This window comes from Metopolophium dirhodum, chromosome 2 (assembly GCF_019925205.1).
Source record: "Metopolophium dirhodum isolate CAU chromosome 2, ASM1992520v1, whole genome shotgun sequence".
Lineage (NCBI taxonomy): Eukaryota > Metazoa > Arthropoda > Insecta > Hemiptera > Aphididae > Metopolophium > Metopolophium dirhodum.
In genome coordinates this window covers 20,416,975-20,489,063 of record NC_083561.1, presented here as the reverse complement: position 1 = coordinate 20,489,063, position 72,089 = coordinate 20,416,975, and the positions used below count along the sequence as shown (strand labels likewise).

The 72,089-nt window shown below is 28.4% G+C and overlaps 1 protein-coding gene across 1 annotated transcript; it reads left to right on the top strand.

Moving 5' to 3' along the window:
* Positions 1–31,617: 31,617 nt before the first annotated feature.
* On the top strand, positions 31,618–63,352 carry LOC132939389 (D-beta-hydroxybutyrate dehydrogenase, mitochondrial-like). The gene is made up of 4 exons (XM_061006524.1): positions 31,618–32,069; positions 45,191–45,575; positions 60,573–60,725; positions 62,587–63,352. Exons 1-4 carry the CDS (start codon positions 32,001–32,003, stop codon positions 62,985–62,987), a joined length of 1,008 nt encoding a protein of 335 aa, XP_060862507.1. The 5' UTR covers positions 31,618–32,000; the 3' UTR covers positions 62,988–63,352.
* The last annotated feature ends 8,737 nt before the right edge of the window (positions 63,353–72,089 follow it).

Genomic DNA, 72,089 nt, shown 5'->3' with positions numbered 1-72,089 from the left:
ATGTTTTATGTTTATTGTCATATTTGTATTGTCCCTTCACCTGGAATGACCAGTTGACAAAACAAAAATTGTAGTGTACTCATATTCATGTTTGAACTGATGTCTATTCATAAACTGTTCTTGACTGGGCTGAACTGTATCAGTAGGTATAGTGTTTTTTAATGCTTTTATTTAGTTTTGGATATTTGATTCGTTGTTTTTAATTAACATTGTATTTCTTTAAATATAATATCGGTCGGTCTTGGACATTTCGGCGTGGCCAATTCGGCGTGGCCATCTCGGCGTTTTGAAACGGGGGCGCGTAACAACCGGGTTATGGAATGTTAAACTCTGGAATTTAAAACCGGGATAGTAGATATCTGGACTGTAAACATCTGGAATTTAAAAATTTGAAATCCGTAAAATTCTGGACCGGACAAAATTGGACCGTAAAAATTTGGACCTCACATATATATATATACAGGGTGTATATTTTGATACTTGAATCATTCATTTTGGTCAGCTAGTTTCTTAACTACTATGGTTCTCTAAACATAAGTAATATGCATAAATAATTTTAATTGAAATAATTGGTATAGGTTTAATTTACAATGATAATATATTTTTTCTTATAACTATCTTTTATACACTTAAATAAGTAATATAATGGCATGCTTAAAAAAAACAAAAACAAAACTTGTTGGCGAGTTTGGTATGGTTTTTTGGTGTTTTATGCTTTTTGTAAGCTATTTATTTAACTACTGGAAAATTCGTTACACCGACCATTTAAATGGAATCTCTATAAAATTCTCTATCGATAAATTTTAGATTTCACCATGTTCTTCTATGTGGGATTAATCTCATCCACAAACAGACGACGACTAAATAGTTCTGAATAGAGTATACATACCTACCTAATATTATAATATACATCTGTCATTTACTAATTTACTATACGTCTATACCTATTTTCCAGTGTTAGTAGATTTCAAGACATGTGATATTATAGTATTATAATCATTTTCGAGATATATACATCATTAACTTCGATGATTGAAAATTGAAATTTTAAGTTCATCAATTATATAAACAATTTGTCATGTTTAAGACTCTTAAATAGATTTATTATCGATGTGATTATATATATAGGTAACTAATTCTAGGAAAACTACTGGTATAGAATGTTGTATGCTTCTGGCGTAATTACCAAATGCAAACAAACTTATGTAAATATGTAATAGTTCTTAAAGTTCAATAATTAATTAATTATAAGTTGTAGATGACGTTCACATAAGATAATATTATACTTTTCAGTTACCAAAAGTTTCAATTTAGGCCCTTCTAAAACGTACTCCTTGAGTTGGGGGTCCTCCCTCCGGGTGTATTTTGGAAAAGGATTAGTTTTTATACAACGTTTCTGAAACTCAAGATATGTTGAGTTTGGAGATAGTTTATCAAATTTAGTGTCTTTTGTTGAGACCATAGGAGCCGTTTTTCTCCGTCTTTTAGGGCTACGAAAGTTCAAAATTTGCGCTTTTCGGGTTTTTCAGCTCGGACACTTAGTTTTTGGGCACGGTTAACCATTTTTGTAGTTGGATGTTATAGAGGACTTTGCGCCGTAACGATGGGTACAAGGATCGAGGTCATCCGACTTTTGGTTCGGGAGTTAAGATTTTTCGTGGGTTTCTTGTACAATTAAAATTAGGTAAGTATAGTAACGTGTATTTTGGATTTTGGATTTTCGTTTGATCACTATCGAGATTCTAGTCTTTTTGTATACGAGAATTCAAAAAGGCTCTATGGTCAAAGTACGTATGACCATTATTTCGTCCATAATCATAGTAGCAAAATGTTAAAAACGCATTACGTGATTATTCGTATAACCATGCACGTTTCCTTATGGTGTACATACGTAACATACGTAATGTTTTAAGTAATAATTATTTTGAACTTTTTTTCGCATTTATTTTAGTAGGCATGTAGCTCATTATTTATTAATGTAAATCGACAGGTATATTAGAATAAAATATTAAAACCTATAAATAATAGGTCAATGCAGTCTAATATACATATATATTTGAGCTAACAACACAAAATTGGAACAACTGGATGTAAATTTTGAAGTACTAGCTCCTTTAATATGGGTTGTATCGTCTTGAAATATCTGAGGTTCAATTCAGTGACACCTGTAGATCAAATTTCTGTTCTAAAAAAACCACGTCTCGTATTTAAGTTTGAGAAATTGGTAAAACAAAATTTCCTGACAATTTTTTTTGTTGAAAAATTCAAATTTTGAACAAAACATTTACCCCCTTCATAATTGAGTTCATAAACTTTTTAAAACTAGGAACTGGTCTAGGGACGCTTTTGCTTTGATCCTTGAAGGTTTCATAAAAATATGACTTTTATTGAAGGATTTAGGTTTTCAATATAATACGAATTTGAAAAACATATCAAAAAAACTAAATCCTTCTATATAAAAGTCTTATTTTTATGAAACCTTCAAGGAACATCAAAAAGATTGCTGATCTTGTGCAATCAATTATACGCCTATCATATGCAATAATTGTAATATGGGGTGAAGCAAGCAAATTTTGATTGCTTTCATAAATTAGAAGTCATGGTTAATACTTTTATAAAATTATATTTAATAAAGATAAAATATGTTATCCTAGTGTCCAACTTTATGAAGATTTTTGAGTTTTTTTATTGATTTATGGGCCTTATTTCAAAAATATTTATTCCCAAATGCTTAAAATGGGCCTATGAAACTACACTTTTCAACGAAGGAGCCCATGCTTAAACGAGATAGGTTAGGCTCGATAGATGGGATATTTTTGTTAAAACTGCGTTTTACAGAAAATTAAAAATGAATTTAGGTACTCTACAATAGGTACTTAAAATATAAAATGCATATTGATATTGATTATGCACTCTATGAATTTAAAATCCCTAATTTAAAATACCCACCTATTTAATAATCTTACCGTAGGTATAATATTTACTTTTTTAATATTTATATTTTGTTAAATGACTGTTGTTACTGAATAGGTAGGTAATTATTTAAATTGGATCATACTATTAGTTTTAATTTTTAATCTATATTTGAACTACACATGTTTATCTTTTGACCAATATAATTTTCCGGTTAAAGAAGTATTAAAAATAGAAGAATTTTCCCAAAAAACAGTATTAATTTAATATTTATGGCCTACTCATACCCCCTTTAAAATGGATATATTATATATATATATGTGTGGTCCAAATTGTTACGGTCCAGTTTTGTCCGGTCCGGGTTTTTACGGTTCAATTTTATCCGGTCCAAATTATTAAGGTCTAGTTTTGTCGGGTCTAGAATTTTATGGATTTCAAATTTTTAAATTCTAGATTTTTACAGCCCAGATATCTACTTTGCCGGTTTTAAACTCTGGAATTTAAATCACTTCAGAACAATATTATCATTGTATCAGGTGTTGACACCTGGGGTTCGTAGAACGATTGGTTTCGATGGTTTGGGTGTGAAATAACTAAAAAACGCGGTTGAAATCGAAAAAAAGTATATTATTTTTATTTATTGTTTGAAAAGAATTATTTTGGAAAATTGACATACTAGCATATATATAACACGATAGGAAAGTACTAGTAACTAACGGGACTCGAACGTGTGGTATAAGACAATACAATGCCAGAATTACTCCGACTATTGTACTATGGAGGTCTTTTACATATCAATCGGGTACAATGCCGGAATAACTCTGACTATTGCACCATGGATTGGATATATACCGCACGTTGAGTCCGGGAGGGAGACAGAAAATAAGAGGGACAATTAATAACAATTTTAATGAGGTTGATAAATATTTGGGTTGTACAGATAATGATAATTAAAATATAGATAAAAATAATTTAAGTGATATATATATATATTCGTGGAAACATCAGGTGTTAATACTATTTGTTCTTGTCCTAAATAATTAGTTACCTACTGTTGAATGTGTCCACATTTCGTTTCAAATTTTTCAGAAGGGTGGTTGTTGTTTATTTTATTTTATTTACTGTACCATATTTATTATGATTAATTTCTTACTGATCATGACATACCAATATGGGAATAGTCCATAGTTATAAATTAATTAAGCTTTATCATTTACAGTATTTACATGTACGTATTATTTATTTATTTTTGATTCTGAGTGAAACGATGAGTGTATGATTTTACAATGATGTGTGTTTTTTTTATTTATATTTTTTGTGTTTGTGTACACAATAAGTAGTCTAAATAATGCTTCGATTTTCAACTTCAGTATCTTGTTTGATGGGAAAGTGAATATTGTTAGTGCATTGAGGAGGTCAAAATTTAAAATTCCTAATAGTTTTCAAAAGCGCAAAGAAAAACAACATAAAAATTAAGGAAAAACGGGAATTTTAACGCAAAATAGGTTTTCTACAAAATCGATTTTGGTGTAACTCTAAAACAAATGAACGTATATACGTATATATATGAAATTTTACGGGTCGTTTATATTCGCATTTTCTATACATGATAAAATTTTCAAAATATTTTGAACTGTTTGGGAACATTTTCTGTTTCCAATTTTATTAGTCTTTTTTTTCTATGAATGTCAATAAAACTTAATTGTTGGGTTAGAAAGTTTGACAATTTAATATAAGGCTTCTACTATATTGTTACAAGGACATTTGAAAAATATTAAAAATTCTTAGTCCCAGTTTTTATTTATATGAATTTAAAGTTCAAATCTTGACAACATACTGAAAAATCATGAAAATTAGAAAATTATTTTGAGTTGAGAATTCGTAAAAATATTTCTTTTTAAATTTAAGATTTGAAAATATAATACAAGATTTCTCATAAGCTTTTCTACCTTTATCAAAAAAAAAAAAATTTTACAAGCAAATCAATTTAAACTTTTATGAGCGTTTGAAATTCATTTTTTTTACAATATTGGATATTCACTCGATTTCTCATTTAGTGGTTTTGATATTTTATTGTTATTCAAAAACGAATAACTGTAGATACATGAATATTTTATTAAATGTTTATATTTGCAATTTTTTATACACCATACAATTTTGAAAATATTTTGACTTGATCTGGGCTGATTATGGACATTGTCAGTTTTAAATTTTTTTATTTTTTTTTCCATAAATATCAATAAAATTTTATTTGTTGGGTAAAAAAGCGTGAAAATTTAATGCAAGGCTCCTAATATATTGTTACAATAGCAGTTGAAAAATATTAAAAATACATAGTCACAATTTTTTTATAAGCACTTAAAGTTCGAATTTTGACAAAATGTATCAAATTTAAAATTTAATAATTATTTTGTAGTTAAAAATGTATAAAATGTTCAACTTTTAAAGTTAGGGATTTAAAATTTAAAACAAGGTTCCACGTAAATAGGTTAATATATAAATTACTTTATTCACAATTATATCATCAAATATACTTAGTAATATCATAGGCTGACTGATCGCTTTCGCTCAGAATTGTATAATGATATTATATCATTGGATTTAAATTTAACATCATCCATTACAGTGACCCGCTTGTAACCTACTGAACAGCAGAGCGACATCCACTTACCCCCTTTTTTTTGTATATTATAATAGGTACATAATAATGTTATTTTGCATGGAATAATTATTATACAATTTGGTTAAGATTAAAAATAACTATAACAATTATTCAAAATACCCTTGAAGAATTATCTAAAAAACATAGAAAAAATCAATTTTATAAATATTAATTTTATATATTTTTGAGGTATATTTAGTTATTTTGAATTTCAAATTTTGAATTTTGAGGTGCATCATATTTTTATAATTTAATATTCTGATTCAGAAAATCATTGTCTTAAATGTCTAATTTATTATTAGTAAGACTGTAGGTTAAGTTAATTGTAAGTTTAAGTTGAAGATCGAAGCTTTTTTCTGCTATAAAACGCGTGCAATATAGACAAAAAGACACACTCACAATCATTTTAAATCTATAGACAATCATCGCTTCACTTGAAATTGAAAAACATTACTAAGAAATTATAGGAAAACTAGTAGAAAAAAAAATTACCAAATAACAGTTTTTGAAGATACTATAAAGGACAATATATATATACAGTTTCCGTCCAAAATCAATTTAGTGTTTAAAATATGAATGATCATTTAATTCAAATTGTACACATACTTGCCTTAGGTCAATGATGAATATTACACTCGAAGTCTACTACCTAGCAAAGTGGCATTGCTTACAACTGAAAAATGTAGTTCTTGTAATTTGCAAAGCCAAAGACATATACTAATTGTTCGATAATTTAATGGACTGTAATAAACTTAAAACGTTTTTTGTATTTCAATAAACAAAGTAATGATAAGTTTGGCAGTAGTAGGTGCTGTGTTCGAGCGACGAATAACATTAATATCATGTAGACTGCTTTTCGTAAAACTTTCTATTTAAAGGTTGCAACGACCATGGTTAATAATAATATAAATTATTACAAAACAATATAATATGTTACCTACTATATTCAAATTTAATGCCCTAACAATATTAATTTGTTTGTTTGATCCCATTAACTATAAATGACACTAAATGTATACATTATTTGGGAGTTAAATCTTATAAATCTTGTAAAAAAACAGTAAATTGCCAAATTATAAAAATAGTTTCCTACTGAATATTTTTGAAGTGAAACTTCTATACGCTCGATGGGAGTAAATTTTCAAGGCAGAGACACACGAGCCATTAAATGAAAATCCGTCATGATTTATAACGGTTACCATAACAACAATTTTAAAACAATGGCAACTAATAAGTATTATTACAATAACTTTGAAACCCACGGAAAGATAGATAAGATAAGATAAAGAAATATGATAAATATAAAGATGAGATCTAACCTATCTCTGAACCAAATGATCCAGTGTACTTTGTTGCCCGGCAAACAATAAATATAATTTTATAATAGTTATATTATTGTATTAAATGTCAATTTAAAAAAATTGATTTATCATTTTGTATTATTATTTTTTATTTTATCTAAAATTTAAACCTGACTTGACGTTACTAATGTAAATATTTGTAAATATAATTTTATAATATTTATATTATTGTAATGAATGACAAAGTGGGAGTTTCACTTCTATGGGTCATGCCTGCGCAGAATTGCTTTTTTAAATCATAAATATTCATAATGAACCATGAATAATTATTTTTTATAACTTATATTAGGTAGTAACAATAAAATTATAATAATTTATTTTTCTAGTGAAAATAAGTACGTAAATATTATGTTATTGACTGTATTAGTAGTTTGTTATTTTTGTTTTTGTTGTTGAATTTTACAATTATATTAACAAAATTAATGTGCTTGGAACTAATAGGTGCTAATTAGTCCTTTTTTTAATTCTCTTTTTGTTTGTATATTGTAACGGTTTATACGAATAGATATTAAAGTGGGCCTTCTCAAGGCTACCAAGAAACCAACCAAACCCTAAACATCTAATTACTCAACATGGGCATATTAATATTTAACATTTATTTATTATTATTATTATTATTTAACATATTATTATTTCAATATTAACCAGAGCTAAAATAGCCTGGGCCTCCTTGTACACAGTGATACTCTACAAAAATCCAATTACATTATCCGTTAAGATTTAAATATTTAAAATATACATACAACCAATTCTCTAACCTAATTTTCTAACCTAGCCGAATCACCGCCTAAGAAATTGGAGGAAAATCGAGACTAAATATATCTCTAGGTCCTAGGTACGCACCATACAGGTAGCACCTAACCCCACACCAATTCATCTGAAACATCACTATCTAGAGGTTACATAATTAGTAGACTGAATTATTCATAAAATATCAAGTAAAAGTATTGGTATAAAACTCAGATACCGGGCAAAAAATTAATTGCACACACACTTTAAATCTATTCCTTGTTTATTCCATTCATTTTCTGTGGAAATTTTTTATTTTTATGTTTTAACTTTTGTATGACTTAAATAAATTATAGTGCTATAATAATATTTTATTTATGTCATTAGGTACATTGTTATTGTATAAGTTGTTAATAGTTAACAGTATCTTTACGTGATATTGTTAACAGAGTATTATTATTTTAAAATGAGTTAATAAACTACTCTTTCATATAGTACGATTATTTAAAGAACTAAAATGCTTTTTACTTCTTAAATTAATCTTTTATTAATTACCAAATAGTGTTTAATGAATAGTTTGTTATTTAATAGTGATAGTTTATAAAAGAATTTAATATAGTTAAAAGTTTTAAATTGATCTCCTGAAGAATTTAATACTTTTAAAAAGCTTATTTTGGTTCCTAGCTTATGAAATGATTTATACTCGGATGAATTAAATGTCCATATGTATATTACTAGGGTTTTAAAATTTCATGACTTTTATTTTCTTAAAATATTTCATGAATTTTTCAAGAAATATTTCATTTTAATGAAAAATAAAAATAAAATGTTTATTATACCTAAAATTTTATAGTCGTCAACTTCTAAGTGAATATTTTTAAAAGTTGGTTTATTGTATGAAACAAAGAAAATATGTAACATATTTATAAGTTGTTTAACAAATCAATAATAGTTATAACAAACTATAATATGATCTAAGTATTAAATAATGAGCCCAGAGCTTCACATTACTCAGCCACATATAAACACATATTATACGACTTTTGTACACTTTATAATTACTGAAAATACACTATTATTTCATTCATTGTTGAATTGACTTCAACTTTATTTCAAACCATTATCTTTTCTGATATACAACAATATTTTAAAACTCATGTAAAAAAATGTATTTATTCTCAAAATAATGACAGGAATATTTTTTCAGCACTATAAAATATAAAATATACAAATATGAAATAATAAATCAACAAAAATAATATGTTTTTTTTAAATTTTAAGCGTGTAATCAATTTATTGTTTCTAATTATCTATAACCGAACACGTTTAAAAGAAGAAAAAATATTTTTCATAATTTCATTGAAATATTTCAAGAACAGTGAAATTTTTAATTGGAAAATTTCAAGTGAAATATTTCAAATTCAGAACCCTACATATTACTATACTAGAAATTTTATATATTTAAGCATGTAAGTAGATATTATATTATTATTTAATCAGTTCATTATCATGCTATGATGATGATTGATTATTGATAGTTAAATTTAAAATGAGTCGATTGTAACAATTATGTTAATATTTGACAGTACTTGTTTCTTTCTAGACATTCGATTTAATATTTAGATACTTAAACAATAGGGTTATTAATTAATATTCAACATTTTATTTTCCAGGAGATGGTATGAAAAATTCCTTTATTTCATAATTGATCTTTATAATTTATTTTTGTTCGATAGTTTCTTGGTAAATTTCACAAACAATATATTTATTTTACATAATTATTTTTTTATCAATAATTCTAATTATTAGAAATCATAGAAAATGCAATTTTCTAATCTACGGCACTCTTTAGATTTTATACGTTATAAAACCTATACATTCTGGCCGAGTTTGACTTTTTCCGAATGTTAAGTAATTAGGCATAACTGACCTTTTATAATATTTTCAGGGTGGTTTGATAAGTGCAAACAATTGTCCTAATTAAACCGGCTTACTTGACCTCTTTAAAATACCTTTTTTTTTTAATTCTATATGTTCCCGAAAAATGTTTTAAATCTTCGTAATTTTTGGAACACATTTGAGCATAGTGTATACGGGGCTTAAAAATATTATAACCTTTTATTTTTAGTAGTTGTTTAGTTATTATGATAGTCGTATAATAAAAAGTAGTAAAGAATATAATATTATAAATAATAAATAAATAATTTATTAATAAACTATGATATTAAAATAACAATTGAGATTGAATTTAAATTTGATTTTTATGTCTTCCAAAAACTATTCAATTTCAAAATTGGTCCCTACAGTTAATGATGTAATTTACCGAGAACTTTTCATACAAATAATAATAGGTAATACTCTGTTCAGCGAGAGGATGCACCGCGCACCAACCAAAACTGTTTACACAACCTGCCATAGGGGTACCGGTTTCGACAGCAAGGTGACGCGGGGGATAAGCAGAACCGGAGGTATCTCTTGCTAAACAGAGTATAGAGATAATTATGCACTTTAATCATAACATATTATTGTAAATACTTAATAATTATACTTATGAATTACTACCGGGTATTTTATTTCAAGCTGACGTTAGTAAGTTGTTTTAATATTATTTCATAATATACTATATGTATTAGATAAATCTTATATGTATATAGCTTAGGACTACAATGTTCATTTATAATTGCTTTAAATCCTATTATATAATTGATGTGGTTAATGTGCATGTTTTTTTAAGATCCTACATTCAATTCTCAGGATTTTTAAAAAAAAACTGATAGCCATTAATTATACAATTTCAAAATGTTGTTTGTAATTATTAGTTGAATCCATAACCTTATAGCATTACAATATTATGAATATTTTATAATTAATAAGTAAAATTTTATTTTATTCCAGCTACAAAAGGTACGTAATCACTTTTAATTTGTAAGATATGATTTTCTTAAGATCTTTGATCTTATTGAGTTCTCGATTAAGGAATGTATGGATGTTTTAATGATATTCTTTCTATTTATGAACTGTAAACTAAACTTTAACTTTCCAGTCTATTGCACACATAATTATAATATGATACTTGAATATCTCTATAAATCATTTATCTACTAAACTCATGGGTTTACCACGTTGCATAAGACATAATTAATATTATGTTTGCAGTTATAAATTATTCCATATTAAATATATTGGTAGTGGAGTTTAACGTTTGTGCGTTGTTAGTAACCCACGTAATGCGTGTTGAGGTCATTTATCATTGCGCGTTTATAATAAAAGCCGTTAATTTTGTTTGGCTGATTGCGCATCGTGTTTGAACAAAACTAATAACAGGTGTTTACACATTAACTTATTGCACACTACATATAGGCTGTGAATGCGTGTCGAATGCTGTACTTACGTGTTCGATAATGACAACACTGTTATAATAAGGGCCCAGAACTTGTTGACCTAAATATCAAAAAAAAATACATAAAATGACGTACATTTTTTTATTCTATTTAAATAAAGTGTAAAATGCATACCGAAGAGACCGTTTCATTGTTCCAAGTGCAGTAAGGAAGGGCATACTGCTAAATATTTTTAAGTCAAACAACTAAAGGTTTCACTGATTGAAAAAAATTCGACTGTGCCAAGTCATCACTCTTATGATAGTATGCTAGTTGATAGTCACACAATTCTATCCACAACATTACATTAAAAACGATACATTGAATGATATGCCAGCTATAAATTGCTAAATAGATTCTGCGTCGTCATTATGTTTGATGAGGGTAACCATGGAAAGGCAATTATACAATGGTTAGAAGATACCTCTATTATACAAGGATTCAGTGCGGAAGCCAGAACAAATATTTTGGGTAAGACAGACGTTAAATTGAATGTTGAAAATTTCATGCTAGAAAGAGTACCCGTCTATATTTTACCGAACACAAGTCACCCAATTGACTTCATCGTTAGAAGACCCTTTTGTGAATCGCCTCATGTCATTTTCGTCAAATATCAGGGTAAATTAGAATTATTTAACCTATTTACGGTGCTAGATTTACCGCATGGATACCAGCCAAAAGTTCCTATCACTGAATGAGCGAAACGCTACACAGCTTTTATTACCAGTCAATTCACCCGAATTGGACTTGCTAATGCTCCTTTTGAGTTTTCAAGGATTATGGACCGCATAATGAGTAAAATGGAATAATAAAGTAGTGATACATTATTTAAACATTTATTTTATTCCAGTCACAGACTGGCAATAGATAAAGGAACGGTCAAACGCGCTCAAAGCCGGATTAACACTGAAACCAAGAAAATGTATTTTTCGGCACCTACAGTAGAATTTTTGGGTTATGAGCTATCGGTGGATAAACTTGAACCAGAAACGCCGAAAATGATCGCTGTACAGAACTATCCAGCACCCACAAGCGTCAAGCACTCATGAATGTCGTCGATTTATTGGGTTATTAAGGTTCTTCAGCAATTTCATTCCAAACTTCGCCGCAATCATCAGCCCAATAACAGAACTAACTAAAAATAATAAAAACTCCTGGTGGGAATAAGCACAACTAGTTGCGTTTGATACATTGAAGCAACAATTACTATCGAAGCCTATATTCAGCACTTCATCAGCTCCTTATTCAGCGAAGACCAACACACCTCAAAATAAAATAAGTTACCACCTACTCCTGCCAAATGTACCTTATGTAATGGAAAACATTCTGCCAACTACAAAGGCTGCACCATCCATATGTCACTAGACTCTTCTATACCCATGAAAATGCCACCCAAACATATATATCTTCATGAAGTGGCATACTTAATTAATAAATCTCAGAAGCATAAATATCCTGGCCACGATTAATTACATCTAAAGTCATAATTCATATCACAGAAAATGCCATACTATTCCTCACTTATTTATATTGAACTAAACAATAAGACTCTCCCATTTTTCTATACTATGATAATAATGATTCATAAACATAATATCCATTCTTAATGGTTTTTGGGGCTATTCAATCCAAAATTTGTTTTTTTTTGTTGAAGTATTTAAATTTCAGGTTGAGAATAATTCAAAATGTATTATTATAAATTATACATTTTTATTTTTATTTTACGTAATTAAAATTAAATTAGAAAATATTTAGGATATAAACTAAAAATAATAAGTATTTGATTTTAAATACACACACTTTGACTAAGCATTTAAAATATTTTGGCAAAGTACTTTTTTCAAAAGTATTAATTGAAATACCTACGTAGTTTAGTACCTTTTTTTCCTTGTGATATCGTTAACGTTGCCTGGACTTCTTGCGTATTACTTCGGAGACACCACCATCGATTATTCTTCTAGTACTTTAGAAGACTGCTTATAAGTTATAATAGTCATCATTGTTTATCTAATTGATTATAATTAACTGTGGAAATACTGTATAATATTAATAACTATGGATGTTCTATTTTTTTTTAATTGCTGAAGTAACTTAAATTATAAGACAATTATATCAATGCATAAATTCTTGTAAACGCTTGACTCTTATTAATAAATCATTGTGAAATACTTGGTAATGATATATTTTTTAGAAGAACAATAATTAACTCACCCCTATACTTCTAAGATTGTGAATCATAAAGTATAATATTGCTTAATAGTTTGATAATAATAGTTTATTTTTCTTGTAACCAATCAATATACATTTGAATTTATTAAATAGTATGTTTATTATTTTATTTCTAGAGTTAAGAGGTATGTGCATATTACATTATTATTATTTTTTTCTTCATTTTGTTATTCAATTTATGTGATTTATGTATCACAACTCTTGTAATGACGATGGTCTTCAAATTTCTACTTACTAGCTATAGGTACTTACAATTATTATTATTATTATGATATTTTTTTTTTATAATTTAACGGGGGGGGGGGGGGGGCTTTTCTCACAATACATATTTTGTATTGGTAGAAAATTATAAAAGTAATTGAGTGCATGGATAATTAAATATATTATTCAAGAACTAAATAGATGAAAAAGCTTTTAAACCAAAAATGAGGGACCAAATTGGCGTTCGACATCAACCTTATTAGTGGTTCGTGAGTTAAATAGTTTGTGGGGAACATAAAAATGATCGGTAGTTATAGGCTACCTTAAACCATATTAGCGAAACAATATCAGTGGATTCAACTTTGCCTCTTAACAGTCTTTAAATAAATCTAACACCAGCAGTTCGTCTTTGCTGATCCAACGAGGAATGGTTAAGTATATTTGATACTGGTAAGTAATTACGAGGTACTTAAGGAAACTTACTTTACTTTAGTAATACGTAAAACTTATTGTGGACTCATTCAACTTGCCTTAAGTCACCAGAAGTATGAAGAGAATGGGAAGGATGAAGTCAAAATACATTCATTTAATAGACACACTGAGATTTAGCTCATTAGCAAACCTTATAATAAAACCTAACAATTTAAACGCCTAGTAGCATATATATGCAATGTGTAACTTAGTCTCAAGGTTGGAGATGAAGTTAAAATTAAGATCTAAAATACAATAAATTACACGCAGAAAATTGAATGCACTTAAGGTGTACGAAAAACCCAGCGGAATTTGAATTCTGTTAAATTTAAAAACTTGTGTTTGTATATACATTACAATTAAACCACGGCAGTTGTGGTCCCCCAAATTCAGATTCCTTGAAACCATCGGCAAGTGCTTTATGATTCATCGAATGAAATGCTTTATAGAAATCAGAGTAAATTACGTCGACCTGAGAACGACACCAAAATAACTCAAAGATGTAATTACTGAATAAATGATTACATTGGAAGTTGCGTGATTAGGATGAAAGCTATTCTGTTGATTATATGATAACCAGTAGCTGGTTGAATAGCTTTCGAGACAAAAGATTCAAACATTTTTGTAATATGGGAATAAATTTATATCAGCCTATATTTGCAAATAATCAACGGAGGGACAAGAGTTTCTGAGCTTAGTTTAAACATTGTCAAGGTACAAACCTTTATAAAAACACTAAATCAGACAATCGAACAATTCAAAAAATTAAAATAGAATGTAAAAAAGGTGGGTTAGTGGGTCACTGTAATGGATGGTGTTAAATTTGAATTCAATGATATAATATCATTGTATAAAAAAAACGATTCTGAGCGAAAACAGTCAGTCAGCCTATGATATTACCAAGTATATTTGATGATATTATTGTGAATAAAGTAATTTATATATAACCTATTTACGTGGAACCTTGTTTTAAATTTTCAATCCTTATCTATAAAAGTTGAACATTTTATACATTTTTAACTACAAAATAATTAATAAATTATAAATTTGATAAATGTTGTCAAAATTTGAACTTTAAATGCTTATAAAAAAAAATTGTGCCTATGTATTTTTAATATTTTTCAACTGCTATTAGAACGATACATCAAGAGCCTTATATTAAATTTTCACGCTTTTTCACCCAACAAATACAATTTTATTGATATTTATAGAAAAAAAAACTAAAAAATTAAAAACTGACAATAATCGTGTATAGAAAATTCTAATATAAACATTCAGTGAAATTTTCAAGTATCTACAGTCGTTCGTTTTTTAATTACAACAAAATAAGAAAATCGTTACATGAGAAATCGAGCGAATATCAAATGTTGTAAAAATATGAATTTCAAACGGTCATAAAAATTTAATTTGACTTTCTTGTAGACATTTTTTTTTGATAAAGTTAGACAAACTTATTAGGAATCTTGTATTACATTTTAAAATCTTAGATTTAAAAAGAACATTTTTCATGAATTTGTAACTCTAAAAAATTTGCAAATTGTCTTCATTTTTATGTATTTTGTCAATATTTGAACTTTAAATGCTTATAAATAAAAACTGTGACTAAGGATTTTTAATTTTTTCCGTCTACCTTTGAAACAATAACCTAGGAGCCTTCTATTACATTTTCAAGCTTTTTTACTCAACAGATAAAATTTTATTGATATTTATAGAAAAAAAACTAAAAAAAATATAAATTGACAATGTCTGTAAACAGCTCAAAATAAGTCAAAATATTTGGAAAATGTTATGGTATATAGAAAATGCTTATATAAACATTCAGTCAAAATTGCATGTACCTACGGTCATTTGTTTTAGAGATGCACCAAAAACCAAAATTCGATTTTCTCGAAAACAAATTTTGCGTAAAAATTCCAGTTTTTCCTTAATTTTTCTTTTGTTTTTCACGTCGCGTTTGAAAACTTCTGGGAAATTTTTACTTTTGACCCCCCGAAGTACCAACTAGATTCACTTTCTTATCAGAAAAGATACTGTTAAAGAAAATCTAAGCATTTTTACGGTCCTAAAAGGTGATGACAGACACAAAAATTTTAAAATTTTAAAATTTAAAAAAAAACCCACATCAATGTAAAATCAATACATTCATCGCTCTCCTCAGAATCTAAAATGACATAGTAAAAAAAAATGACACATGAAAAAAAATAATAGTAGAATTGAACTGAATTTATAATACGAAAGAAATAAAATAATAATAATCTAAAAGAGGAATGATGGGTCCTCGTTTTACAGCTTCATCGTCTATCACAATGGAATTTTTTTTTTAAAATAAATTTTGGACAAATTGGAATAGAAAAGGAATGGAAATGGCAAAGCAAATCTGGAGCTTTTGGCAGCCTTAAATTCCGAAATTAAACGTATCACAGGTTCTATGATATCAAGAATAGCTATGATTGGGTGAGAGGCATCAGAACGAAGTTTACCAATACGGATTAGTTTTAAACTGAGGAAAACAGCGTCGCCGAGGGGCTTAAGTATATCCCCAATGAATAGTTTATCATGCAAAATTCGTTCTGATGGAACTGAAAAAGAGGATTCAGGAGCTCCATAAAGAGTATCAGATTAGATACGTATTTGATTATCATTATAACAATGGACGTGTATAACGGCAAGACTACGCTGTAGGCAGACACCCTAACTGGACTACCTTGAAGACGATGAAAAATTAATAGGTCGGATGTATGTAGACTTGAGTACATAATATAATCTACCAAACAATTAAGAAGATTGCACACAAAACGATCAAAACCCACGGCACTGTAAGTTGTCATGTGTTATACCGTTATATGATCATAACTATAAGTTCATTTAGTTGACAACTAATCACACTTTATTGGGTATGCCTATTACTACTATCGTCCAGATAGACTTACATATATTATCTTCTTCTATAAAATCTCGACTCTTGGATCTTTAAAAATCAACTAATATTTTAAAATGTATTACTAATATTTTACTATATATTTTTGAATTGGTCTATTTCACTGAACATTTTAAAAGCGATCGTATAGGTATTTTGATTCTTTTGTAGGTACCTATATAATATTTTACGGTAGGTGCATAATATCACAGTATGTAATTACAAATTATTATTGATTTTTTTTTTTAGAGCAAACAGCGTCCCGTACGTATATATTTTATTTAATTTTGGGTGAAATGTATTTAGTGACATTGAGAAGCATTTTCCACTATACAAATTCTTTAAAATATATACTTTTAGAAATCCTTGGAGTATGATGCATTTTATGGTTTTAAATTTATTGAACACTCATATACACTATAAAATAAAACCAAAAGTAAACATTAATCCAATTATCAAATATTTTGATACGTATAAAGAATACAACATACGAGCAATAATAAAAAACAATTTTGAATTATAAAAAATAAACATTATTATATATTAATTATATTTTATGACGTTCAATATTATTTCCTATCTGACACAATAAATTGACTGTCATTAATTATTAATAACCTAATAGGTATTCAACAATACAGGCGTTATTAATTTTATATTTTTATGTCGATGAGTAGTGCCCTCCAATTGTATCATGCGGAATCTGGAATAATATACTTCATGGATTGAAGTATAATATTGAAGTATGCCAAATCAAATAAACATAGTGGAATAATAAACTTTTCCTTATCTAAATCATCAAAAGGCACTGTAAGTGTGTGTGTAAAATACACAGTCAATAAGACGTACTTATTGTAAAACCAATAGATTCCTGGTTTTCCATTTTTATTATAATTTATCTGTAGGTCCATCAGTCAAAACACATAATTAGATTTAATGCCTTAAATAATGTCGTTTAAAATCATGCTAATGATATGTTAAATATTGAGGTAGCTAAATGCAGAAAAATTAGCACTAACCAACTCCCTTAAAAAGTTACCCATCAACGTTAAAAAAAAATATGTTTAGTTTTTTTTGTTAAAATATAGAAACACAATTATTCTTTACAATTTTTTTAATTACAATTTTATTAATACATGATAACTGAAAAAAGTATACGTCCGTCATACAGCAACATAAGAAAGATAAGCCACAGGCTATATCATTCAAATAAATGTCGAGATTCAATCAAAATTGTTTATCTGAGAACAATATTTGTTAACATTTTAACCAACAGAGGTTAATTATATGAAATAGTTCTACCAAATGCTGACTGCCCTCTTAGTGGAACAAGCAGTATGTCCAATAATTGAATACCTAGTTGGTAAAATAAGTTTTTCGATTTATTTGTTTTTCACCATGAAATCATTATTCTTACACACACTTTCTTTTCACTTCTTATTAGTCTTACCTAATCATTCTCAATTGTTTGAAAGTTTTATTTTTGTACTTAGTTCATTATTTTTCATTTTTTTTTTCATTTTTGAAGGAGATATTGCCTTTTTATCTAATATTATTGTGTATAAAAAAAAAAAGAAACTTTACAAAATACAGTATCTCCATAAAGATATACATAATACACATAATGGTTGTAAATAGTTAGTACCACGGTATCTGATCAATCTCAATAAATATTTTTGACCAAAACTTTTTGCACATGACGGATCTGATTAGTACCGCGAGTTGCGACCATTCATTGATAAAAAATAAAGTGTACATACTATAAATCCGTTTTAAGTAAGACTGCTAGGTAAATATTATAAAAACATTGAGAAATTATTTTGCTAATAAAATGGGCCGTATCTCCATTGTACATACAGCTTTATTTTCTAAGAAATGCTATACATACATGTACATATTGTGTTTTTCCATAGTATTTGACAATATTTTGGTTGATACGACATTTTAAAGGCATTTCTATAAAAAAGAGTTACGGTGTTTTTCCTAAAGAAAAAAAACGTGGAATTATGCAATCCTACTGAATATGAAATAACCTACATTTTTAAAGTTTGGCACTTACTGCTTATTCCACTAGGGTCTAGGAGGGCAGAATAGGAAACTGATACAAAGTAATTTATTTTTACAGAACTTGCAGTAGCATACCAACAATTTTATAAAGATAGTATGTATAATAAGTGTTTTGTGTGTATTAACTCTTTCCAGCACAGGAGACTGATCACTGATACATGTTTTACCTGTGCTGCACGAATTTCTTAGCGGACATTCTTTATAGATATGTGGCAGGTACAAATGGTATTTCATCGTGGTTTTGTACTTCGTCTATTATAGGTTGAGTAATTTCGTGATCTGATTGACTTGAAGAAGTTGATACCCAACTCGGATACCCTATACCTATATCACCTTCTTTGAAATTAGAATCAGAAAATATTGACAGCAATAAACTGATGGTTTGGTCGGAATTCAAACATTTCTGTCAACAATTTTTCTTTTCTTTGAAAATCGATTTTTTTAAACGGTGAGGGTAGTAAATAAATATTACTATTGTCTAAATTCAAAATCCCCAGGGATTCATATTCCATGTCCAAAGAAATTTCAGAAATTACAACCTTACATGCAGGTCCTTCATGTCCTTCGTGTCCTTACATGTCGAATCGAATTTATTCGTATAGTACTTAATAAATATTACTATTATTTAAATTTCTATTAATTTTTAATAAAAAAAAATTGTTTTTCTGCTCAACTAAATGGCGCAATAAGCTCAGGTTATCTCATTGGGTAGAAATTAATTGGCAAGATAGATAATAGAGTTCTATGCGTGTTTGTGGAGGGAAATCTAATGAACACGCACAAAAAATCTAATACCAATTTATTTATTTATTTTTTTTTTATTGAACTTAAGCTCAGCGACTATGGCCATTAGCTATTGTAGGGGTTATGAACTGTGGTAGGGGTAAGGTTGGTTCGGTAGGTTGATTTTACGATTGTTTTAACGGCTGTTACGGTAGGTAGCAAACACGTGTATGTGTGTTAAGGTTTTTAACTACTATGAACCCGGGTGGTCACCCATCCGGGAGCTAGTAGCTGTGACCGTTACTTACTCCTAGTCGCATTCCGCGACTGGTAGCAGCCAACAAGCCACGCAAAGCCACCAATTTATTTTGCAGAAAACTATGTCAGTAAACCAGTTGATTACTTCTGCAAGGCAAATATTAATGGCGAAGACGAAAACAAAAATTGTCTTCTAAAAATGTTTACTATTAATAAAATAAAAACAATTTTAAGATAAATATAATTTAAATTGTATAATACAATAGTATATTACATTATATTATATATTATTATATAATTATAAATACATAATATTATACTTACTATAGTAATAGTTCATACTAAAATAAATGCCATGCTTTTGGCAAAAAATTTTTCAACCTATACCATGTATTACTAATAGTAGATTGTATGTATAGGTACCAATTATAAATTATACATAATAATAAAATATATTATATTCAAATATGAGTATCTCAGTTCTGTGTCGTTTTTTTGTACGCAATATTCAACTAAAATTCAACACATCCATGATCCATTACATACTACAGTGACTTTAAATGACTTGATCAGAGACGAGGTATACTCAACACTCGAAATCTTACTGTACAGTGTCACTGAACTATATACATGTAAGGCGGAGTATGTTTTACGTGTAAAAGTGTCTAGCACAACCATTTAAATAGTTAAAGTAATATTTAAAAATTTTTTTTTTGCGTAACCTTTAGTATTTTTTTGTGTTTATAACACTGGCGTGATTATAATAATTTTGATATACTTTCTAGTTTTTTTAAAGTAGATAAAACTATTATAGTAAATTTCGTAAAAATTGCAATACAGCGCGAGTCGCGAACTCAATAATTTTACTTAATTATAACTTATAATAGGTATGCATATTAAAATAAGATATATTAAATTTTAAATCACACCATCGTCTTAAACACATGAATATACTTTGGATAATGAAAAAAAAAATTCTGAAATACTATCGTAATCATAAAAACCATTGTGTAAATCAAACTACTTTTACACGTAAAACACGGGTGGGTGACGTCACGTGGCTATTCATTATCTCGTTGAATAATCATTTTTTTAACTTAAGATTTTTACCAAAAATATTTTCATTATTTGGACTACAATGATTCACCAATAAACTTAAAATAAAAAAAAAATGTAGTGTTGTGATGTCCTTTAATCTATGATAATAATAATTAATATTACCAAAGAACTTGTTTTTAATATTTTATTTTATTCTTATAAGTTACGGTCCAGGCATACAAAGTAGCTCTTCACTGTACATTCAAGCGACCCATAGTGTGACATACGCATGCGAGACGTCCCCAGCACCCAGGGGTATGAAGAAAAACTGCAACGCTTCAAAAGGAACATATTAAAGAAAATGTTTGGAAATATGTATAATGGTAACTTTAACGAAAACCTGCGACAACTGTACAATAAATAAACTGCAGAGATATAAACCGTTTAACTAAACTGCGCATTCCTATATTCCCCATTGTATAGCAAGCTTCTCTCGTATCCTACTATTCGGAGCATTTCTACTTTCTAATCCCCGTTGTCTACCTTGGTCACACCAATTATGCTACTCAACTTCTCATCAATGTAATGTGTGTTGAATTGCCTGTCGTTTGGAAGTAAGTGCTGTCATACATTCTAAAGCGCCAGACGTTCATGAAAATCTGGTGGCCTACCCCGACGCCTTCAATTTTTTCGGTAGACGCATTCATTAGTTATTACCAAGGCTCGTAAGTTCATGCATCTGTATGTTTTTTTTGCTACACAGGAAAACATGCTAACTGAGATACAAATCCGTTTCATAACAATAGTAATAATAATATGAAGTTTGATAGTGCATGTTTTGGGTGTTAAGGCATATTTGACATAAAGTCGATATTTTACAGTCGTTGTGCATATTATTTCACATAAATATTTGAAAAGTTTCTTGTTTCTTATTTACTTTCCCGTTTACAAAGTTATAGTGTTTTGATTTATTTTTATTCAGTGTGTGTGTGTGTGTCTAGCTAGTGTCCTAGTACATACCTATTTAGATTTTTTTCGTTTTACGTAGTACCGTGTAAACAATGTAATCGCTACCACTACCATCCTCCACCGGAAAAAGTCCGTCGTCAAAATGAACCTGTACACGCGTGCAGCTTCTCACCAACCCGCATTTACAATTTTATAAATTGGTAGAGTATAGTTTTCTTGCACTCGCCGATGAGTTTACTCGTATGAGTCGTATGCGTTCGTCCGTTCAATTTCCTGTATTAGTGTTTTCGTGTAATGTATAGGTACCGTACACATTATTCATTTTTAATTTAAGCAATGCCGAAAGATTGAAAGATGAGAAATTACCGAAATATACATTTTTGGATTTATTCTTATTATTTTAAAATTTGCTCATGATTTTTTTACATAATGCATATTTTGAGTGCATAATTTAAAAATGTTGGGGCATACAAAAACATATTTTTGAACATTTTAATGCATATTTTGACAATTTTTAGTGGATGAATGCATGCTTATTTATGCATTTGTTAGTGCATAAAGTTACGAGCCCTGTTTATGATGTACAACTGTACAAGACATATTATTATAAGACATAGATACCACAACTCACAAGTCTACATAATATCTCGCACGTATTTTGTCTCCTTTTGCTGGTTCCTCCAGAAACCCCTCCGAATTTAAGTAAACTTTCGTCACTTGCTAACCTAACCTGACCGTCACAGCCTCTTTCAGCTGCCAAGTCGATGAGAGAGTGAAAACGGCTAAATCACGTTTTATTCGGATATAGGTAATGATTTTAAACAATATATTTTTGCATACATCATCTACGTCACATATAACCAGTCTCTATTCAAATATTAAAAAAAACTGTTACATTATTACCTTATAAGCACTATGTACCTAAACGTGAAGCATATGCGAATAATTCCATCCATTATTATAAGTCACTAAACTTGATGAAAATTATAAATTTTCGATGTTAAAAATTGTAATTGGTGCATTCTGGTTCGTGTATACAGTGGCGTAGTGGACTTTAAATCATATGGAAGCGAACTAATTATTTATGACCTCCCCACCTTACTCCAACTGATGTATACGATACTCATATGATTAAATGGTGGGGGGGATGGGGTAGTACCCAAAATAAAGTTCAAATACTGACCGTATATGTGAGCTTTATGAGGTTATGACCCACCACCACCCCCCCAGAAACCAGAAGCAATAGCTTCTGAAACACATGATTCGCTACGCCACTGCGTGTATACAAGGTGTAACCGAAAGATCTTCTAAATAAAGATGAAAGATGTATACTAGTTAAATGTATGACAAAAATTATGAAAATTATATGAATAATAAATATTCTTATGTCAGGAAATTCCCAAAAAGAACATTTTGAATAAAGTAATTACGTTTCAAATTAACTTACTCCAAAAGAATGTCGATACATATATTTTAAAAAAATAACTACTTGACATAAATATACGTTTTTACTAACAAAATTTATTCAAAAATTAGATTTACAAATTAATAATTTTAAATTTTTCCAAAAAATAAATTAATAAAGTTTAGTTTTTTATTTTCGGTATTGAAAAAAAATTGTATACTATTTGTTGTATACCAAGATTTTAAGACTTATTAAAAAATAAAATGTTTAAATATTGATTTATTCTAAACTTCAAAAGTTATTTCATTTCTCAGATCTTTCTGTTACACTCTGTACATACTGTGCACTCTGCTATTTTGAATTAGCTTCGCGACACGAATGCATTATTTAACTATTATTATAGCTGTTGTAGGCTGTGTCGCTAGGTAATATTATGTATCTATTACACGCACGTCTTGTGTTATGATAAACAATAACGGTCGTTAGTTTAAAAGATGTCAGTATAGAGGATAAACAATAACCATATTGAAAAAATAAGAAATCGCAGCTTTGGCCCAATACAGTGTACCATATAATATGTGTAGGTAGTAGGTACCATGTATATACATGTAACGTATATATAGCATTTTTTGGACAAAAATAATAATATACTAGCTACCTATAATATTATAATAGCTGATTATACATTAAGTATATCGTACGGGCATTTTTCTTGAACTACTAGAACGGAACGTGTGCGACGCTTTTATTATGTTTTATACATACATCCAATTTTATATACACTATAATATGCATACTTAGTGTAATACCTATACAACTTGTATAATATTATTGTGTATATTATCATCGATCGATGTGTCATTGGTGTCATCATACGCTGTAGGCAATACATCGCTATTGGTATATCAGGATACCACGCCTAGCTGTAATGATATTTTCATGCACTGTTACATTAATTGTAAATCGTCAATAATATAAACGTTTTCACACGAATTTGGTTGAAGGATAATACGCAAAGTATATAATATTATAGGTACAATACGGCTGTTTCGATTAAATATTTTTTATAAAACTATCTAGTCGATGGGAATTTTTTTTTTCCGTCTCGAAAACCACCATCATAATAATATATTATATTATATTTTATATTATACTACACAGTACAACAGACCACGAACTCATACATTCACTTCGTGCTATACGGACAGTAATTTATACACACGATACTATTTTATAAAACAAATAGTAGGTATATATAATTTAGTAAGAATTATACACATTAGCAAAATATTAAATAATTTATTAATATAGGCCAGCTCAATGAAGCGAATAAGCTGATACCGCACAAAATAAATTATTATTTGAACATATTGTAATAAAACGCATCCGTTACGATGAGCGTCGTATAGTGGAATATTATATCTTCTTTCACGGTTTCGCGGCAGGAGTGTGAATGACATCATACCAAGCCTGGGCAAGTTAGTAATAATTTTTAATTGAGTTAAGTTAAGTTGATAAGAAATATTTTTAAAAGTTTATAGTTAATAGTATATTATCTGATTTTTTTTTAAAATTTATAAATAGCCAGTAATATAATGGTTTAAAATAATAAAAAGTAAATGTTTATGCAACATGTATCATCAATAATAGTTGTATTATATTTAATATTTAATTATTTATAAATAATCGTAAATTGGATTTGATTAAAAGTAACTCGTTATTTATTAAGTTTATATCAATAAAAATCAGTAAAGTTAAAAATTAAGTTAAAAAAAGGTGGGCAAATGGATGTCACTCTTCTGTACAGTAGGTTACAAGTGAGTCGCTGTAATGGATGGTGTTGAATTTGAATTCAGTGATATAATATCATTGTATAAAAAAACGATTCTGAGCGAAAACGGTCAGTCAGCCTATGATATTACTAAGTATATTTGATGATATTATTATTGTGAATAAAGTAATTTATACTTAACCTATTTACGTGGAACCTTGTTTTAAATTTTCAATTCTAAGCTATAAAATTTGAACATTTAATAAATTTTTAACTACGAAATTGAAAATAGTTATTAAATTTTAAATTTGATAAATGTTGTCAAAATTTGAATTTTAAATGCTTAGAAAAAAAACTGTGCATGTATTTTTAATATTTTTTAACCGCTATTGTAACAATACATCAGGAGCCTCGCATTAAATTTTTGTGCTTTTTTACTTAACAAACAAAATTTTATTGATATTTATAGAAAAAAAAACTAAAAAAATAATTTGCTAATTTTTATGATTTTCCGTATTTTGTCAAGATTTGAATTTTAAATGCTTATAAATAAAAACTGTGACAAATATTTTTAATATTTTCAAATGCCATTGTAACAATATAGTAGGAGTCTTGTATTAAATTTTCAAGCATTTTTACCCAACAGATAAAGTTTTATTTACATTTATGGAGAAAAAGACTAATGAAATTGGAAACTGAAAATGTTCCAAAACAGTTCAAAACAAATCTAAATATTTTAAAAATTTTATCGTGTATAGAAAATGCAAATATTAATAACCACTGAAAATTTCATGACCGTTCATACGTTAATTTGTTTTAAAGTTACAACAAAAACCAAAATCGATTTTGTCAAAAACTAATTTTGCGTAAAAATTCCCGTTTTTTCCTTAATTTTTATGTTGTTTTTCCTGGAACTTTTGAAAACTATTGAGAGTTTAACAAATTTGACCTCCCAAATGCACCAACTAAATTCACTTTTCAATCGAACGAAATACTGTTGAAGAAAATCGAAGCAGTTTTACTGCCCAAAACCGTGATGACAGACACAAAAATAAAAAATTTAAAAAATAAAAAACACATAGCTCCGCTCAGAATCTAAAAAATGGAAACTGGAAATGTCCGTAAACAGCTCAAAATAAGTCAAAATATTTGGAAAATGTTATGGTGTATAGAAAATGCTAATATACACATTCAGTCAAAATGTGATGTACGTACAGTCATTTGTTTAAGTTGCACCAAAAACCAAAATCGCTTTTTTCAAAAACAGATTTTCCGTAAAAATTCCCGTTTTTCCTTAATTTTTCTTTTGTTTTTCACGTCGCTTTTGAAAACTACTGGGACATTTTTACTTTTGACGCCCCAAAGTACCAACAAGATTCTCTTTCCTATCAGAAAAGATACTGTTGAAGAAAATTCAAGCAATTTTACTGTCCTAAAAAGTGATGACAGACACTAAAATTTAAAAAAAAACACATCATTGTAAAATCAATACATTCATCGTTCCACTCAGAATCTAAAATTAAATTTTTAAAAGTTAAGTTAAAATGTTGAAATTAACTTTTTAACTTGTTTTTGCCCAGGCTTGCACCATACGAGTAGTGGCCGAGTAGGGACTTCAGACCATTATGTTATTATTTTAATTTTGTGACGTCTTATGTTTGTTTTATTTTACCTAATAAAAGATTTTCATGTTAATTAATTATTATTGTTTTTAATTTTGGGTAGTTTCAATAAGTAGGTACCCTGCTTTAAGTGTATCGAATTTGTTATTTTGAATTCTATCTGAAAACAATTAACAATCTATATTATCATATTATAGTCATGTCGAAGATTAAATGAATTATTGAAGTAATATAATATTATCGACTCGGGAACCTAACTTCAAACCAGTTACTTCATGGTTTTGGGATATTTAAGTGTAGGTAGAAGTATATAGCTGAATAGTGCGTAAACACGACAACTTCTACAATCAGTACTGACGCTATTATGACAATATTATAATTGCTATGACTGAATTATCGTACACTATATAAGAAAATAAAGTATGTCAAAAATGTGAAGTAATAATCATAACTGTATATATTATATTGTAATTTCGTGCACAAAAATGACTTGCACTGGTCCTGCAAGCGGTAAATAAACACACATAATTAACTTACATAGTTAAAAACGTGCGTCTTGCAGCTGAACTTCAGGTAATCAGGTATTCCTGCTATTATAATTTATAGTGCGACAGCTGTAATGAGTACCTAACCATGTTTATACTTTATTTATTTAATTTGTGACTCTGTACTATACTACTATGTATATAATATTATTTCATATATTAAACGTAAATGTTGTGGCTATGATATTATATTATTATCAATGCTATTGAAATATGAACTTGGAATGTTAATGTACCTGAAGGTATATGGCTATAGGTATATTTAACTAAATTTTAAACGGAAAAATGCATTGTTTTTTTTGAAAAGAAAAAAAAACGTGAATATACGACTAATAATCATGCAGTGGATTGTGATGATAAATCATAATTTAGAAATAATAAGAAAAAATGTATGGACCGGATGCAATGACTGGGTGTTGGACACTCGTCTTGCTTCGCTGAGTTCGGGGCTAACCACTGTTGTATTATTATAAAATTTTTTTAAGTAGTGATTAATCATCATTGGAAAAAACGATCACAGACAGAAAACAATTTAGACATCAAACGGTCATATAAAAAGATTGTTGAACCACATTTTTTTAAATATAGATGGAAAAACAAACGATTATTTATTATTACTATAGCCTATTATAGGTATGTATAGATATTCACAATAGCTGATTCTTAGAATTTAAAACTGCAAACAACATAAAAATTGAAAGATTTTAAAACAATCACATTAATTAAGTGGGTATGAAACGAGTCTGATAAATAAATTAATTTACCCATTTATTTTTGAATATAATACTATAGTATTATAGGTAGTACCTAGTACCTACTTAATATTAATATACCTATAAGGTAATCATATATTTTTTGTACTATGGACTTCGTTGGGCAATTAAAGTGAGTTACACACAGTAGAGATTTCGATGAACTAGCTTCGAAGTAGCTCATAACTCAAAAGATTTATGCCTATAATTATAAATAACTCATTAAAATATGTTTGATTGTATTATGCATTGTATTGTACCTATACAATATATTGTAGTTTATGGATATTTACAGTATATTCACGTTTAATAACTTATAATTTATAATAGGTAATATCAATAAATTAAAATACAATAATAGTGTACCTACCTATTATAAATTATAAATATTTAAATATGCGTAGAGTATTGTTGTTGGCTGAGTACCTAAAATGTACACGCCACCGAGTATTCAACACATCTAGATGTCATTAAAGAATAAATCGAATAACTTTCTAAAAGCATGTTTACTAGATTAGGTTAAATTCCTTTTAATTATAATGTGTATGCAGTGGTCGAAATGGCTCAAGATAAGTGGAGGGATGCTTTACAATTCATATTTCCTGATATCATCTTAACATTCTTCTATTATTCAACTAACAAAAAAGTAGAGGGATGTCATCCCTCCGTATCCCCCCTCCACTTCGAGCACTGTGTGTATGATAAATAAAAAGAAAATGTTATGTTCCAGCTAGAATTAAAAAATACCTAATTATTGCCATCAAATCACTTATATTTATAGGCATATATTATTTTAATTAAATGAAAGTAATAAAAAATCAACATTTTAAACATAATATTTATAAGAGTATCATATTATTCAGTGGTTGGCATTTCCACTGAAGTCATCATCTACAAAAAAATTAAACGTAATTTATGCTTATTTTACTAAATTGTGTAGATTTTACCAAGGTTTAATACAAAATATAAACAATATTAAAAACTTTAATATTATATTAGAATTAAAATAACATACCTAGTTTAATAGAAATAAAATAAATACTTCACTACTGACCTTTATGTATTGGTATATTATAGTTTATAAAAACTAGGTAAACACAATAATATTAGTACCTATCAACCTACATGGCTAAATACGTATACCTATCTACTATTTTTATATTTATGAAATACATACATTCAAAAAACCATACAAAGCTATTTATGCACTCATTTTTGCAGTTAGTTGTTAGTTTTTGGAAATGAAATAATCTTGTAGAATATTAAATTAAAAATAATACATTTTAAGAAGTATAAAATTATTTAAAACCAAAAAAATTACCCGCAGATTGTAGAAAGAATCATTATACACAATTATTTATATATAAAATTTATAATATGTAAACTTTTGTCTTCAAAATAGGTTAGGTTAACACGATTGTTCTTCTAAATAAATAGTTTAATATTGAGTTACATTTTAGCTAAGTAGTATGCCTACGTAATATGAAATAATTTGATGAAAATTACAATTTTAATTTAGTTTATAATATTATATATAACATATATATTATATGCATAACAAAAATATGTCCGGTCATGTTATTCATAAATAATATAACTAATATATTTGATACTATATAGGGTCGCCATATTTTAAATGACTTAAGCCGGGACAAACATGTTTTGTTTAATTTTTACGTAAAAAATCGTACCACTCCTCTGCTGTCAACCATCATCTGTTTCATTTACTATTTTTTCGTAATTAAAGAATATCCCTCATACAATACAAGTACTCTACGACAGCGTTTCTCAACCTGTGGTACGCGTAGTGCGTACCACTAGTGATACTCGAAAAGCTCATGGGTAGTACGCTAAGAAAATTTCACTTTATTATAAAAATGAAATGGATCATTATTCACATTAAATACTAATTGGTTTATAATTTATATGATATAAATAATAATTTTACATATTATTTGGTATTCAATTTTCTTTTTGTGATTTCAGTACATGTAAAATAATATTTACATTTTTGATAAGCAAAAAAAAGGTTATTTGGTTAAGTGGTACATGAAAATGTTATGGTCATGTAAGTGGTACGTGGATATAAAAAGGCTGAGAACCGCTGCTTTGTGACATACGCGTTTTTTAGGTAAAAACTAACTCAACGTTACAAATCGGAAAGAGTAACCTACGAAATTATTATCAATTACCGTCAATAGTTAGCGTTAATATAGTAACAACAACATATTGTCATGGGGCAACAGGATAACAACGAATACATTCATCAATAATAATTATTGTCGTCACAAAGTCAGGAAAGTAATTTTAAAATAGATTTCGTCTATCAATCAAATAATTCATTTATCAAAACAGTATTGTTTTTCTAATATAAGTGTTGAGTTAGAAAAAATAACATAAGTAGTTAACATAAATTAGTGAAGTTTGATTCAGGGACAAGAATTATTGGCGATCCCGAAATAGGTACTTTATCGGGACGCCATATTCAAAACTGGGACGTATGGCAACCATATTTGATAGTGTGTTCACTATAAATTGTTTATTTGTCAATTATTGGAATAGGTTTTGTTTATCGCTACATCGATGAGTGAATTAGTGGACACATTGAATAACACGATAAACTATTATATCAGTCAATAACGAATAACTAAAAAGTGATATCTTTAGTTTCTGCTAAGTGATCGACTATTTTGATGACTAATAAAGATATCATGTTATGTCTTTAGAAAAACGCTTCACTGCAGCTCAGTGCATAGAAAGCAGTAAGTAAAATCAAAAACGTAACCATAAAATATAATATGTTGATATCAAGTATTGCAATTCCATTTCCAATATAATTGTCGGTAACAATAGTTAAAAAAAATTGTCATTACCTAATCTAGGACAATCAATCATAATTCATAAAATCAGTAAAAAATTTAATAAATATAATGAGTTATCCAGCCAAAATTGTAAATACTATTAAAATAATAATCTATACCAGAAGTAGGAAAATAAATTCTTGTGAGTTCTAAACTAATTAATTCTTAAATGTTAAATCTCATATTTATTAACTACGGGTTTTTCATTTTTACTCTGCGCATTTTACACTCATTATCTGGGGTGAAGTGTATTTGTCGAGACTCGAGACAAAATATTACAATAATAGCGAATGACACTCAGCGTGAATAAAATAAGTGGGTCAAAAGTCTTCGGCGGCTGTCCAAGATTTCATCTTTCCACACCTTTGTTTTTTTTAAACACATGCTTATATACTTATATTTATCATATATAAAGCCATTATATAGAATATGGGCAGTGTTTTTTTTCCTTTCAATTTATATCGTTACGTGTGGTACCCGGCTATTATATAGCTTCATTTTTTTCTCTCTTCGAAACGTTTAGTTTTTAATTAAAATTTTTTAAAGAGAACGGTCGTGGACGGAAAGAATAAAAACAAAAAAAAACTGCGGCCTACGTCTAAAAGGCGCACTCGAGCTCGTCCGCCGCCGCCGCTGCTTTCTATGTGACCGGCCAATCGGACACGTACGAAATCGGATACGGCCGATGACAATCGGAAATCTTCATCTCCCGCACACAACGACTGCTGCAGTACATTCTATTACACGCGCGGCGGCGGCGGCGGCGGCGGCGGCAAACAAAACGCGTAAAAACACGTCCCCGGACCAGGCGCAGTGCGCGTATCGTACCTCGTCCTGCGCGGTCGTGTGTTCGTGTATAATAATATTCGTTTATATTATAATTATTATTTGTTATTATAGTGTGTCGCCGACGGTTGTCCGGTGAAAAACGGAGCTTCTTCGTATTTTTATTTTTTTTTTTTTTACCTTAACTTAACTCGACCTGTTTATAATATGTGAGGTATTTCGAACACCAGTGTATGTGTGTGTATGTGTGTGTGTGTGTGAATCTGTCGTACGTGGACGTATAATATAATCAATAATAAAATAATTATATATATATATATTATTGTATCAAAACATTATAATGGACGACGATACAGCGTTGGTTTTGGGCGTTCAACTATTGGCCCTGTGTTGCATAGCGTGCTCTCTGGTGGGTACCTATACCTATATGTCTATAATATAATATACCTATACTATTGTATAAAATACATACAGGCTCGTGGAATCATATACCTCACAAGTATAATATTTCGCAATTTTTTGATGATCTAATACATAATAATATTATAAGTGTCACTGCAGCTGTGTCGGGGGTGGACTTGCTATAGGTACTAGAGTCTACGTCCCTTAACGATTAAAGTACTTAAATAAACTCATAGTTTCACCCCTATATTATTGTTATGTACCAACCTATTTCAGATATCATCTTATACCGAAACGTTATAATCCACAGCTAAACCACCTTTTGGCTTTAAGCAGACACATTTTTTGTTTTGTTTTATTTCGCTCACAGAAAGTTGGACTATATTTTCTGAGTTTATTTTGTACAATATTTCAGTACAATATTTTCTATTTCAAATGTGGTTTCTAAAAATTTCATAAACGTCTGTTTAGCCACCCATATACACAGTCCTGTGCCGCTGTCATCTAGTGGCATAGCCAGGATTTTGCTTTTGGAAGGGGCTGTTAATTTGTTATATAGGGTATAATTTGTTGTATAGAGGAATTAGAATTCCTTTGATATGCTGTTGCCATGGCTATATAACAATTTAGAACTTAGCAGCAACCATAGAACAAATAAAAATTTGCTTGATAAATATGATCACAGTACACTGAAAGCATTTTTAAATTTCCATGAAGCCTCGGAAGGGCTGCAGTCCCCACTGTACCCTTGGATACAATCCTAGGTCCAAAAAAACCTCGCTGACCGCTGTTAACTGCAGACTCGGAAGAGCAGAGTGGCAGACAAAATATATTACGTTTTGATCACTGCAACTGTTGTATTCGTTGTAATTAATTTTTTTATACAGTTTCTATGCGAGAAAACGTGATAAATTAAAAACGCTTCATTATAATAATAGTTACAGGATAATACTACGCAAATTACAATGATACTGAAAATAAAGTACCTAAATCCGTTTCGTGCGGGTTGATGCATTGGATTACATTTTGTACGGATGGAAATACGGAATAAACTGATTGGTTTTGTGGTCAACGGAAATAAAATATTTGATGACGTTCGTGGAGTAAACCATGAGAAATGAATCTAAAGAAGATTTCTCATGCGTATTATGATATTTAGGAAACGACTAAGAGAATAAAAATGAATATAAAATAATAATGACTTAAGTACATTATATTCCTAGAACTTAACAAAAAAATAAACAAAATAACATAAAAACAATTGTATTTTAAAGTTATATAAATAATTAATAACGTTGTTCAATAATTAGGCTTGTACATGCATATCAAAATTAAAAGTCGTGAATCGTGATTTATATGATTATACGATTTTTTATATCTAATTAAAATGTCACTAACAACACTATAATATAACGATAAAGTATATAAAGTATTAAAGTAATAATATTCAAAGTAAATTATAAAGAATAATAGACAATTAATCAAAAATATGTGATCAAAGAAATATTTCAACTGTAATATTATATCAACGGTAAAATGTATAAAATATAATATAAATGTATGTGTGTAGTAATAGTTACTATAGTAACATTACCTAGTAACAACAATTTTGTTTCATATTATTCATGTACACACGTTACGCACATAACTATACGTGTCTACGTAGACTATTGAATAGTTAAAATGTACACACTACACACGTAGGTGTATTGACAAATTCAATTTAAACCCATGAAGTGTATGCATTTCAAATTATATAATTTGATATCGTCATTCACCAATAGGTACTTCAAAAATAAGCATATTATACTTAAAGTATAGCGTCGGAAATTTCAACAAGTGGTTTTATGAAATTTTACAGAAAAAATGATAACTCTTTTATACTTTAAACTTTGAAAGTGATTCATGTGTTAATTGGTTCATTGCATTGGTGCGTAAATAAAATAAAATATGTAAAAAGATTTGAATCTACTTTTAAGACAGAAAAAGCTAGAAATGTATCAAAATCATTTTTAACTTGTGTTTTTTTTATTAATAATATATAATATTAAACCTATAGTATATATTATTATGACTACGGTTTTAAGCAAAACTCATGCTTCATTTATTACGACATTGTAACATATTATTATTATATTTAATATAATTTATACAATCTAATCCAGGTTAAGAAATTATTCGGATTATTATTTATTACAACTATATTATATACTTTTAACATATTCTCATAGGCGTGTAGAGACTTTGTCCGCAGGGGGGGGGGGGCCCATAAAAATGTCTGAACCAAAGATTCTTGTACTAATGACTGCCGTAAAAAGGGGTGACTTCGGACATGTGGGGTGATTTCGGATAACACCATGTTTTTTTAGTTATCTTATAATTTTAGAATATACGTTTAATAAAAGTTGAAAACTGATACTCTACGTTAATATTTATTGTAACCTCCATAGAAAATAATATTTATTGATGTCATAATGGCGTCATAGTACATGTCATGGAGGTAAATACAAAATATTATATTTTTGTATTTTTAAATTACATAACTACATTGACTACTGTAGCACAACAGCAAATAGAAATATTTAATTGCGGTTTTCGGTTACTATACCCGTTAACTTGTCTGTGTTAATTGGTAATTGCATTGATTTTATAATATACTATAAAATCAATGGTAATTGGTACCTATATGTGCAAATTGTTAAGTAACTTGATCTCATACTGTAGTTTTAAATCGTCTTAATTATTACCAAACGTGGGTGACTTCAGACAATACATTAACTATGCCCAGATCATATGTCAACAATGTAGGAGGTCGTGCGTATATAAGAATTATAATCCTAACGTTATTTAAAATGTCGTTGATGGTGTTAGTTATAAAAAAAAGTTGGTCAGCGCATTACGGTAGTGGATGTTTGTCCATCGTCCCTTCGGGCCTCAGACAAGATAGTGTAATTTTACTGTATTCGATTTGAATGCAATGATTGCATTCGATAAAAAACGATTCTGAGCGGACGAGGGAATCTTTTTTATTTAATTTTATCCGTTTCTATGGTGATAAACAAAGCGTTTTAAGAACAGCTTAAGAACGATTTATATAAATAGGTAATTTATATAATTATAATTAGGAAATATCATAAAAATGAAAAAAAAAATATAAAATAAAAGAAAAAGCTCATAAGTCACTCAAATGTTTTGAAAATTTTACCATGTCTAGGTAAGGCTAATATAAGTAAACAACCCAAATTTTTAATTACAACAAAAAACTCCCAAAATTAAAATGTCTATAAATAGCTCAAAAATGGCTAAAATTTTCCAAACTTTAAACCGTAAGGAACAAAATTAAAAATACAACAAAAAATATCTCTTGTTATTTTTCATTTGAAGCAATATTTCTGGTAGAAAACGTCGTCCGTAATTATTTAATATTATAAAATCGTGAAATCGTACGTTTTTTCTCCTTAAACCGCTTTTATTTCAAGTAGCGTTTCGAAAATCGAAAAATTACCTCTTTAAAGTACCAGCTCAAGAACATTACCTTTCAGAAAAATGCTATACTTGATACTTTTGAGCAAGTTTAGAAGGAGAAAAATTGTTTACAGAATAAAAAAGAAATAAACATCATTGTAAAACCATTACATTCCTCGCTCCACTCAGAATCTAAAAATGACAACACAATAAGTAAATACGGAAAAGTAAAAAATAAATTTTAAGTTTATATGTTTATAGAAAAGTAAATAGTTTTTTTTTAGAATATTTAATAAATTATGTTGTATTTGCGATAAATGTACGGGGTTTTTTTATTTCAATTCATTACATTTTTTTTAAAAATATCTATACTGTCCGAAGTCACCCATTGTAATTATAACATCAGTTTTTAATGAAATCTAATAGGTACGTGTCCGAAGTCACCCCATTTTACGGGTCACTCCGGACAAAATTCAACTTTTAAAAAAAGTGTGAACTTTAATGACCTTAATGATTACCTATTCTTCTGCTATATGATCTTCTTTTCACTCATTATAATAGTATTTTGTTTACTAGTTAGTTATAATATGTAAAAGTTTAATGTACTAAATAAGAATATTCTGTTTTTTAGGTCTAAAGTATTCGTTATTTGTAATTACTATTTTAACTAACCTAAGTGGTATGTAATATTATCTACAAGTAACAACCGTGAAATAACGTAAGTATATAAATAAAGTAGTTGATAGATCACACTGTGATAAAAAAAAAATAGTCTACTAGGTAGTATAGTGGATAGTAGAGACGTAGAGTATTCTTTGATAATAGTAAATCATTTGGTCGATGATAACTGATATATTAATAACTTTATTACATTTATTCACAGATATCTAAACTATGAGATTCAAACTAGCTTCACTTTTTTCATGTAAAATATAAAAATGTTCGCTATCTAGTATAGCATAGATATCTAAGTATTTATTAAAGAAAATTCCAGGGGCCGCAGGGAGCCCCCCCCCCCCCCCCGTCCGCACGCCTATTAATATTTAACTAATATTGGTGACATTGATTAAATATATATAATTACTTACATTATTGCAACATAACATAATTGGATTTAATAACTTTATTTTTTAAGGCGTTCAAATATATATATATATTCAAATGCGTATAATTGTAATTTAAAGTTAATTGTATAATAATTCAATACCGTTTAAACTTCTAATCAATGATTTGAGAAATCTGTTGTTTCTTAAATGTCTCATCTATTAATTTCGTTTAAATATACATAATTAATAATTAAATATAACATATTTATATTATTATTATCATACGTCTGATATCTTTTATTATTACTATACGTGTGATATCTTTTTTTTGAAGACCAAAACAATTTTTTTAATAGCACTTTCAGCCAATCTATAATTTTATATTATACATAACAAACAACAATTAGATTAGGTAACATAATAAAAGGTATAATATAATTTTGTACCACAATAACATAGACCATAGTAGATAATTGGAACATTTAAATATATGTAAAAAGAGTATATATTATTATAATATGTTTTTCCGCTTCGTTTTACTTAAAGAAAAGAGAATAAATATGCATGTGGTATATCTATTGTATTGTATTAAATATATAATATAGAGAATGATTCACCAAGCGTGCTTACTTCAGTTTTTTTCATTTATGAAGAATTTATTTAAATTCTTAAAGTTTTTTTCTACTTACTACTTAAGGAGTGACTTGTGGTTTTACAAACTTATGTTTTTCTAATGAAATACTCCCTTATTTACTGTAAATTATTTAGTGGATATATTTTTTAAAAATAATGATTTACAACTATAATTATAATTCAAAATTTGAACTACCTAGTAATTTTTTAGCTATCTGTTAAAATGTTTATTAAAGATTATGGTAGTAATAGATCCTTAACAACGGTTTTTAAAAAATATAAAATTGATGTACTTACCTAATATTTTATCTAGTCTAATATTTTATATAAGTATTATACTTGGACGATTTTTATAAATTATAAATGTTGATGGATTAATATTAATTACTAAAATTTGCAATTTACCATATTAATGTCCCCATATCGTTGGGCCCCCTAACATGTTCAGTGGGGCTCATTATCTTCTTGTAGAATAAATAAAAATATAAATAAAATAAAATATCTCCCAAACCCATTATCATGGATCCATTATCCTTAGTACACAAAGTTAAATAACTCAAAAACTATACTCGTTTGAATTTTGATTTTGAAATGTCAACATTTAACATTTTCAGAAAAATTATCCACTAGCTAATAAAGCAGAAAAAAAATGGGATTTCAATTAAAAAAAAAAAAGTTTGTATCTCCGAGGGACACTCCTTAAGTAGTGCAAAAAATTCTGAGTGTATGAAAATATGTTATTGAAGTGGGTATATTTAAAATTCCAAAAATTAGATTTAGAATACCTGCTTTGTCGATAAAAAAAAACTGGGTGAGCAGCTCGGTGAATCAAATCGGTTTTATACGCAGAAAAATCTACTCCGGTCGTTAAAATGGATAAACATTATTATGGCGTGCGTGTAATAATATGTATAAATCGGTACATAACACATTCGATAATAATCATTAAATAATCGGACTCGATATACTTTAATAACAATTTGCACTTGTGCAGTTGTACGCAATATATAAGTGCGCGAGTAACAGTAGGTATAGATATAATATAATATGTTAAGGACCACTATACAACATAATACTATATAGGTACGTTTAAATACCATTCTACGTACCAATATTCCTACATACCTATAATACTTACCTATAATACGTATATACATAATAATATTATGATATTATGTGTGTTTGTGTGTTTTGCACATTTCATTCAAGTCGTGACGGACCACTCGTCGTGGAACGCGAGAGTTGGGATAGGTATCAATAATATATTATATTATATTTATACAAAAACACGCTACCAGCTAATAAAAAACGGGTTCTACGAGCTTACGATTTATTTTTTCTTTAATTTTATTTTCGTATGGGTATAATACGTATTATAAACGACTTATGAAGTATAAAATTATAATCAACGTATTCTGTGATAAAAAGTCGACGCGCGGTTCGCCTCTGCGAGATCATTATTGTAATAATATCGGTAGGTAGTACCCAACCTATCTAATATATAACGTCATGATGTATTATATAATATACCTGTAAACACGTGCATACGAGAACGTTTCAAACGCTTTCTATAAGATTCGTACACCAATTATTATTAGGTAGGTATACCTTACATATCATCAACACTGCAGAAGGCCTTTTTAGAATATTATTGTAACGTTGCTTTCGGCAGATATCGTATTATCGTGTTGATACCACGAATCGTATTCGAAATATTCAAATACAAACAATAATTACATACACGCTATTCGGATCGGTGTAAAGATAATATATGCAACTGGAAGTTTGTTATTACTATAATATAAGTTTATTTTACGGTTGAACTAGCTGAAACCTTTTCTTTCTTCGTTTGAACGGTACAACGTTCGAAAGATACAACCGGATCTCAGATCTACAATATAATATATATTATTTTGAAAAAAGTTATTGTAGGTACGTTTCAAATTAATTTATCAATAAAAATATATTGATATTTAAAAAAATAATCTACTTGACTAAATAAACGTCTTTACCATCGAAATTTGCCTAAAAATAGATTTACAAGTTAGATATTTTGAATTTCTCCGTGTGTTAAAATAATTTTTTATTTGCAGTGTTAAAAAATGAAAATAAAAAATGTATTACGCTGTACTTGTGGTGCAAGCGTCTATAAATTATATACATATATAAAAAAATGTTTGAATATTGACTTTAACCAAATAGTTATTTCATTTGTCGGGTTTATGTATTACACCTTGTATATAATATACATTACACAATATACTGTACATTGTATAGGTACATTATATTCAAGTGTATGGTGTCTTAAATGTTTTTTAATCGATTGTTCGAGTTTTTCAACGTCATCACCAACGTCATTTCAATATTGTATTTTATTAATAACCAAATTGTATTAAATAATGCAACACTTTCTAATAAATAGCACATCTTAATCACGAAAAATAGAAAATATTATAAAATGACAGCTTATAGTTTATTTTTTTTCTACCTGTGTGTGACTAAATAGATACAAATTATATCTAATCGGATGACATGATTTCAATGATGTAGCGAGTATAATATCTTCTATGACAATGAATTTAAAAACCTTGGAAAAATACTATTTTTATCATTAATTGAATTAAAAACACGTAATCTCTAATGAATATATTATTATGATGATGAGGATTCCATAAACAAGTTTCCTAGTAGATATATTTAATATTTTGATGTTTGATTTCACTATAGTTGACTTTCCAATGACTTAAACACAACATAGAATACTAATTGATATTTGATAGTAAACGTTATTACTATTGTAGTGTTGTCACATGAATACAATTATTGAATTATTATCGTGGCACTAAAACTATTATTTTTTAGATTATGAGGTAGGTACTCGTTGCTATTGCTTAATATGTGTTTTGGAATTGATTGAACCAATAACATTTATTGTTAATGAGCACCCAAAATAATAATATATTTTTACTTCTTTGTAATAAAATAGCTGTATAAAAATATTTGAAAAATTTATATTTATTTTAAAATAATTGAATAAAATATATCGACATTCCATGACGAAATTTTAAAATGAATACTTGATTATTTAAAACATGATTTTCGTTTAATTTACCATGGATTTATACGCTATTATTTATAACTACTAGGTACTAATATTAACAAATCATATGTATAGAATTTCAATAATATATATTTTTAATTACCTAATGAATACTAAAATACATTGATTGGAATTTTAATTTCTCAAATGGTTATATTTATATTTCAAACGATTTATGTAAAAATGTTATTTTTATTGAGCAAATCAAGGATTTTATAAATATTTTGCCACTTTGGAACTTGTATTTTTATGAATGTCAAACAGAATCTTAATAGATAATGCTATACGAGTGTACATTACTTGTTAAAATTAAGGTTAAATGTATAGCTATAAAAAAAATATGTAATTACTGCAGTATTCTATTATAAAAAGAAATAATAATAAAAGTCTTGATAGATAGTGTTAAACAGGCAACAAATTAAATATTTATCAGAAATAATATATAATTATTTAATTATTTAATGTTTAATAAAATATTGGTTAATGTAAGTGATTGGCGTTTGCATCATCTTGTAATTATTTTAGGTACATATCTACATGTTAAAATTATAAATTTATTTTGTTCATGCAATATCTTATAAATTCAGACGCAAGCTTATCTATACACTCTATAGTCTAAACAATATAAATTATTATCATTAATTTCATTATTTATTCTAGAAATATTTGAATAATTTTTGCTTACTTTAAATTCTTACGGTAGAATATTTTTTTACTCTGTGAAGTATTTTTTTTTCAATGCGCATTCACTTAATTATTGTTTGATATTTTATTGAACGAATTGTGCAATAAAAACATTTTAAACGAGTTATGTCAGAAATTAAATAATACCTGATACGTTATAAACAGGTAACTATAATATTTACAGAAATTTAATCTTGTGTTGTTTAGTCTATCGTCTCCTCATCATTATTTATAGGTTTATAACATTGTATTTATTTCAGTATGATAAATTATTATAATAATAATAATAATAATATAATATAGGTAGTTTATTATACCACTGTCTACTGAAACTGAAATCATAAATATAGGTAGGTATAGGTACTATAATATAGTTATATTATAACATATACTATAATAGTTGTCGAAAAAAATATTTTACTATTTTTTTTGCATAAAATCGTTAAGTGGAATATCCACAACAGTTGAATATGCATGTTATGGCTGCTACGCGGGTTACTAATAATAATTTAATAATAATTGTATACCAATTACCAAAACAGTTGTATTATATTACAATATAACGCATAGCCACATAGGCACTTATGAACAAAAGCGCAGAGTATAACGGAACGTTTTATTTTCTTTTTGAGAACAAGAGCTTGTCTTTTTTTTCTTTAATAAAATATTCTAGGTTAAGAAACAATAATAATTGGCGTATTAAGTTTATTTCTATAGGAAGGTATTCGACGTGCAAAAACGTGTATATTCACAATTCACTTCTAAATTAACTATCTACCTATACAACCATGGTTAGATACAATCATTTTTTTCACAGTTTAATTTGGCTCAAATATGTATTTATTTTGCTCACAATATACGGCTAACTATGAATTATACGTGTTTAAAAACCTACACTCATATAAACGCGAATTATAGGCGTCTAGGTGCAAATTTATAATTATCTAATAATATATTTACTTTATGTTTGTTTATTTTTTACGCTTTCCTATGTTATTTTTAATACTTAATTTTTTGTTATTAAAAATAATAGTAAATATATTTTACAATATGTATTCGACTGTACATAATCATACTACAAGAAAATTGGCCGATATCCATAATATTATAGACACTGCAGATACACAGTAAACAATTAAACGCTAATTTATTTTTAAAATAAAATATCTCTAAAAGTTACTATATATTTTGATATATCCAATTGACATGAAATTAATTATGTATTTGGCCATAATTAATAAGGTGTTGCACAATGTGTTTACGTCCATTTATCAATGCTTACACTTTAATGTACCTAGGTAAGTATAGCTACAAGAAAAAATATAATTTTATGTCATACAACATAATAATAATATGTGGTTAGCATATGGTAATGCACACAAATATACAATAATATATTATATTGTGTTCCTACTAAAATAATAAAATAACTTGCAAGTGGACTATAATTAGTACGTCATTATAATATTTTTATATACGACATAATACGAAATATTATGTTTTTTTATAGGAAATAAGTACCTATTACTAGGTAATAATAGAACCAAACTATGATACCTATTGTTTTTGAAATAATTAATATTGAGAAAAAATGACATAATATTGTCCGCCATCAGTATAAAATGATATTATGACTTTATTTGTATGAACTAGCAATGGGATTGTTTATTGAATTCCACACTATAATAAAATATATTCTACACTCGAGGAAAAAATAACTGATTCGAACGATGTCTGTCGTGTATTATCATATCAGATGGAAAATATCAAGTGTTGGCCAGATACACAGATATCTATATTATAATATGGCCAGACACTATACAATAGACGCGTAATGAAAACTTTACAAATTTAATTGTATACAGTCCTTGGCTGATTATTTGGTACTCATATTGAAGTAAATTTTGTAACGATAAGCCAGACTTACGAAGAAATCAGTGGCCAAATAATTAACAATAGGTAGGTACCACCTAAATGCAGCTAACACAATATTATAACATAAAACGACCGTCGTCGTTAGTGCACGACGCACATTCACACGTACCTACATAAGACATTTGAAAATATTATTATAATAACTAATAACCTACCTCAAGCTTCATGATAATTTGTGTATATTAACTAACCACCGTATCTCTCCGCCAACGCTTTACTTATTACGGCTCATTGAATGTTGATTGATTAGAGTCAACAATTAAATAGATAGGTACAAAATAAATAAATATACATTTTAATATCGTGCTCATTAATTCATTAAAACTATAATAATAATAATAATATTATGATACATATTAAAATATTATAAGAAAAAATATACTGAAACTCGTTAGGGGTTTTTAAAAAATATGTAAGACTGTTATAATATGAGTATCTATAATATCATATAAATAGGTAATAAATAATAATAGTATAGTACATAGACAATAGACATGGTAATATTAATAAATGGACTGCGCCTCCCACACACCCCTCCTATGTCACTGTGAGACCAACATTGAAATAGATCAAAGATATTATAGATGTATAAAATGCCTATGTAATAATATTATAATTTATAAATATGAAATAAAAGTGATGATGCGTCGGTCAGAATTTAATAATTTCTCATTACATAAATACCTATATAATATTGTGTGCATTCAATAATTGACAACGATTCACCAGTGGCAAATACTTTTTATATTTTTAACAACTGCAACCAATTTCAATCAAAAACAATATCGTTTGCATACGCTCGTCGTGTTATGCGTACGGATTTCACTATTTTGCAGGTAGTGACATTTAAAATAAATAAGTATAATAATAATAAGTTATCCGAATAGCATGGCGGAGTGCGGATGTTATACAGTATGAACAGAATATTGGTTTTTGAATCATACAAATATATTCTATTGTGCGTATTTTGTACGTCCATAAAATCTTTTTTTTCAGATCAAAATTTGATAGAACAAATTTTTTATTTGCATGCGTCATTAATATAGGCGCAGTACACCGGTTCGGACGTCCCGCGTGGCCGCTTGTAATTGGGTGAAAGTATAGAGTCGAAGTTGTTCTCGACTGCGGTTTACTGTATAATATTCTTGTACCTACGTATATATAATATATATATAGGTACGCAAGTCTCGAATACGGAATTTGTGTATATATTCGGAAAAGTACTCATCTGCGTGACCTAAAGCAGACCAATAATTGTATCCACACGCACTTGCGTGAAGTATATAATTTCTATCGCGTAATATATAGCGGAAGAACTTTAACGCCACCCGTTGTATGGACTCTCATATTTAATTATATAATATACAACCACGGTTATATTAATTGCTGGAAGTTATTGTTGTCTGATGAGTTCATAACCAATAATTATTGATAAACATTTCTTTTCTGCCAAAATATTATTGGGTACTACGGTAGCATACGCTACTATACGTCTGGTACTATCGGTTAACAGGACTTTTTGTTCAATTTATATTTTATTGATTTTTTTTTGGCCGATACTATTATTGGTATCCGATGTAATCAACATATTTTAATATACATGTAGGTGACTGGTAGTTTACCTATTACAGTCCAGTACCCCAGTTAACTCGACAAGGAGTACACCAATTAAAGTGGACCATAAAAGTAATACAAGCCCGGAACATAATATATTTATTAAGGTTAATGTGGGTATTATGGGCTATATATAAATTAACGCCATTTATGATTAATTAGTTATTATTTTATATAGATAAAAATAAATCAATATACCACCTACATTATCACCCATCATTATTAAATAATATGATAATATGAGATTGTTGAAGGCGGTGAGGGGTGTTTCAAAAAAAAAAAAATAACTGTAGTGTATTTGGGGAATAGTATATATAATTGTAAATAATATGCCTAGATGGTTTAATGCGTAATATTTACATCATTACAATTATAACATAATCAACGACGATACAGTAATAAGAAAAACCTACATTACTCCCAAAACTGAGTCAAAATTTACCTATAGTGTTATTGCGGAGAGCGCAAAATGTTGTTTTACCAAAGGCGTAATGATGGCTGTAACTTCGTATCTGCCTCCACGGTGTACCACCTTTACCACGGTAACCACTAACCAACACGCACCGAAAATAGCGCGCAACGCTAACGTACTCTCGTAGCATATATAAATATATCGATATTATGTCACTGACGTGGACCTTATTGTTTCAGGTGCTATACTTGTTGCGGAAAATGAGCAGGAAAACCGTGGACGCGGTTCCGGCGCTCCGATCAGTGCTGGTCACATCATGTGAAACGTCCGCTGGACTGCAGCTTTGCGACCGGCTGGCGGCCGCTGGTTTTCGGGTGTTTGCCGGCCACAAACCGGACATCCGGTCGGACGCGGCCGAGTCTTCCGATCACGCACCGCCGTCCGGCCCGTCATCCGGGGCCTGTGCCCTGCTCCGATCGCGCGTCAAGCAGCGTGAATCGGCCGCGGCGGACGTGGAACGGGCACCCGGAGGTATTGTGTTCGTGTCGTTGGACGTGACCCGCGAGGATTCGCTGCACGAAGCAGTGGTCACCATCAAAAGGCATCTGCCCGCCGGCGAAGACGGTCAGTAAATCTCTATATTTGATATATGCCCATGGATCTCAATTTTAAACTTTGGTTGAAAACGAATAGTGATAATATTGAGTTTGTACAGAGACTAGGTAGACAACGAGAGTATCTATTTAATAATTATTAAGGTCGACTGAAGGTTGTGTGAGTGCCTACTGGTAATATAATATTAACTTGATACCTAGTGACAATGTAGTACGTACCTAGGTAGAATAAAATTGATGACCTACCTACCTACTATAATATAAAATTCTATAAATTCCACTGTATAAACCTATACCTACCGTTTAATGTATCGGGTTAGTTATTTTTTAAAAGTAACATAGAGTGGAAACTATAATACTCATAAGTCATTTGTACCGAAAATAGCAATTAAATTTACATTAATGGAATAATGAACCTAAATCTGTTTATAAAATGTAAATCACAACATTCCAAGGAAAACATATTATAAAAATGTAATTAGGTACTATTAATGTTACATAGGTGATATACGACATTTTTGTACAACTATTTAATTATTATTTTGTGGTTTTTAGAATGTTCCTTATTCGTTTTTATTTCATATTTAATTTTGTATTTGTATTATAGGTTTTTCATAAGATCAATGACTCGTAGTTTTGTTAATTTCTATGTACCATTATATAGATAGTACAAAATAACTTTATTTGAATATTGGCCATTTTCCAAATAGTACTTACATTTTTAAAATTCAAATACACAAAATTAATTTAAGTATTGTTGTCCTAAATGTATGATTAATAAATCCAACGTAGTTATGTCATTTAATGATTAACGTGATTAAAAATTATGCTTGAAGTTATAATTGTGTTACGAAATATAATAATATTGTGTTGACATGAAATTAGTCCATTAATAATAGTGGTTATGGGACGGGTCAGTGACCATCACTACATGCTCATACGCTATATATTTTATAACATAAACATATTATACTATCACACCACTCGTTACATCATTAATATTTTATATAGTTAAAGTATATAGTCTTGTACGACGAATCAACGTAATTCTGAAGCAATATGCGCTAGGCGAACGTTATGGTTTCTGTTTATAACAGAATCTGTTATCTGGATATCTGATATCCAACCGGAAATGTAACACGAATGTGTTACCTTTGCCGTCCCAACTGATTATAAGATATAATACATATTATTTTATAGTTTATACTTATACCTATGATACAGATACCTATAATAGGTACGTTACGGCGGGAAAATTGCGTATAAAGTTGTAGGTTGGAACTGCAGATTGCTGTATGCATGGTGCACATATTATGCACTTCTACGTCTTTTAATTTCTAACATATTATTATACAAGCTTGAAGATTTTATCCACTTTTTTCGTACTCCGTAACTTTGCGGTAAACGCACATGAGTTGATTCAGACAACAGAACTCCATGACCAATATCTGTTGTTCGTTTACGAGAAGGTAATTTTTTTTCTAAACAATAACAATGAAAATAAATCAAATTATATTTAAGTTCAACGATAACTAAAATTTAAGTACCTTCCTATTATGTTATTCGTCACACTGTTACTACATGATTATTATTTGTTTAAAATTAAGTAGGTACGTAATTATGGATGTTTCTGGGAATCATAAAAACGTTACTAGCGGAATGTTGAAAACTTTGTAGGTATTTACGGTAATAACGTATTTTTTTATGAATATGTAAGCGCACAAAGTTTTAAGAGTACTACTTGACATGGCTCGATGTACTTCGTTGCATGCTACCATGCTATGAATAATTTATATAAATATTATACTCATAAAAGCGTTTAACCGAAATAATTTGTTGAATTAGTACAATAGAGATTTTCGTGTTCGGCATTCACTTGGATTTTGAATAATAATTGATAAATGGCCATGAAACGAAAATACGTTGCAAACTATATTATGCCTACACACATGACAACACTGTGTTTAGCTGAACCGATTTTTAATTCTTAACATGAGTGACATGACACCTTCCTACAACATTACAGTAGTACAAAAGTGACGTATTTAATTCATAATAATATACCGTTGTGCAGATGAAGTCGTAATAAGTAGATAAGCTAAGGCATATTATTTTACTCGGTTCAAGGTCTCTGGTATACGAATACATTGGCACAGTATCGTATTAAAAGCCTATAATTTATAACAATAATATAGCCTTCATTAATACACAAAACAACTTACATTTAATTTATATTATATAATTTGTAAATTTTTTTTCTTCATCAAACGGATTTCCGTTTAAAATTGCATCATTTATACATAGGTGATAGGTACCTACTGTAAAATACTGAACCTATTGAATTCGCTGGACAAAAATAATCTCATTAAAAATACAAATCACGAAGTCACGATATTATGACATAGCATATTATCTATATTTTAATAAACAATATTGTTTTTATATAATTTATTAATTATTTCCTATCATTATTGTATTTGAATTGAGATTCTTAAAGTTATTCAAATTAACTGAAACGACAAAATAGTATAATATTAATGTGATAATGTAGACGATAAAACAAATTAAAACAGTACGATTAATATCTTTGTTAACAAAAGTGTTATTAAATAAAAGTGCTATTCAAATTATTGCATAACCTACAGTTTTCATTGTTCTTAGTTACTACCCAACATAGCAAACATACTACATCCTTAATATACTTATCACAATTTTTTTTTTAGATAGGTACCTATCTATAGAATATCTGTGGTTGAACTGTATAATTTGTTTTATATCCTGAGTATATAGGACATATTATATGTAATTAGTACGCTTAATGTATCTACCAAAAGGTTAGATCTCCTGAATATATAATTTAATTAAAATATATTTGTCGAATAACATAACATTAATATGATTCACAATATTATAAAATAAATATTTATAAACATCTCAGAAAAATAGTAGATATATTGAATTATTCAATTTAGATTTCATATGGATATTAAATAATGGCATACCTATTCAGTGGGTGTATTTAGGTTTTAAAATTTACTAAAATAAAAAATAAATTGATTTAGATAAATTTCTAAAATCCAATCGATATATTGTCATACATATTTCAAAACCATTATTTCAATTTTAACTATATAGATAGGCACCTATCTATACATTGTAATTTGTAATTTAAAAAATATCTGTAATTAATCATATTATTATATTTAAAATTTAAATACCAATGACTAGTTTAATGTTAATAATATGCCTATATGTAATAATAGTGGAAAAGAAAGTATTCTTACTATACTGCAGACTGTTAAGATTTAAATGATAGATACTCATTGCTCATAAGTATTATCCTGATTATTATTGTATGTGTCTAAACTTAACAAACTACATATTTTAAACCAGAAGATGTTTACAAAAATTAATTTAATTGCTTGAAAGTGAATTTTGTATTTTAATTATACATTCCAAAACAATTATTATATTAGGTATGTATTATGTGGTACCTATGTAATTATTGTAATTTTGATTTTTATAATATGGTATATTCATTTTTTATAGGTATATAATATATTATATTAACATTATATTGTGTACCAATAAGCTTAATTGTATATTTAATTTACATAGTTTCGGATTTTTATGCTTGGTAATAAATTACTAATTGATATCTTGTTGTTTATATAATAATATTTAAAATATTCCATTTAGAACTGAAGAAGAAATCGTTTTAAGGTATAAATCGTTATAGGTATGCATAGAATTTAATGAATTTCTCATTAACTATTTAACAACATTCAAAAGTATCCAAATTAATTTCAAATTTAAATTGTAGTAATTTATATTTAAGAATTGCAAATGATTCATTTTGTTTTAGGTATTTAGTTTTAAAATTAGATACATAATATATAACTGGATTTTTGTATAAGTACATTAATATTATAATAGTGTTTAAGTTATGAATGTACTATATTGTACGTACCTACTTAATTCATAATTATTTAGAAAAAAAACCGATCTAAAATAAAAGTATACGCATACAGATATATAATTTAATTTTTACGCATCTTAAATTTTATATTATAAATCATAATTAAATGCGATGTTTTACAGTGGGTATTTGTCGGCTGTACCTAATTTGATAAAAATAATAAATAAAACCCAAGCATAATCGCAGATTTCCTAGATGGGTATGGACGATTATGGTAACTACCAACCATAACCTACATTGGCTAAAATAAACCAGACTATATTATTCGTATCCGTAAAGTGAGAGTAGAGACTATCTTAATAATTTTTGTCGTCGATAGAAAAATAGTGTCGAACGCATCTTAAATTTTAAACACTCCGCTCTCGCCTTCTATCGAATACGCGCTGTCCTTGTAAATAGGTAGGTTAGGTACCTAGGTAAGTGTTTTATATTTTTTATTGACTAAATCCAACGTATAGAATATCAATATAATCGGATTTTAAACACTATTAAAGTTTTAATTTAGGCAGCGAAAATTTACGAAACAGTTCAGATCCACGTATAGGTACATTCGATACTACTATGTTTAGATAGTAACACTGAATCACACGAAATACGCACTTAAATATAAATTACAATATTACTGTTGACCATAATATTTACATAATATATAATAATATAAACAGTAGAATATGTAAAAATCAGTCTAACCTTATACGTATTGAATACTATACACCATTATAATAATATTTTTTTAACTATTTAATGGGAATAATCGTTTTTTGAAAGAGATATTTTTGTATTGAAATCGTAGTGTTTTTGTTCGTATTCAAAAAACAATCGTATACCTATAAGTACGGATTATAATTAGGTATACAAAATCGAAGAGCATATTATTTTCACGTGTAGGTGCCTATATAAAAAGGTACATTGAATGATTTGTCACGAGTAAAACATAATATGTAAAATAATACGTATTAGCTATTGGACTTGCTAGGTATTTAATAATAACCGCCATGCCGTAAACATTTGAGTGTCGTTGTTTTAATTTTTCTCTGAATAAATGTTTATCGAAAACAATAATGTCACGGTAAAACGGGTGATAATTTAAAATATAAATATAAATATTTGCCATGAAAGTCGAAGAATAACAAGAAAAATTTCAGCAGTTAAGCAGTTTAATAATAAAAATATGTAATCTCTCACGGAGATCAACGACAGTTAAAATAATTTTGCCATAAGAATCAACAGAGACTTTCTCGATTTTAATATTGTATTATATTTATATAGAGGTGAAAATTATAATCACGCGCACATTCTCTATGTAGGCGGCGCAATCGATTGTGAGACGGACATTGTTTAAGGAGTATTAGTGGTAATAAGTAATAACCAAACACATGTCCAACAAAATTCATCAGTTTTAAATTTAAATTACATATTATATACATTTGTATAATAAAATAATGCAGTAGGTAGGTAGTGCTAATAAGCGATAATATGTAAAATAAAAAAAAAAGTCTCGTGCAATATGTTATAATATTTACATTTAACATAGATGCTATTGTGTTTTTGAGCCGGGTACAACTAAACGATTTTTGCGAAGCTGATTTCTTAACGCTTTGTTTATAGCTATAGAAACGCAAATCAACAATATAACAAAAAAAAATTGGGATTTAATTCCTAACAAAATATATCTATAGGTACTCTGTCCAGACCTAACCTAATCTAACGAGCCGTGGGACGAACAAAATCGGGTTTTCTGCGCATCCCCTGCAAGCGACACGCTGCCATTTGGGAACTGGGTTCATTAGCAGGGTGATGCGGTATGATGTTAATACAGATTTAGTATATTTATTTGCCAGCAGACATAATTGGTCATGTTAAATATTTTGTATGACAAATAAAAATGTATACATTTACAACCATTAAAATTTTATATATTTTTTAACAATACAAATAATATATAGGCACCTGTTATATGAATTAGTTGTGGAATTTATCACTTATCACATTTCAGATATTATAAGAAAAAAATAAAAAGGTATATCTAATCTGTATATGTTATAACATCAAGTTCAATGATATATCAAACACACAATGTTACTGTTTAATTTGATATAATAGGTACATATTATGTTAATTTTCTGGTATTAAATACTGATATGTAGAGTACCTACTAGAACTGAAATCTCGAGTGTTAAACTCAAAGTGTAGACGGGATAAGTATATTTATTTTGTTTATACTGATTTACCAGGATGAAAACCATTTATGGGATAAAAATCATCCCAATGATTGAATATAATTTTCGTTCGAATTATAACAAATATAATAATAATTTTGATAAAACATTTATGATGATTTTTTAATGTATAATATTGTAATCATTTTAAAATTTACTTTTAACGTAGTTTATGTATCGTAAAAAAATGTATCTTTGATAAATAAAATAATACTAAAGTTCCTAAATACATAATCATACAAGTCGTAGAGCGACATTGCTCGTCTCATTACATTGTTTTCTATTGTTACTGGACACTTACCGATTTACAGTGGGTACACACATACTTATATTATGAGTAAACTAAATTTCACAATTATTTAACACGCAAATAATCTGAGTAGTTCAAATCGTGTACAAATTATTTAAAAATAGAATGTTAAAATTAAATTCAACACATGGATATGGGCATATGGTGGAATAAATTGGTTGACTTCAAATTAAACCATAATTATTGGCAAATTTCCATTGAATACCGTTCTGATACAGTAATCTTACTCATAAGGCATACATTATTTAAAACAAGTATTACGCAATAAATTATTATTTTGATGCGCACACACAAAAGTAAAAATATCATAATATCATAAGATAAATAATATGATACACGATTCGTTCTGATTATTTGAAATCAACGGTATTAACAAATTTTAAACTCATCAAGTTCACACAATCTGTGAACACTGTGAACATTATTAAATGCAAGTGTAATGTGTAAAATACGGTAATATCATAGGTACCTGCTAGAAATGATGAATAATACACAGCGTACCATATTAGGGTTTAAAAAATGATTTTTGTAGAATATTTTTATTTAAATATTTTAAATTCAAAATTATGCTTACAACGACTGAAAATATGCTGAAAATAATTTCTAACTCTTTAGAACGTATTGTACGCCAATGATGATTGTAATAATATGTATTTTTTTAAACTATTATATAGGTATACTATTGTTATCTAACCGTTTCAAAAAAAAAACCAACACAATCAACATGTAATTAAAACATTTACCCACTATATCTCACTCAAAAACTGTGAATTTGATTTTTTAAATATTACTGTTGAAAAATATCTAAATCTGTGCACAATTTATTCATTTCCAGCTTAACTTAATAAGTACTGTTTACAAATTATAATATGTAATAAATACGTAGGTATGCATAGTATATTGTATGTTGGGAGTAGAGACCCATAATATATCACAGATCTAACTGATCAAAGGAAGTATTTTCAAGTGGGAGTCTTCAACACTTCTTACCAGTATGCATTAACCTATATTGACGTTCTTGAGCATTAAAATTTAATTATACTATTGAGTAAACGTTTGCAACTACATAATATAAACGAGTTCGTCTTGCTGTTAGCAGAAGCAACTGGTTTAGATAACTAGGAATCTAGTACGTTTGGCTAACGGGCAAATATGCGTTATGTTTGTATATATAGGGCACAGCGTGCCCTAGGGTTAGCTTGGAAAATTGTTGGGAAATAATTTTTTTTCTACAGATAAACAATAACTAACCATAATAATATTTTACTATTTAAATGATGAAATAATATGTAATTAGGTAGGTAAGTTTGCGCAGAAGTGTAAAAACAAAATAATAAAAGAGACATCTCCGCCCTACTCCTTCCATATAACACCTACATAATATATTGCAACGAATTGCTGAAATGTTCCCGTTTTTCATCTTTTTCGTCTCGCATATTATTCGTCAGGCTATTTTGTGCAGTATTAGATATAATATTGTTATACTTTTAACAGTCGATGTCATTTGTCACAGTTTGACACATTAACTTCTATATTTTTTTTTCTAAATAACACTCGCGCACACACACATACACACACCTACACATACGCACACACAATATATATATATATAGGCACTTCAAACATATATCGTACGCGTATATAGATTATGACAGAAAATATCTAAATAGCAAAGTGACATGGAAAAAAAAAATAACACGATCGAAATGCAATATATATACAATATACTTTCTCTTTGACAACCGCCGCGCCATGTGCTGGTATGTTGGGTACTGTTAGGCTACTCGGTCATTCACATCGCGGTGACCGGCTCGGTTGGAAGAAGTAATACAACAATGATCGTAGGTATACGATTCATATTATATATCATATATATGTATAGGTGTGTGTGTATATCTTTATATCTGTAGGTACACACTGTACGAATACAATAAAATATTAATATCTGATACGTCCACGACCGTAGGTATATAATATATACAAGATTATTTGAAATCAATTATAATATTACAGAATAGAATAGGGGGAAAAAATAATGTTACACTGTGCTCTATTAATTTTGTTACAATAATTACTAATTAGTAAAATACTTATTATTCCCTCCGTGCGTTCTCTTTGGAAGGTAATACAAAAAAAACATGTTTGTTTGTTGTGTGCATATTGCGTTTCGATCGAGCTTCTTGCACACCGCGCGCTTGTATTATCGCATAAGATTAATGATTGTGTGTGTGTATGTGTTGTGAGAGATCGGTCGTGTGTGATTATACATGGCCGATGATTGTTGTAAATTCTGCAGCAGTACCTATCATGCACACAACCACACGTTCCTATGTTTTATTAATTATTATAAGCCCTATCGGTACCCAGGTACACGATATAATGCTAATAATAAAAACAACAACACGAGCGCGTTTAATATATTATAATACACCTAGGTACCACACTACAACGCGGCTTCTACCATGTGGTAATTATATTAAACTATCCGAAAAAAGACAATAATTGTTTACGGCCGATGAATTTAACAATAATTATGTATAGGTACAACAATAGATAAAATAACACGGTATATGCAGTTAATGCGCATATATTTTTTTCGTATCACAATATCTCCGAATCTTGTGCATAAACATTCCGTTTGTCTATATAGTATTTAAACGAACGCTTTGTCGCGGTCGTTTGAGAGCACTAATAAGTATAATAACTATTATAGGCATTGGCTGATTAATCGAATTCGGTTGACCGGCCAAGCAAAGTATATCAAATCAATCGGTATAGGTACCTATAATACATATATAGATATGCTCATAATAATCGTTTAGACCTGTGCGATCACTTCCTATACATAGGTACCTAGTATATAATATTCTGCGTGTCAATAATAATAATACGCTGTAACTGTTTTTATTTTATTTTTTTTGTTTTAATCCAAAAATCGATTAGTTTTTTACAAGACCATAATCTTGTTTCTGTCTAACCGCTATAATATACGTAGGTACATAGGAATACTATAATACATGTTTACTCGTCTGTTTCCATAAACCATATAATATAGATGCGTGCCTATGCGATATTTTTTACGTTTATTTGGATTAACTATAGGTAGCTATTATTGTTATTCAAATTACGGTACATTTAACACGTAGAAATGGTGAAAAAATAAACAGCTATACATTATAATATTTATATTACAATATAGTGATATAGTAGAGCACTGGCTAGGTAAGCGATTTTTAAATTTGATTATTTGCAGTTAACCTGCACATTTTTAGTTGCCTGTAATGTCTTATAAATCTCGTGTAGACTGTTGTACCTATACATATTATAATGGGTACCTACCTAGATAATAATATAATATACGGTTCAAACGACCATTTTTTTCTCTCACAACATATTTTGGTGATCTTTTAACGTACAAATATGATTAAGCAAACAATATCAATATTATTACTCATACAATAGGATAAGACACACCCTCGACATAATTTATATGTATATTGCTTATTCAACACTCCTTAAAAAAAGTCGTATTAGATGGAATAGATAATTACTTTCGAACCAACAAAATGCACCTAACATATACACAATCGTAAATCGTAAAAACCAATTAGATAATATATTTTCAAAATCCAGAAAGGTTAACCAACCGTATATTTATATTTTTTATATAGTTTCCTTTTAAAATTCAATAACACAACGTCACCATGAAAAATGTAGCATTGGACCGAACAGTTTATATATTAGAAATAAATACTATACACTTTTTAACGACATTGCAATACACTGAGACCTATCTGCACCAATCAGTATTCAGTATTCAGTACTCAGTAGGTAACTAAAATTAATATAATATTATAATTTATAATAACATATTGATTATTGAACAACGCAATTTTAAATTCATATACAATCTCTCAAATCAGTTTTTTTCATGAACACAACTACCTATATACATATACTAATTGGCAATCGCATATACTATAATATAAACTACTGATACAGGTTAAAAAAAAAATCTTACGTTACTTACACAAAGTTTACCTTGGTTATATAATATACATGTAGTAGTTCAAGAAACCAGAATTTAATACATTTTCAAATCATTTTGATTTCATTGGGTATTTAAAATGTATTTATATATAGGTAATAAATACTAACTATAGTAGGTACCTACATAATATGTAGGTATATTATATTACATACGTTTATGTATATAGCGAGGCACTATAGTGCACTACGTCAATGGAAAGGATAATATATTATATATATTGATTGCACTTAAATCTGGCTTTAATCGGTATTATTATGATAATAGTCCGGATAGGATAACGAACATTATTATAAAACAAGCAATAAATATTTATTTGCAATATCCAATAGCATATGGTATACACTATCAGACTTATTCTTATGGCTAGCGTCTCTATAGTTCCTTCTTGTGTTTTAATAACATTACAATAATATATAATATGAGAAATGAGAATAGGATTTTGAACAATCAGAGCCCAGAGTAATTTTTTTTCATCTATGGTGTATTATTTCCCCGTATACTTTATACAGTTGATATATATATTATTTTCGTAGAACAAAAATATAGAATAGTCCACGTCTTTTAGCGAATATTTCAGGTTTTCAAGTCTTGACAATGCCTGAATGAGAAGTAATTATTGCGCGTTTGTTGTCAAACGCTCTATAGATAGAGTTACAACAGTGGTTCTTACAATAATTTTACGGTCAAATCGTAATTGTCCGGAGATGATGGAGAATAAAACGACTAGGTAGGTAACCTAGGTATACTGACCGGCGTCTACTATGTGATTCGTGCTACGCACTGCCACCGTTAAACGAATCCTGCACAGCAAATTGTAACTTAATTTTCTAAACCTTTATCGCGATAATAGTCATTGTAAAGCATCGCGGTCACGACGTGAGGTATAATATATTATATAAAAGTCCTGCAAACAAATCTCTGTACATAGTACATCATACAATAATAATATATATCATATGACGTGTGAAGTATATTGTGCACGTTGCACGTATATACCTCATGTTTATTACCCATTTTTATTACCTGTGTGTATCGTGTATGTACAGCGTAGGTACACGAACTATGAAGCCATCGTAGAACTTGAATAATTCAAGACGGCTGGCATATGGAAGTATGGAACTTATAGTACAATATCGCCAACATAAAAACATTAAAAACAAATTACTTTTTCTCCCTCACCACACACACACACGCAAGTACTTACGTACTATATTATAAGGATTATTTTCTGTTGGCCAGATGCTTGTGCAGTCTACATTGTCTACGGTCTATGTATATACAGTAATATATTATTATAATGATGCCATACCCTACTCTTCGGCAATGCCTATGCTAGTATAAAAGTACATAATACATATAGCGTATTATCGTGTGTATATAATATAATATAGTGTATATTATACGATGTCAGTCACGCGGAGGAATGCGTATGCCCGAGATAGATTTAAGCAAACTAGGCGTACCTCGCTGCAGCAGTCCTTGTGAACAAGTTATACATTAATAATTATTATTATTATCATTCTAAGCCCGGCAACCTTGCGGGCTATCGTATTTTTAACGGTGACTATCGCGCCCGATTGCTTGTACACGCGTGATTGTGACAGCTATAAATTAACATTCTACTCTCGACGACCCTTAGGTACGCACACACATAATAATATTTAATATTATACAACTGTACAACTGTACAAGGATTATAATAATACTTTATAATAATATACTATATACGATCAGGACAACAGTAAAAGTCATATTATGAGATTAACTCATTATGTACGCGTACCTAGTGTATAATAATAATATTATTATGATTTATGATGCATTGATATTGTAAGACGCGTATGCATTAGTAACCGTTGAAGTGTTTGCAATATCATTAATAATCTTACAAACTAATTAAACACAGATATTGTGTTAGATCTATAATATGTTATTAAACACGTATAATACCACGATGATTGAAATTTTCTACGGATTTTAAAAATGAAATCTTGTGATAACACGGTTCCAATAATTTGTATGTAGGTACATATTATTATGTTTGGTAGTAAGAATATACTTTGAGTGTAGGACCAAAAATGACAAAACTGACCATTCTGACAGGGAAATTTTTTTTTAATGTTTCTCTAAGACGCCAATAATATTATAAGCTTTAACAGTTGTTTGAGGAAAAAAATATTCGAAGTGCTTTTTGTATGCGTGTATCTATTTTTATACACACTGCACAGTGCACAAATTAACAAAATAGTGTCACTGAGAATATTCAACTCCTCCAAAATGCATATATTTTCCATAAGAAAATGTGTGTATCATTATCAATAGGTACGGCACAAATTAATATGTCAGTTGTGTGTTGAAATAAATTGATACACACGGCACCCAAAGTGTTAAATATGTAGTAATATCGATTCATCACTTGATAGTTATTACTTATAAATGATAAGTTATAACTATTCATATCAAAACAACAATAATAACCTACCTGACAAATTATTGTCGTTACTTTTCAGTGCACGCATATTCCCTCTTAGGATTTTAACATTAGGTACTTATTATTTATTCATGTTATTGGTGTCTATTACTTAACACATTTGTTTTCATTTTTATATACGTAGATATTAGATTTACTTAATTTAGAACTGTTGTCTTCTACTCAAGCTTGCTTTTGGAGACCAATTATTTTGTCTTTAGGCAGGCATGTTATATTGTAGGTATGATATCTTGTGAAATAATTATAATAATTTTATGTGTACATAATATTATTATAGTATGTATGTATCGAATATCTTATATATGTATAATAGGTTGTTACATCAATTAATTCATGTTCATAAATAAATTAGGTACTGTTTTTTTTTCAATATTAATATTAAATAAATAATCAAACTTATTATGAGATTACATTAAAGTGCCCATATCCTTGGATTCTTTAAGTCTTCTACTTTTACTAACACCCGCAACTAATGATTTTTGTAATCGATACATTTTAATGGTAATTTCTAATTTATTATTAATGCTGGTTAATTATTTATCATTATAATTTTATTTTGTAAAATGTACATACCTATTAAAAGTTTTCTCACAGAAATAATTTTAAGAATAATATTAAATATGATATGAACTATATTAAGTAAAAATAATAAATATCGACATTATATGATTTTTAAAAGAGCACGCAAAAAATTTTTTTCAAATTATTATTAAAAGCTAAATCATTGTAATCAAAACTACTACGTAAAAACGATTTTGTCGAAATTCAATCAAAAAAAAATATATTATTTAAGGAGATATTGGGATATTTGTGTAGAATAACGACATGATATCACTGGGCCGAGATCGGCATAATCGCCCATCTCACGCGTGTTAAAGTTGCTCACATCACACAATGATTTACAAAACTAAACATTTTTTCCCGATGTTTTATTTATGTAGACATATGTGATTGTTTGTGCTTAAGACGATAGAAGTATCAGAATTTCAATATAATGATTGATTTAAAAATACTAAAAGAGATAATTTATTCGTTGCATGCATACACTGTAGTTACAACGGGATAACGCCATTTATTTTGATATACATTTCAAATATTTAAAAAAAATTAAACACTCAAGAAAAATGCTGATTCCACTAAAGTTTTTGGTACACAAAAACATACTGCACACGTATAACAAAAAATAGAAAATATACTTTAAAGGAAGGTAAATTATTGTGTGAAGCAAGCAACATTTACATGTATAAGATAGGCAATTACCGCGAGCCCGGCCAAATGACGTCACGCATCTTTTTCCAATTCCTCAAAGTCATAACTTATTGAACACTATGTGAGTAGAAACGTTAAACATATATCATTATTCATAGAGTTAAACATTCTTTCAAATTAAAAAACAATTATTTTTATGTATGGTGCTCATTTAATTGAATTAAAAAACATTTTAACATATTATATTAGATTGGTACACCGTACAGATAATTTTAAACCTAATAATTATTATTATTTGTTATAAAAAAAAAGCACGTAGTATATATACTATTATATAATGAATTATAAGTTATAACCAAATAATATAATAATACAATTTTAACTTAAACAGATTTGAATATTAATTTTAATTAGTGGATAAAATCTAAAATTTTACATTTATAATAAAAAATATTATGTTAACAATAAGATTCTTTAACAACACTGTTATGACGTAAAGTTTATAAAATTCAATTTTGGAGAAGATACTAAGACATAATAATATGTTGGATACTTTTGAGGCAGGAGTTTTGGGGTTTTTATTTCCCCGAAAACTGTATTTAGTGGTAAAAAGGTATAGAGCACTATAAAACTACAATCCATCGAGGATTTCAAACAAATTAGCTGACATGTTCGATTTCACTGTTCAATTTATTTTTACAACGGTATTTTCTTACAATATATTGACAGGTTTTTATTTTTATTTTAGGTTTATGGGCTGTCATAAATACCGCAGACGTATGCCTGAAGGGAAGAATCGAAATGCAAGAGAGCGCTCAATGGGAGACGTTATTTAAGACTAATGTTTTTGGAACACTCAAGGCAGCCAGAACATTTTATCCTTTACTAGTGAGCCAAAAAGGTAAACATAATATAAATATAATTACATAAATATAATTCAAACAAAAATTATTTTATTGGTGGTACGCAACGTATTTTTATTTAGTTGTTTTTACCACATCTTATTATTACATATTTCAACAATTGGTCACAATTTTCTTAAATAATAATTTTATGTTACATAATATTATTATAATAAATTTTTTTTCTCATAGATATGTTTTTGGGGTGAGTGAAAATATTAATTTTTTTAATCAATTTTCGTAACACTTTGTTTATTGCCATATACCGCTAATCAACAACAAAAACGAAAACAAAAAAAAATAATTCAATACCTAACAAAGTGTAAAGTGTGCTGCTCGATATTTTTCCACTCCACTATACATCCAAAAACACATCTGTGATTCCTCAATTTCCCTTGCAGAGGAAAAATATCTAGTAGCGTGCCAGTGGTGTACACATGAGGGGGGGGGGATTGGGCGTTTTTGTACTATATAATATACTTATTAGATATATTACTAATAAAATAGTAGTAATCACAAAACCAAATATTATCTTATTAATATTAATCGCTTGACAACTTAATGAATAATATGACGTATTCATATTTCATACGTATTATCATTAATTATTATAAATACTAAATATTACGCATTTCATTCTTATATTTATAGTTATATTCTTTTTCTTCAACGTTTTAGCGGGCTTTTATTGTACCATAATATTCTAGTTGTAAACCTTCCTAGAATTTTTCTAAATATCTGATTACTGTTTCATTCTATTTCATTCGATAACCACTCATGAGACTATTCTTGTATTGATAGGTACTTATACTTTTTTAGTTTTTTTTCCATCGGCTCTCCATTCATAAAACCAATTCATTCTACCATTTAACTCCCTACGGACGAGAGGATATATTAGGTTTCCATAAAATCTCTTTAAATCCAATATTAATAGTATTACATTTCCTCTCTTATTATGATAAATATATTTTCTATGCAATATCTATATAGATCCAAATAGGTTCCTTTAAAGTACACCAAACTTCTGCTCTACATATCTATTCATTTTTAAGACGGCTCTTAGCGGCTATTTTAAAGGGGCAAAATATAGGCAATTTATAATCTCGTTGTCACTGCCAGTGATCTTTTTATTCTTTTTTATTTATTAGGTAATTAAACCCACGGCAACAATGGCCATTGGTGATGTTTATTTAGGATGTACGAATAATAATAAAATAAAAATAAACTTAATTACCGGTTGGAAGTACATTAGGTAGGTGGGTAAGGTGATATCAGGTTGAAAAGGTTGGATATTCGTGTTACTAGTAAATGATTATTAGTGTAAGTGTGGTTCGATATGCGAGTGGACGTGATGACAATGTCCTATAGCACACCTAAGCGCATGTACTAGTCATCAAAGGCCAAGAAAATATTTTTGTACTTACGCAACAATAAAGGATAATGCCAATAAGTTGATAAAAAATAAATATGCTTCTAGTAGTACAATTTTAATTTTGAAATATAATTTGAGAAACTTTTTTTCTGTGTTTTGTAGTAAATAGATTTTTGACTATTTAGATGGTTTATGTAGTATGGATACAAATTAATTTACCTTATTTCTCAAATTATATTGAAAGGCCAACGAAACAAAAACAATGAACAAGTTTTTCTTATAAACATAGAGGTTCAAATTATTTTTCAAAGCGGAAATTGGAATATTATAAGGATGTTTATTTTCTCAAGGTTATTGGTCTAAATGCGTGAAAAACTCAATCGCTTAGAATCCTTTAACCCCTTCATTATTAAAACATCTAAAGACGTTTCAAATACCTCACAAATGCTTACGAAATCAAAATGTTTTAAACCGTTACGTTTTTTCAGGTCGTTTTATTAACTTCGGCACATCCAACGGACATCCTCGCCGGCAAGGGATGACTGCTTTCGACTCAGCGCGCCATGCCGTGGTCGGTGCTAGCACCTCGTTAAGAGAAGACCTAAAGGATTTGGGCGTACACATAATCATCATAAACACAAATCACATTCTGCCGGAGCACATGTTCGAATTGGTGCGATCTTCTGGCAGGGCAAACGAACAAACGCTCAATGACATTTTTCTGAAAACTTCTCTACCCGAGTATGCCATTCACATAATATTGGACGCACTGCTCGAGTCCAATCCCAAGCCCGTGTACGCTTTTGAAAAACCGTCGATGTTTAATTGCAATAGCTTTTCAAAAAAAATTCTGAAGTCCGAACGTTACGTCGGATATGAAAATATTTAGTTAAATGCCTTTGTTCCGCAGTTCCAAAATAGTGTACAAATTGTAACAGACAATGAAATTGGAACTAATCAAAGTTGCATTATTATTTTGATTTATTATCATAGCATTAAATATCTACACATACAATATTATTTAAATGTTATTAAATGGTCAGTTTAGTTTTATATAATATTTTTAAAATACTTGTAATGTTGTATTATTGTTGTAAAATATATGTTCAAACTAATTTGATTGAACACTCTGCCAATGTGCCGTCAAACTTGTACTTACATAGTATTATAGTAATTATTGTTGTTATACAATGAGTATGATATTGTATAAAAATTTAAAAAAATTATACAAACATATTTAATTCTTATCAACTACCTATGTGTTAATGTATATTTTTAAAAGAATCAATCGGTAAATAAAATAATATACTTCCTATTATACCTACATACTTAACCATCTTAATAAGACAAGTATACTTTAAGTCCATATTAATTATAGAGCCATGTTGTTTCAAAAATGGGATAGCGTTTTCTCCCGTGGTGCATATTATTAAAAAAAATACATAAAACTATTTTTAGCAATAGTTGTAAAAATATTGAAAGGATAAAGTGATCATATATTTACATATAATCAATGTTTCTAAATGTGACGATTACAACACTAGTCCTGTTATTTCATATTATGAAAATGCATAGATATTTATTTGTCCCCCAAAAGTTCACACCAGGACTATGATGCTCTAATACGAATAATCAAAAGTAAGTACCTACCAATGATAACTATCTACTAAAAAATTTGATTCTTAAAAAAATTTCGTTTAAAATCCTAGCATTCATTCAATATTATTTTCATAAAATAATATAAATTACATGTCTATATCTACATCTTGTTTATTAATGGTTGCTATGGGTTATAGGAATTTATAATAATATTTATTTATTATTATTTTTTTTTTAAATTTAAATATTAATATTTAATATAATATAATATAATATTAAATATTTCAACGGTACTGCGTCGACATGTACGTCAAAGTCGAAACGGACCGTCTCAATTTCATTCATTTCAATCAGTCGACGTTACGATTAGACGAGTACATCCACTTGCGTGACACCATCGCTACTGAAGGAGACGTGGCCTATGTTGGAAGCCCACGCATAATGCATTCAATAGCAAATTGCAGCGGGAGCAATATTAGTCTATGATCGAGATGAGCTGGCTGAAAGAGTCCGAACAAATGTGCCGAAATAAAGAGCAAAACACCATTTTCCTCTTTTGTTTAACATAATCACAAATCAGTGGAAAACTATACCAATAATTATACCACTAAATAGCTATGGTGAAACTTATTTACTCGATGATGGTCACATATTTGATCTTGGTGGTATTAAGAGTAATTCTCAATATTTTCTTAAATCCAGTCACATTTTTGACTCAAACACAAAAAATTGGACACCAAAAAATTGCGACTATCATCGAGTAAATAAGTTTCACCATACTTATTTACTGGTATAATTATTGGTATAGTTTTCCACCGATTTGTGATTATTTCAAACAAAAGATGAAGATAGTCTTTGGCTATTTTGCTCATAATTAAAACATACGGCAACAAGTTAAATTTGGTGCTTCTAACTCAGTACTTAAGACTGCACGAACAGCATAAGCTTCATCTAAATATTTACTACGTATCAACATAATATATTTTGAAAAAATAAGAAATTAAAATATAATAATATTATATAGTTGCAATTGTTATTTAATTTCTAAAGTGGTTCTTTATCAACGGTACACTCAAACAATTTCTGGGAAATAATTGATAACCGAACGTGTTCCATTAAGTCTGGTAAATGTTTATTACGGTGTTCTCTATCATACTTGATCCATTTCATTAGAGATTTGTACACATATTAATAATTGGAACATTATTTAGTTTCGGCCAAGTCGTTTCGGAGGAGTTCAATAACAAACATTGTGATACGATATTTTTATATATTAGATATACATATCTACATGATATGCTGTCGCACATTGTCCGAGATCCGAAGTAGTCTAATTGCCTACCTGGGTGGCTGAATTTCACTTATTGCTGCAAGTTACATCCAAAAGGATTTGAACAATCATAATTTTTTAAAGGGTTGTCATTTTTAAGGGCAACGAAGTGCACAGGGTCAGCTAGTACTCGATAAAGTTTGGACACTGGAATCAAATTATAAATTTCTTATAACATCAAATACTACTGGAAAAGATTAAAAGGTAAAAAATCTAAAATGTCAGTATTCACGTTTAATACAATTAGCGAAACTTATCAAGTTTAAAGTGAATCAAAACATATTATGTAAGAAATACTATAACTGTGGTAAGAATAAATTATTAGGTACTTAAGTCAAACTTAAAAAAATACTGGATCAAATGTATATGTAAATGTAATAATATATATATATTTAAGTTTACAATTATTCAAGCTTGATTGAATGGCTTGGCTATTGTTATCGATTCATGTCATTTATGTCTGTAGGCATTTAATTAATGTAGTTTTTGTATAAATAATATATTATACACAAATACCTAAAAGTACAAATATACATTACTTTATCAAGGTTTTGACGTTTCAGTTATATTTTATTATAATATTATGGGTATTATACTATTATAGGAATATTATGGTGCTTATGTTCCGGGGTACCTCTATAAGTATCTGATATTAGTACACAAGTTCAGGTATAGGTTCAGAAACGCATAATAATTTGCAAAAAAATATCTATAGATACATAAAATTGTATTTAACGATTGAAATTGTCTTTATTATAGTTGTATGTATTATTATAATCATAATCAAGTTAATATACATAATATAAAATGATATAATATTATAATATTGTATTACACAATTTACTTTATATTTATCTTAAAATGATTGAACAAAATATTTAAAACTATTAAGATATATTAAGACTAAACATGTCGTAAATAAAATTACTATTTTTTTCTGAATCGTTAATATGTTTCTTACAGAAGTAATCAACCGGTGTACTGACATATTCTTCTGTAAAATAAATTGGTATCACATTTTTTGAATGTGCTCATTAAATTTCCTTTCCACAAACGCATATATATATATATTATATAATATAACTCCATTTGTATACTTATAAAGGTTAATTTTTAGTCCACCAACGGATTGATTATTATTTTATGAATTTTCTTTTATGAACTAAAAAATATTTTTTAAAATATCCCAATATTTTGATCAATCTTACAGAGATAGAAAAATGTTATCAACATACATTTAAAAACCAATAAACGCCTAACACAGACAACTGGACAAAACTATTTAATTAATTTTCTACTTATTCTAATTTTTCTTGAAAACTTTGAAGTAATCTAACACAAAACATTTTAATCGACAATCAGTTTTAATATACACTTATTATACATACCGTCTTTGATAAAATCTTTCAGTTCTTCTGCAAAATATGTAAAAATATATTACATTATTGTGACAGTTTCCTATTGTTTTTGTTACAGCTAATATCGTATAAGAACACGACTCTATTGGTTAAAATGTTAAATATTCTATAGATTTAACAAATTGTTCTTCAGGTAAACAATATCAATTGAATCTCAACATTTATTTGAAAGATATGTACAGCACTTATCTTACTTATTTTCCTTTTTTTTGTAATCACGTATCAATATAAATGTAATTAAAAAAAACTATGAAAAATAATTATGCTTCAATGTATTATATTAACAACAAACTAAACATCATTCTATTTTTTCCAACATTGACATGTTTCATTTTTTTTCCCATAATATGGTCCTCATATGATCCACATATTATTTTATTTTCTTGAAAACTTTGTAGTTAATTCATACATATTATGATTTATGAGTAATATTATTATAATATGTTATATGAAATAATTGCATTCACTGCATACAAAAGTATTTTATGGATATCGATAGAATGACGTTGGAGTTCAAATGTCAACCTACCGTGCATAAAGTGTCTAGTGAGTAGATCTTGGTATTGAAATAAACAATATGTTTTTATTATTTTTTTCATTATTTTTACATTTATATTTCATTTACTTATTTGTATTAAAACAAGTCATAACTATCTACAGTTATTTTTTTTTATAACTACTTTAGACTGAGCGATGAATGTATTAATTTTACATTGATGTGTGTGTGTTTTTTTATTTTATTTTTTTGTTTGCGCACACGATTAGTAGCCGAAATAATGCTTTAATTTTCAATTTTAGAATCTTTTCCAACGGTTGCAAATTCCCAATAATTTCCAATAGCGCAGGGAAACACAAAAAAACAAATTAGAAAAAACTGGAATTTTTATGCAAAATAAGCTTTTGAAAAAATCGATTTTGGATTTGTGTGTAATTATTGAAACATATATTGTAAATACTTAAAATGTCCACTAGACGTTCATAATATTAACATTTTCTATGAACCATAACATTTTCAAAATATCTTGACTCATGTTGAGCTATTTATTACTATAGGCATATATGAAATGTTCGATTATTATTTAAAAATATAAAATTATCAATTATTCTTCGTCAAGAAATAAATTAATATTGGGAGAAAAAAGAGCTACTGAAAATATACCAATAATTAGAGGGTAAGCCCAGTAAAATTGAAGACAAATAAACCGTGTATACCAAAATATGTAATTTGTTTTGAACAAGCTGCTCACCAATCATAAAGAGGTACAAAAAGATGTGTCAGATGCAACACTAAAAAGGTGGATAAGTGGATGTCGCTCTGCTGTACAGTAGGTTACAAGTGGGTCACTGTAATGGATGGTGTTAAATTTGAATTCAATGATATAATATCATTGTATAAGAAAAACGAATCTGAACGAAAACGGTCAGTCAGCCTATTATATTACCAAGTATATATTTTGATGATATTATTGTGAATAAAGTAATTTATATATAACCTATTTACGTGCCTTGTTTTAAATTTTCAATCCTTAGCCATAAAAGTTAAAAATTTATAAATTTTTTACTACAAAATAATTAATAAATTATAAATTTGATAAATGTTGTCAAAATTTGAACTTTCAATGCTTATGAAAACAAATTGTGACAATGTATTTTTAATATTTTTCAACTGCTATAAGAATGATATAATATCAGGAGCCTTATATTATATTTTGATGCTTTTTTACCCAACAAATAAAAATTTATTAATATTTATAGAAAAAAAAACTAAAAAAATTGAAAACTGACAATGTCCGTAAACAGCTCAAAAAAAGTCAAAATATTTTCAACATTTTGTGGTGTATAGAAAATGCTAATATAAACATTCAGTGAAATGTCATGTCCCTACGGTCATTTGTTTTAGAGTTACACCAAAAACCAAAATCGATTTTCTCGAAAACAGATTTTGCGTAAAAATTCCCGTTTTTCCTTAATTTTTCTTTTGTTTTTCACGTCGCTTGTGAAAACTACTGGGAAATTGTTACTTTTGACCCCCCAAAGTACCAACTAGATTCACTTTCCTATCAGAAAAGTTACTATTGAAGAAAATCCAAGCACTTTTACTGTCCTAAAAGGTGATGACAGACACAATAATAAAAAAAAAAATTAAAAAAATTAAAAATTAAAAAAAAACACACATCATTGTAAAATCAATACATTCATCGCTTCGCTCAGAATCTAAAATAACGAGGTTCGTACTGAATGAATGTGATCTGTATGCATGTAATGTCCCGTTGTGTTGGGAAAAAATAAAAACGGTTTTGATTTTTTCACAATACACAGGCAGGGTAATACTTTTAGGTTTGTAGGGTAAGACTTTTAGGTTTGTAGGGTACTACAGTGAGCAAACATAATATATAAGCTATATAAGCTTCATTATTATTGTTTGCGCTATGGTTGAATGTCAGCCGGCTACACAATTACACAGTGTAATCTGTGTACGGCCTCACCACTCCGGACTCATTATGTAAATATTATTAGGTAATTAAATGTATATTATTGTCTTTTTTCTTTTCTCGTATTTGCGATATTCAATGTAAAATGTCTTTCTATAATATATTATATGTTTTTTCACATTTTGTTTTGTTCTCTGTCGTTCGTTTTGTTCAGCAACACTTGTTTCTCTTTAATTTGGCGTGAAAATGGTTGTCGCCATGACGGCAGAATCAAGTCAATTTTGGATTTGTTAAACATAGACAGTTTTTTGTTTGCTGCCATTGATAAGTACAAATATACGTCACATAATATTACTCAATAAGTTGTGCCTGCGTTCATTTTTAAATATCTTCTTCAAGTCCAACCTTACACTTCCTCACGTCGAAAAAAAACCAATAAGTTTACAAACATCTGTTTTGGGTTCATTAAAAACCGCTTGCCACCCTGTTACGGCCGCCCGAATGCTGAAAACCGGAGACTCTACTTATCGCCCGAGATCGGGACTGGTGCCAGAGAGCAAGCGTAAGTCCGCCAGCAACCTGTGTGCGTTGTGTGCGTGGCCGCCCAGGTCGTCGAGTTGAGTTGCTCACCGGATCGGACATTCACCTGTCGTAATTTTAAGTAGTTTTTAAGTAGGTAGGATACGTAAGAATTTCCCGATTCCTGTGAGCCTTGTCGGTCATTGCACCAGACCGGATTGACCATGAGCACCCCTCCCCCCACCACTAAATAATTAGCCGGAACTTTCAGTATTCCCATGTATAACCTGCTTCCGTTCCTCCGTGACATACCCGCGGTTTCCAGTGTGGCCGCCGTCAGCGCCGACACCGCGCCGCCCCTTGACTAGAGTGATCAGACGCGCGAGTGAAGTTGCCTACCCAATCGGTTCCAAGGGGGCGTCAGATCCGACGTGTAAGTAGTTACTTACTGCGCACAATTTCAGGCGCTAGACCCCTAACAGTCACCGAGTGGAGTTTTTCGGTCCACTGTCGTCATCTTCACGGTGCCCACCCCAAACAATTATTATTTTTATTTTTAATATTCCAGATTTCATTAAAATACTTAAATCAATGGTTTTCTAAAAAAAGGTATTCGTGCAGTACTGGTATAAATATGTTCCCTGTGCTATGAAGTGTTAATACACATGAATAATTAGGTATACATACTTCCTTCATAAAATTGTTTGTATGCTTTGGCAAAATCTGTAAAAATATACAACACTGTGCCAGTTATTTTTGGTATAAGTAAATCCTAACAAAAACTACTGTTCTTCAACTAAAAGATTTTAATTTAATTTTAACGTTTATTTGAAAGACTAATTTTACTTATGTTTCTGTACGATAATACGTACGTATGTTTTTTTAGTAATCACGTATCAGTTTAATTGTAATTAAAAAACTATGGAAAATAATTGTTTTTATATATTTCAACAACAAACTAAACATCATTATTTTTGTTTCTAACGTTGACAGGTAACTATTTAACAGAGTTGGTTAGAGCTAAATTCTGTACATATATTTATGATATAGCTACCCTAATATTTAACACATCATTAGCATAAAGTCAATAGACATAAATTATTTTATTATACTAAATATTCTCATAGTGTGTTTTTTTCGTTGGGCCTAAAGATAAATTAGTAAAACAGAAAAATATGAATCTATTGTGGCTAATTCATGATATTACAATAGATTCATATTCCGTGTCTTTTTGCACCACTAAATTAGCTTCAATCTTAAATTTCGAGAGTAAACTCTAGTAGAAAATTGAGTCTAGTTGGTGCTTGGGTAAGTAGAAATAAAATTATGTATAGTTGGAAATATTTAAGCAACATTAGTTTACATCAAATGTAGATCCTCTTCTTATATTCATTAAATATATTTTATAGTAACATATTCTTGACATAGTATATTTTAATATACACGATATATTTATCTTAAAGAAGGTACTGTTTAGATATCCACTACCTCTTTTAGTTATTTTTTGATATATATAGTTAAAATGTTTGTTTTGTAAGCCAAATCAATAAAAAAATATCAAAAAACATAATATATGTATTTCCTTTTCAAGCATTAAAAGTTTAAATTTTGAAGAAATTCGTAGTTATTAAAAATGTACAAATTATTTTATAGTTAAAAGTTCAATAGTTCAATAGTTTAGTACCAAAGGTTTTTAGAATTTAATACAAAATTCTAGAAATTAATTTAGAGGTTGTTTCCACTCATCAAAGATTTTATATCTGGCGATTGATCCATTTACGTTATACATTCAACTGAACACATCCACATCATTAACTGCTTAAGAGACAATGACTGGTGGAAAATGCAACTCAATAGTTCTATACAAAATCAAATTGAAATATATACGTACTGATCCCAACTTGTACTAAAAAATAAAAATAATAATAATAATAATCATCATTTGTAATTAATAATATGATATTATGGACATACCATAAAATTTGATATACATAATAATACAAATATAGAAACGCTTTTAAAATTTGAAATCTTCAGCTATAGAAACCAATTTGAAATCGATCGAAATATATGATGAAATATTGAGAATAATTAAATATATTTTAAAATGTAAGCTGATTGGTTTTTATAGCTTAAGAACCTTGCATAGTCAAAATTATATAGAAGGTGTATAGGTATATACACTATCTGAACAATGATAGTCAAAGCCAATAGCCACACTCAATAATGAGTGACGGCTTGTAAACTTAACATATTCATAGCTATAATAGTACTTACTAAGTAAGTAAAAGTTTGAGGATGGTGATGATCACATAAGTTATAATTTATGCGATAAAAATCACATAAATTTGATTACGAAATTAAACGAATTAAAATAATGATACAATATTCACGTACTTATGAAATCTAGAAATAAAATAATGAACATAATATACTATTTAATAAATAATAATATTATACCTTATGATTTACAATCTATATCTTATATTGCAGCCAATGCCCGTTTTTTTCACACACACACGTATATATTACTCGTAACACACACGTAACACGTTTTTGTTGCCTTTTTTATTTATAATATAACTTTTTTTTTTTGGTGCTGCACATCCACAATTGTGTGTACCACATTATTGTTATAGTATTGTGATCAATAAATCATCGGATCAATGAGATCCAACAATTATTATTATATG

What these genes read in the sequence shown, in the direction of transcription:
- LOC132939389 (XM_061006524.1), top strand. Translation starts at nt 32,001, where the DNA reads ATGGACGACGATACAGCGTTGGTTTTGGGCGTTCAACTATTGGCCCTG. An exon ending in GTTGCATAGCGTGCTCTCTG is followed by an intron (nt 32,070 to 45,190) that starts GTGGGTACCTAT and finishes TTATTGTTTCAG; the next exon opens with GTGCTATACTTGTTGCGGAA. An exon ending in TCTGCCCGCCGGCGAAGACG is followed by an intron (nt 45,576 to 60,572) that starts GTCAGTAAATCT and finishes TTTTTATTTTAG; the next exon opens with GTTTATGGGCTGTCATAAAT.